Source organism: Tamandua tetradactyla, chromosome 7, assembly GCF_023851605.1.
Source record: "Tamandua tetradactyla isolate mTamTet1 chromosome 7, mTamTet1.pri, whole genome shotgun sequence".
In the NCBI taxonomy this organism is placed as follows: Eukaryota; Metazoa; Chordata; class Mammalia; order Pilosa; family Myrmecophagidae; genus Tamandua; species Tamandua tetradactyla.
Window position 1 is genome coordinate 72,370,419 of NC_135333.1, and position 60,948 is coordinate 72,431,366.

The 60,948-nt window shown below is 42.0% G+C and overlaps 1 long non-coding RNA gene across 5 annotated transcripts; it reads right to left on the minus strand.

Annotated features, from left to right (window-relative positions):
* Positions 1-23,710: 23,710 nt before the first annotated feature.
* On the minus strand, positions 23,711-59,607 carry LOC143691483 (uncharacterized). Of its 5 annotated transcripts, none has more exons than XR_013179543.1 (5): positions 58,690-59,607; positions 54,256-54,375; positions 28,725-28,784; positions 27,007-27,556; positions 23,711-24,753 (listed from the first exon to the last, which is right to left on the minus strand). It is a non-coding gene; the product is annotated as an uncharacterized LOC143691483 (long non-coding RNA). The 5 variants fall into 5 exon arrangements; XR_013179539.1 differs by having other exon boundaries at positions 27,007-27,605; XR_013179542.1 differs by lacking the exon at positions 58,690-59,607 and adding an exon at positions 56,424-56,978 and having other exon boundaries at positions 27,007-27,605.
* Between the last annotated feature and the right edge of the window lie 1,341 nt (positions 59,608-60,948).

Below are 60,948 nucleotides of genomic sequence, written 5' to 3' on the forward strand. Positions count from 1 at the left end.
AGATGACCAACATAATGTCTATTACAAGTTATAACATTCAGCACAAAATGTCTGTCACATGCTAAACTCCCTCAGAGTAAGGGAACAGAATGGCATAGTAAAAAGAGCTCCGCACTATGAGTTAAAAGATACGGATTTCAAGTCTTGACACTGCTACTAAGTGGCCATTTTATCTCTCTCCTCATTTTCTTCATCTGTATGGTGAGTGATGGATCAGTGCTTATCAAACTTTAATGAACATATAAATCCCCTGATGATCTTGTTAAAAATGCAGATTCTGATTTAGTAGATCTGAGATTTTGCATTTCTAATGTACCCCTATATGTCACTGATGTTGCTGGCCAAGGACCTCATTTGAGTAACAAGATGCAAGATCATCGCTAAGACTTCTTTTAGCCCTATGAGTTAGAGGGGTAGGACTGTGAATTCATAAGCAGGAGAGATCAATTTCACAAAGGAGTAATAATTGAGCTTGAGCTGGGCATTGAAGGAGAAACTGACTTGAAGAAGACACTTCAGGTTGAGAAAACAACTTATCTGAAGGCTTGGAAGCAAAATAATCAATGAGCAAGCAATGAAGGCAATGATTAGGCTAGTTAGCCTCACATGAATGATTCATATATGAGAGTAATGGAAGGCCCTGATGGAATGGAACCTCATCTTATATTTGATCTTCCATTCATTTTGCAGTGCCAAGATAGGAAAATAAAGTGGAAGCCATGACACCACCCAGATGAAAAGGTACATTTTTCAGCCTCCCCTATAGCCCAACATAGCCACATAACTAAATTCTCCCCAATAGGCAATAAGCAGAAAGTAATTTCTGGGTAAAGTCCTTAAAGGGAAGAAGCATGCTCTTCGCCTTCACCTTTCTCCTTCCTGTTGCTGGAATACTGATGTAATGATTGGCTTCAGCAATCATCTTGGTTATACTGTCAAGAACTAAATCTAAGAATGGCAAAAAGGACATTAAAGGAGCCTCAGTCCCTGAAAAATTGCAGTACAGCCATGAACAACTAACCTCCAATTTTTTTGTGTGTGGTATGTTTAAGCCATGATTAATTTTGCTTTCTTCTCATGCAATAAAATTTAATTTTAATTCAGGCATCAATACAGTTTTGTTAACCAGTGGAACTTTAGAATAAATATTCTGAACATTAGCTCACCCTAGATTTCCTCAATCTTGCTTTTCTGCTCTTCCTCATATTTCTTTGTTTCTTTTTCCTTTTGCTACTTCTTAATATTAATTTTAAGGATTCAAGCCTTACCTTTGCTAAGTTACTGATATACTGTGATTTAATATGTATAGGCATTTTCTGCTATGCATTCCTTAAAAACCATCTGTTCTGCAAAATTGCACACTGAAAATAACAAGGCAAGCAGGAAACAGAGGTTTTGTGGTCAAAGTTATGTAACTTTGCACAGAACACTAACATAACTAATAACTTTCCTAATAAAAGAAACCAACCAGCACAGTGAAAAAGACATCTTAAATGCTTAATAGATATTATAATAAATATAAGACTTCAAATAGAAAACTGAAGATAGTGTGATAGATAGACTACAAGGAGGAGTTGAAGCTATTGAGTTGTGGAGAAAAGGGCAAAATGCAGAAAGATCAGAGAAAGTCATGCAGTAATTTGCTTTTCTAAGGTATAACTCTTAGCACCCACCGGTTCTTATTTGATGTACTGATATCACATTTTATTTTATTCATAACAGTTATTCACTAGTTGATATTATGTTGTATTTTATGTTGTATATTATGTTGTGTATTTATTTGTCTGTGGCATAATTTTATTCTTGGCCTGATGGCTTAGTCTTTTTCATTCCCTCCCTCGCCATTTTGGCACGTCCGGTTCTTCTAGACCTCTGAATTACAAGCCTCACCCGGCGACTAGTGATGCAGCCTTGTCTCTCTACCCCTGTTGGCCTTCTCCTTATCCCTCCACCAGCCCAACATCTGCAGTTACAGGCACACTCAAAAACAACATCTCCCTGGTGCCTACAGACGTCACAGTCACCCCATCCGTCCTCCCTGTGTGATTGGCTACCCTCCCCTGGAGTCCACGCCCTAACTCCACCTCTCCTCAACTGTATATATTCCGGGGCTCACCGAGCCTCGAGGTCTGTAGCTACTGGCGGCCATGGCATAAGCTTCTACCAACAATAAAGCTACCTTGCTTCATGCCTTGATTGACTCGGCCTCCAGTCCTTCAGACCCGCAGTGGTCCCCTGCGCGCGCGCCTCCGACCCAGACCCTCGAGTTCAAGCCCCCTCTGCGCCTGGCGGTTCTACTCCCTGGACCCCCTCGGCAGAAGGAGTGGACCCTCGCTAGCCTAGCGGGACCGGACTCGGCGGAGTCCCACCTCTCTCCGCATTTGTCTATTTTTCCTTTAGCAGGGAAGCTCCATGAAGGCATGGATTTGGTTTTGTTTTCCACTCCATCCTCAGTGCCTAGAACTTTATTAGCACATTGTAGACAGTTAATAAATATTTTTTAAGTGAAGGAATTAATGTATGAATGGATGAAGTTACCCAAAAAGCATGCTATGTAAAGAAAGCAAAGGCCATCTAAATCAGAAACCTGGAATCCACCAGTATTTACATGTTAGGAGAGGAGAGGCACCAGTGAAAAGATATTGGTGACAATGGTAGAAGGAGAGCTAGGAAACACTGGTTTCAGCAATCATTTATATCTAGGGAAGGAGAATTGACTGAGTTTTCATAAAACTTTAGTACCACGCATTATTACAAAGTGCTAATTCTGTCAGCAACATTTATTTTATTAAAAAAAGACACCAGCAGCTATATAAACACTAAGTTCAGCTATATAAAGACTCAAATAAGAATCAGTGCTCTAATAGAGTCATAAGGACATGACAGAATTGAAGTATCTCTATTTTACTTTATATTTTCTTAAAGAGCAAAAGAAAAACTTTAGAAAGTTTCCTACTTAATATTTTAAGATATGGCATATTCGTTTTTTTCTCCAGAGACATTGAGGAGTTACATTGCTTTTGGTCTGCGAAAGGGAATTATGAAGACTCAAATATTTTAGGATAACAGAAAAAGGAGCATATAAGGATGTTTAGCAAAATGGCCAATGATGCATTTACTGTTTATATGCTAACTTCTGTGTCTTTTGGAAAATTCATTACTCTTGTACTGTCAAGTATCCCAGTGGTATAGACAATGGTAGATATACCTGTATCAATCAGGAGACAGAAGTATGGGCAATGTTAAGGGTACAAATAAGACATGTTGAAGCACCCAAGGACTAGCAACATAAATTAGTTGTTACCACCCTAAGTTTGAAGGATCAAGAAACTGTACAGTTGTTAACCCAGCTGGTCTTACAGCTGTAGGATAGGGACTGTCAGTCAAGAGATTGAGCCTGTGGTAGAGGAACACAGCCACTTCCTGTGGCCCAGCAGAAAAGGATTTGGGAAAAATAATATCCCAACCTGTCTCTCCTTCTGCCTTTGATCTCCCACCAAGTATTTCCTGTTGACTGAATCCAACCAGTCCACAGACTGGTTCAGTCTCCCAGGCTGCAGAGTAGAATATTATGTTTGGGAATGATTTAGAGGAATGGACATTGAATATCCAGCACAAGCTCAATTTTTCAATGTCTGGGAACGCCTAAAAATGTGTATACCTTTCACCTCATCATTTCTGCTTTAGGAAATTTATTTTGAGTCTAATTTTACAATTAGATAACTGCATAAAGACGTTCCTTGCACTGTTACTCATAATAGCAAACAATTACAATGAACTTGAAAGTTCCAACAACAGAGAACTGTTTGAATAAGTTCAGATTTACCAATACAATGGGATTCTGTTCATCTATTAAAAAATGATGTGAATGTTGATTCACATGAAACATGCTCATGCTTTATTGCTTAGCAGAAAAGTGCAAATTACAGAATACTATGTACATAAACCCATTTTTGTTTTTAAATATACAAAAATAATTGAGAAATTCACATCATTTTTATATTCATCTTTGGAGTAGTGGAGCTAAGGGTGATACTCTTCTAATTTTCTGTGTTAGAATTTGATAATTTTTCTACAATAAACATATACTATTTGTTAATAGAAATGTTTTAGAGTAGGACATACATAAATAATTTTGTAATGTCACAAGAAAACAATTACTGGAATGATGATCCTGATTAATTATGAAGTTGAGGAAGTTGTTCCAAGTTCAAATCCAAACTCCCAAACTGAAGCAGAGGAAGTCAATTCATACACTCAAAGGGACTATAGTGATGTCTTTACACTTGTCAGCTGTTTAGAAATATATCCAGTATTTGAAGCATAGGACCAAAGTAAAGCATTTGTTATTTCTATTGTTATATTTCTTAGTAATATATAGAGTTCCATTTCAATGAATTCATTTAATGGTACTTAAGATAACTTGCAAAATTTAAATTCTAAGCTTTGCCACATTGGAGGAATATTTCTTCCTTTATATTAATCACTTTTTTGTGCCTTATGTTATTTTTGGAGTTTAAGCATGCTGGCCTTCATAGTATGCTATAGAAATTTGATCATAGTGTGCTCCCAGCATAATGCTGCATTGATATATGTACAGGTCTGAGGACACAGCAGTCCAATGTGACATTAAATTACTAAATTATGAAGTGATAGCTATATTTTATTTTTTCAAAATATGCTAAAGATTGTCAATCTTAATTTATGTGAAATCATAATTCAAAGTAGACATAGATAGTATTAGACCAATAAATTTGTCCACTTTTGCAGACTTACTGGAATAATGATTAAAATTTTTTTTCCAAATTCATATGCCAAATCTCTCATTTTAGAGGGTGCTGAATTCTTTCAACCATATAAAAACTTTTTGAGAACTACCTTTCTTTTGCATATTACAGCCTATTCCCATTTTAAATGACAAAACTTAAGACTTTATTTTATAGTTGCTGCTATCATTTAAAAAGTGCTATAGCTGAATTATGAAAAGTACTGTGGCTCTTTCACTATTATTTTTATGTAAACACATACATTGTGAATACAATTTTTAGTGCTAGATAATAGGTGTGATGATATATATAAACAAATTTCACTTGTAGTGAGAGAGAGAGAGAGATCATATGAAAGACTAAGTTTGAGAGCATAGTTTAATAGACTGAATTTGAAGCCAGAAGATTTGAATTTTCAGTCCAAGTATATGCTCAAAAAGTGATACAGTGTAGGGAAAAATCATTAATTTTGTTTTTCCATTTTATTCTATAATTTCTTGTAAAAATTTTTACAGGGATCTCATAATATATATGTATGTGTAAAATAATGGTTTGTAAAAAATTAACAGGCAACCAAACATAGCTATTATTATTATTAATGTAGCAAACTATAAACTACGATTCTCAAATTTCATAATACTCATTGTCAACTAGAATCAGAAGCTGTTTAACTGTCTCCCTAGTTTCTATGACTATTTACTGAAAGAAAATATGCTTGGATTTCCCAAATATATGTCAATTGTCCAAATCCTATATTCCCTCAGGGGTCCTGTTTATCATTAGCCATTACTCTATAAATTTGGATTTGCAATTTCATTTGTTTTCTTAGCAGTTGTTGATTGCTGACAAATTTGTAGACAACTTGATCTCACTGTGAAATCAAAAGGAATACATTATACTCTGAAATTCAAGTAATGCTTTAAATTTGTTAAAGCTTATAAGGAATATAGAAAATTACTAAATTATAAAATAATTTCAAAATATATATTTCTTAAAGACATAAAAAAAACTGTGAGTGTTTTCTTTGTATTATGGTTTGTTATAGAAAAATACCTATAATTTATTGTTTATTATTTGTTAATAAATGTACCTAGTTTTTTAAATATCCATCCAGACATCCTGGGAACATATAAGCAAATGTAAATACAACTTTTATTTTTTTCACAGTCCATGGTTCAACTTAGAGTTCACTGCCCATATTGTGCATTTTCACAGATCTTCCATTTTTAAATATTTATTCTAACACCATATATAGAACCTAAAATTTCCCTCTCAACCACATTCAAATATATAATCCAGTACTCTTTCGTTCAGAATGTCATGTTGCCATCACTACCATCTACAAACTTTTCCATTGTACCAAATAGAAATGCTATACATTTTAAGCCTTACCTCCCTGTTTCCTACACTCCCCTGTCCCCTGGTAACCTGTATTCTAGAGTCTGATTCTATGAACTTGCTTAATCCAATTATTTCATATCAGTGAGTTCATACAATATGTGCCCTTTTGTGACTGGCTTATTTCAGTCAGCATGATGTTTTCACAGTTCATGTTGTCACATGTATTAGTACTTTATTCCTTTTTATGGCTAAATACTCCATTGGTATATATACTATATTTTGTTTATCCATTCATCGATTGATGAGCCTTTGCCTGTTTCTATCTTTTGGCAATTATAAATAATGGAGCTCTGACCATTGGTGTATAAATGTCTGTTCGCATCCCTGCTTTCAGTTCTTCTGAGTATATACCTAGAAGTAGGATTACCAAGTTACGTGGTGCTGAGGAATGGCCAAACTCTTTTCCACAGAAGCTGTACCATTTCACATTCTCACCAGCAATGAATGAGTTTCCTATTTCTCTATACCCTCTCCAACACTTGTAATTTTCTTTTTTTAAAAAATAATGACTAGACTAGCAGCTGTGAAATGATATGTCATTGTGGTTATGACTTGTATTTCCCTAGTGGCTAGTGGTATTGAACATCTTTTCATATGCTTTATGGATTTTTTGTATCGTCCTTTGGCGAAATGGCTATTCAAGTCTTTTGCCCATTTTTAAATTGTATTGTTTGTCTTTCTGTTGTTGAGTTGAAGAATTTCTTTATATATTCTGGATATTAAACCACTACCGGACTTGTGGTTTCCAGTTATTTTCTTCTATTGTGTACGCTGTCATTCTATTTTCATTATAAAGTCCTTTGATTCACAAACGTTTTTAATTTTGATGAGTACCCAATTATCTATTTTTTCTTTCATTCCTTTTGCTTTGAGTGTAAAGTCTAAAGTCATCGCCTACCACAGGGTCTGAAGATGCTTCCTTATTTTCTTCTAGGAGTTTTATAGTTTGGCTCTCTTATATTTAGGCATTTGATCCATAATGAGTTTAGAAGTGTGAGTCCTCCAACTTCATCTTTTTCAAGGTGGCTTTGGCTATTCAGGGCCCCTTACCCTTCTGTATAATGGAAAAGATTGGCTCTTCTATTTCTGCAAAGAAGGTTGTTTGGAATTTTGATAGGGGTTGCATTGAATCTCTATATCGCTTTGGGTAGAATTGATATCTCAACACTATTTAATCTTCCAATTCATGAACATAGAATGTCCTTCCATTTATTTAGGCTTTCTTGGATTGTTCATTACTGGTCTTTAGAAACACTACAGATTTTTGCATGTTTATCTTGTACCCGATCACTTTGCTGAAATCATTTGTTGCTCTAGGAGCTTTGTTGTGGGTGTTCCAGAATTTTCTGTATGTAGTATCATGTCATCAGCAAGTAAGGAACATTTCACTTCTTTCTTTCCAATTTGAATGCCTTTTATTTCTTTTCCTTTCCTGAATATGGCTAATTTTTATTTTTAAAAATAATGTTATATATGTACATAGAGAAGCAATTCAAATACTTCTTCAGCATTTATAATAATGAGCAGCAGTCTCCTGGTTTCTTTATCATGTTTTTACTTCCATGTTTTTACTTCCCAGAGGCAACCACATTCAACAAATAATTTGGCAGTTGTCCCAGTATCATTTATGGAATAATGCTTCCTTTCCCCACTAATTAGAAAACGCAAGTACATCATATACTAAATTTGCATCCACATTAGAGCTTGTTTCTAAACTTTCCATTATATTCTATTGATTTGCCTATTAATGTGTCAGTATCATACAGTTTTAAGTACTTTATATATAATTATAATAAGTATTAATAGTCTCCTCTCATAACTGTTTAAAACATTTTTTCTATCCTCATCTTTTTATTCTTCCAGTTTGATTTTGGAACTTTTTCAAAAGTTCCAAAACAGATGTCTTGAGACATTGAAATGGTATTGGAATCCTTTTTAGATTCTACCATAATTAGGCTTTTCTAGCCAGAAACATCATTTCTCTTGCCTTTTATTCATATTCATTTTATTTTTTAAATGGTGCTCTATAAAGAAATTGTATTTCTTCCATATACTTGCTGTACATTTTTTTATGTTTTTCCTCAATATTTCATGTATTCTTGGCCATTATGAATAGGATTTTTCTGTTTTTTTAATGATTGTCTTCTTATATGATGGAAAACTATTGATTTATAATTTTTTTTAATCAGACACCTTAGTGAACTCTTCTTTGTGTTCATTTAAATATCTTGGGTTTTCTAGGTAAAGAGAAATATCTTCTGTGAAAAATAAGCCCATCTTCTTTCCAACCAATAGATTTCAGTTTTTCTGATATTTTTCATAGTTAATTAGCCAAAACTTTTGTTCCCTGATGATATTTTAACACCCTTTTTTTACAATAGAAGAAAACTGTCTCCTCCTATGTGTGTAGTACACATAATAGCTATAATAAAATAAGAACTGCAGAGAACGCTGCTTAGCCATAAGAGTATAAGGAAGTAGCTGCCTTGGTAGCAGTCTTTTATACAAACATTTCATGAAGAATGTTGTAAGATCCTCTGTGAGGAGCACTGGTTGCGGTAAGATGCTTTCCTCAAGTGGCTCCATCAAAAAAGCATGTTTGGCAAACATGACTTCAAGTGACATGTACTATCCCCATGGACTCCCAGAAATACCTGGATGAAGCTCTACAAAGGGAAAATGGTGGAAGAGTCTATTTGCTGGTAGAGGGTGGAGATGAAGCTACTAACTAAAGCTGTTCGAGTTTTTACTATTAATACTTGACTTCATTAATACTTACAAGAGGGATTATACAAATGCACCATCATAACTGTCTCAAATAAGCGCTTAGACATAGAATTGATTATTGGCTCACTTTTTTTGGTATGTCATGGGAAACTCTTGGCCATGAGGCAATAGGGAACTTAACAGATTCAGATAAAGAATCTCTTAGAAATCTGGTTTATATCAAAACTTCTCTTTTTCCACTTTACATTAGCACCAGGCAAAGAGATGGTCCCTGGATGTCTCCCTTGCACACATATTTATTAGGCACATACATACTAAGTATGGATGTGGCCATAGGAAATATTACTAACATGAAATTCCATGCTTAGCACTCTCCCATGATATCCTGTCATCGCTGATCTGAAAGGTTACTGCCCAGAACAAGAGGCCTTGGTTCCTCTCTCAAGGTGATTTTTGCGGTGGGCAGCATGCTTGCATCTTCCTTTTTTCTTTCCAGTTAGGAACTTATTGAATAATGTAGTCAGGATTTGTGCCCCCTTCCTTGGTTCAGAAACTGTTAAAGCTCTGACACAGTTAGCCAAGATTCTGAAGTACTCAAACATGGCAGGATGATGTTAGAGAGGAGAAATTTATCTTAACTGTTAACTGCTAGCAGCAGTGCTTCTTAATATGTAAGATAGAGAACACTTCTCAAGTAGATATTTTGTTATGTAATTTTCATTGTAATTAATTATACAGCACTGCATATGAGTAACTTCAGTGATATATAGAGAGAGTTGGTCTCTCAGTAAGTTTATTTTTTTGTATGCTGTATGGCGGTGTCACATTTTATTATTTTTCCATGTGAGTATCCCATTATTGCAACACCATTTGGTGATATTTTGTTTGTTTTTGCTTGTTTATTTGTTTTGGGAGGTGCATGGACTGGGAATCAAATCCAAGTCTCTTGCATGACAGGTGAGAGTTCTACCACTGAACTACCCTTGTACCCTCTTCATTGTAGATTTTGTAGACCATTTCCCTTCTCTACATGTCAGTCTCTGGGAAATGAATTGAAGACCTTAAGAGTTACAATGATACAGAAAAAGTCAAATGCTTTTTTTTTTACATACTTTGTCTTAGGCTACCTCTTGCTATTTTGAAGCTCAAAGCAACAAGAACAAGATATTTTCCTCCATTGATTAAACTAATCTTGGTTAATAAGATAGAAGCTCTCATTGCTTTTACAGGCTGTTTTGGCTGCTTCTCAGTGTATTAAATCATATTAAAATTTCTTGAGCTTTACTTAGATAATAGTACTATGCTACATGGTTTATATGCACAACACAATGAAAAACTAAAGAGTTAAAAGTATGTTTGAAAAACTCAACTATGTCGAATGGCTGATTACAGTAACTATCTAGATCCCTTTGTGTAACTCTTAAGATTTTTTCCTAATTCCATTACATTTCTCATTTATTTTCAAATTTTTCTATTGATGATGAGGAAATAATTTTTCTAAGTAACTTGATGGCCTATAGAAGTCAGCTACCAACTCCGCATACTCTCTAGAGTAGACTAAAGCTATTTTTGGTAAAGGACCCCCTTTTAGATTTCAAAGGCCAGATCTTCACAGAAGCTAATTTTTCCAGGTGCTTAATTTCCCAATACTGAAAATATTTTTAAGAAGAATGCTTACAAGTTTAGATGTTATCAATAATTTATATTTTACCATTGCTTTATCTCAACCCTAATTTAATCACTCTGTATTTTGATTGACTACAATCCTGGTCATAACTCCAAATTTTTGCCAGTCAATGCAGTAAAAACATGCTGTAAATGTACTAATCTAGAAAATTGAGATGAAAGAAAGCCATGTCAGTTTTCTGGTTCATTAAAAATTAAACTAGCATCTGAGTTGAGGCAGTTGCACCAATTATTTGGTACCTTTGCTTACTTATTTTACAATTTTGAATTCAAGCTGAATTTTGGCATCTTACAGTAAAATATCAGATAGTTTGGTGTTGGACTATCACTTTATCTTTTACTTAAATGATACAGATGTATAGGTTATAGAGACAGCAAAATCTAATGTAATAAAAATACATGCCATTAGTAATTTCTAATTCTTAATGTTAGAATTATGGTGACTATATATTTTTGAGCTAGAACTAGAATGTAAGTGTATTAAAGGTCACTTTGTTTTGTTTGCCATTTCTGGGTGCTCAAAGGAATCTAAGAATGCCCAGAATAATGACATTTAAAAAAATTATTTTCAATGGTTTGGAATCTCAATTAAAATTTTATCTGACATGTTCCATATTATAATATGACAATGGACAGTCCAGTCTTTGATGATAGGGTGATGTGTGTTATTTATTCATTCAACAAATAGGTATTGAACATTTAGTATGTACTTTGCTTTTACTAAATCCTAACTAAATACATTTTTAAGGAAATGTTTCTTTTATCAATCCTTTTATCAAGGATTTGGAAGTTTATGAGATAGATTTTCACATGAATAAAGATAAATTTTATCAGGAGAGACTAGAGGCTACAGTAGGTGAAAATTAAGTTTTCAATAATGTTATTATAAAAGAAATAAAGGACACATATTTAGTAATATACCTTGAGTACCTACAATTGTGAGATTCGAAAAAATGTTTATGAATTAAGGAGTTTAAATTTACTTCTAAGGCAGTGATTCTCAACCTTGGCTCACATTGGAATTACCTGGCAAGCAATATCTTAGACAGATATATTCTGATTTAATTGGTCTTGCTTATAGCCCACGTATGGGGAATTTTAAAACCTCTCTAGATGATTCTAGTCAAAATACCTGGTATAACATATAAGTGGTCATGTCTAATTTTAAAATTGGAAACTGAAGCTTGAAATATTGACTTGGGAGTTATACACAGAACAGTACTTGAGCTATATGAGAATTGATTTCACTGAGGAATAAGAATACTGATGATCAGGATTGAATTTTAAGTGCTACCGGTAGTTCATATTAAAGAAGACAGCATCTTTGCTATTAAAGGTCAAACTCCACAAAGACAGCCCGTTTTTTAGTATACAGCTTCAATAGCATACAAAATCATTATTATAATATCTATATGCAAAAAATTCCAACAACTGAGAAGGCAAAATTTTTTTCGTGGTTTAATGAATTTTAAAAACTAGGCCCAATAGATTAGATGCATTCACAAAGTTAGTATATATATATTTTAAGATAACTGAAAATGTTGTAAAATTGGGGTGCTTCTTAAAACAAGGAAATACATAAAATGAACCTAAGGCAATTAAAGGGCTTCCTTACAATTAAAGGACTTTAACATGCATAGTAAAAAAAAAAAATACTAATCCACCTATGGCCCCCTTCTCTCTCCACCCCCTGCCTGGTAACATTGACAGTTAGCTGTGCATGTACAGTTTCACTTATTACTGAATCTGGTTCTGTAGGCAGGAAAGAGAAATGCTTTCCATGTAGTGCATTACAGATCCGTTCCTCTATAGCTGCCTTTTTAACCTCTCCTTATTCACCATCTCTTCTCTTCTACAGTTTTTTTTTATTTAGAATTTTTTAAATTCCTGTTAGCCCAGAAGAAGATATTTTTACATCTCTGGATATTGTACATCACTAATGTAATCAGTGACAATACAGGACCTTACTCAGAGAGAACATTGCTTGTTATATAATTCTGGCTCTTACATGTCTATGATTTAAATGTATGTATAGTATAAGGAATTTTGAGTGTGAGTTTCATTTGAAATTTGGGACATCATGTAACATGTTATTGTAAATTTAACTCACTCTTATGGCCTGTTCTACTTTGCAAGCTACCGGAATGTTTACAGAAAAATCATGTAGAAAGTACAGGTTTCCCATTACACACCTCCCCGACACACAGTTTTCCCAACAACACTTTGCATTAGAGTGGTAACAACTTTATAAAAATTGATGAAAGAATATTATTATAATTATATTATTAACAATAGCCCATAATTTACATTAGGATTCACTGTTCGTGTTGTACAGCATTATGATTCTATTTAATTTTTATTAACATTCATAAATCAAAATTTCCCCTTTTAATCACATTCAAATACACAATTCAGTCATGGTGATTACATCCACAATGCTGTGCTACCATCACCACCATCCAAAATTTTTGTCATGCCCTTCAAAATACAGAGGTCTCTCTTCTCTCTTCAAGAATGGTTTTACCATGTCAAAAACATCTGTATGTGTGTTTATTGTTTATAATAAAAATATTAAGTTTAGGGCGGGCCGCGGTGGCTCAGCGGGCAAGAGTGCTTGCCTGCCGTGCCGGAGGACCCCGGTTCGATTCCCGGCCCCAGCCCATGTAAAAAACAAACAAACAAACAAAATATAATAAAAAAAAAACAAGAAAATGTTTAAAAATGTTTCCCTTTCTTCCTCCCATCCTTCATTCCTTCTCTGTCTTTCCTTCCTTTCCTCCCTCTCTCTTAAAAAAAAAAAATAAAAAAATAAAAAAAAAAATATTAAGTTTAAAAAACCTCCAGGATAAAATTAATAAACAAACACCTAAAAAATAATGTACCAGGCAGAAAAAGATGATCATGGTGATGAATGCACAACTATGTGATGATATTTTGAGCCATTGATTATTTACTTTGGATGGACTGTATGATGCATGAAGATATCTCAATAGAGATATTTTTAAATGAATTTCTTTTATTCATGCTATATGCTACTTTACTTTTTTCCAAATACAATAATTTAAAAACCAAGAAATTTGAACATTTAGTTACCACAAATGAATTAGTAAATCTGAAAAGACTTCATTAAAAAAAAAGAGAGAGGTTTCATCTGTGAATCTACTTAGGACATTTTGTATTGATTAATTTGTAATTTGTTATTACTTTATGGTTTAATAATATATGGATACCCTTCCTAATAAGTAGGTGCAAAGGATAAATTTATTTCATGGGAAAGCCTCTTGGCAGATATAGTAAGAGAAATTTAAGCATTTTTAGAATTGGCAGTGGCAAGCCATCATGTTGGCAGCTTGAAATTGTCTATGGAGTATTTACACCACAGAAATTGGCAAATGCTGCAAGTCAGGTCTTCCTCCCAATTGCCAGAGAGCTGATTGTTGAACAGTTACCAGCACACTACTGGTGCCAGTCCAAGTTCTCTGCCATGGCTTCAGAGTGAGGGCCCAGGATCATATCATTAATGTTCCTTGTATTGACTCTGATTATTAATGTATGTAAACATATTCCTAAATTGGAGTTCATGACCAACTTCAAGATATGAATTTATAGATTCTTAAACACATAGCCCCACAATTGAAAGAAATATGTCCTTGGTGAATATGATCTCCTGTAGATTATAAAGCATATATATATATACATATATGTTGTGATAATAAGAATAGCCGAAGATGAGTGAAAGAAAGCCACAGTCAAGAATAGGGAGGGCAAACTAATAAAAAAGAAAGAAAAGCAGCTCACAGAATTGCATGCACTCTCACCACATAGGTTTCTTCCAACGGTACCCAGAGGCCAGGCAATAAGCCTTTGTTTTATGCTGAAAATCAGCCAGGGTGACATCATGGGATTGAGAAGACCAAAAAGGGGAAGAGAGAAATGAGGCAAAATAAAGTTTCTGTGGCTGAGAGATTTCAAACAGATTCAAGAGGTTCTCCTGGATGTTATTCTTATGTATTATATAGATATCCCTTTTTGGTTTATAGAGTATTAGAGTGGCTGTAGGGAAGCACCTGAAACTGTAGAGCTGTGTTCCAATAGCCTTGATTCTTGAAGATGATTGTATAACAATACAGCTTTTACAATGTGACTGTGTGATCATGGAAACCTTGTGTCTGATGCTCCTTTTATTCAGGGTATAGACAGATGAGTAAAAAATAAGGATAAAAAATATATAAATAATAGGGGGAGCTAAAGGACAAAATGAATTGGGTAGCTTGAAATGAGATGGAGGGGTAAGGTGTATGAGATGTATATGTTTTTTCCTTTTTTCGTCTTATTTCTTTTTCTGGAGTGATGCAGATGTTCTAAAAATGCTCATGATGATGAATACAGAACTATGTGTTGATGTTGTGGGCCACTGACTATGCACTATGTAAGGACTGTATGTGTGTGTGAAGATTTCTCAGTAAAAATATGCTCTTTTTTTCTTTCTAAATCAGCCAGGGTGTACCTCTATCTTGTGTTCTAGTTAATGAGGACTTATTGAAACTTCAGGAATGAGGAAGCCCTGCCTGGGTATCCATCCAATGCATTTTGGATTATTTTATTCAACAATATTAGAATTAGAAGGTGGCTTAGAAATCATACAGTGTAACTTCTTCATTCACAGAAGAGTAAATTGAAATCCCAAGAGATTTAAGTATTTATACACAGCATGAGCTATAAGAATATGTATTTAATAATTTTGTTATTAGTTACAGGTGCATTAATGTTAAAAATGTAATTTTAAAGTCATAATTATTTTATCCCAGTTTGGAAATTTTAACACATTGTAGAAACATGATTAAGAGACAGGACCACTTGAAAAGCCAAAGAAACAATAGCTACACTTTATTACTATCAGCAACAAAATGATTTTGCTGTTTCTTCTTTTAACAGATTCCATGTGCTTACAACTACCACAATTCAAAAAAATGACGTCTTGTGTATGAAAAAGTCCCTGGTAGAGTTGATGGACAAAATTGTCTAAGATTTTTTTGAAAGAGGGAACAAATAGTGCTACATCCCACATTCCACTGCTTTTTATGATAGCTCAATAATAAAATTATTTAGATTTGTTTATACATTAAAGAAAGCACAATTATTCTTAGAGGTTCTCAGTGATTCTACATTAAACTTCCATAATATATATTCAGTCCCAAAGTTTGCATCTCTGTAAATAAAATATTTATAATGTATTAATTAGCATAGTAATTGTCATAAGATTCAAATGTTTTCCAGTTTCACCTAAGCATCAAAGTCTTTTAAAATAGCCTCTGTCACAGACTTTTTAAGTCAGTCTGATTGAGTCAAAAAGTGAAGATGGCCACAGTCAACCCTCCAAAACTAATGAAGTTGAAACCTAGGGTTAAATTAAAATAAGAGAACAGTCAATTTAAAGTGTTGTCTTCCATGAACCAAATTTAAAAACAAATGACTAGGAGAAAATCTTTGTATGCTATGTAATAGAAAAAAGTTTATACTCCTAATATACAACAAAATTCAACAAAATGATAAGAAAAAGACAACCTCATAGAAAAATGGGCATTATAGTGATTCAGCAGTCATACCTGCTTGTTAAATCTTATCTCCTCTGTTGTAACTCCTTCTCCTTTGATCCTGTTCCCAGTCTATAAGGGCCTTTCATCAACAATGCCTTCTGCACCAGACAGAGGAAAAGAAATGTGACAAAACAAGGTATCTGTGCCTATTTGAAACTATTAGGTACCCCATAAAAGCCATGTTTTAATCCTAATCCAATCTTGTGGTGCCAGACCTATTGCTCAGGGTGGAAACCTTTGATGAAATTGTTTCCATGGAAACTGACCCAACTCAATTGTGAGTGTGAACTTTTGTTTAGATTATTTCCATGTAATGTACCCAAGTATGGGTGCGGGCTTTTGATTAGAAGTTGTGATTCCACCAATTCAAGGTGGATCTTGATTAGTTTACTAGATCCTTTAAAAGAGGAAACATTTTGGTGAAACCTCAGATGCAGACGCAGATGTAGATGCAGACTTTTGGAAATGCAGATTTCCAGAAAGAGATGCCAGAGGCTCACCAGGAGATGCCAGAATTTCAAATCTGATGTAGATACAGACTTTTGGAGATGCTTGGAGTGCCAACAGAAAGAGCAGATGCCTAGACATGGACGTTGAGAGATGCAGAGCCCCACAGACGTTGCTGCATACCTTCCCATGAGATGCTAAGCACATCAGAACCCAGAGTTGTGTCCTGGAGGAGCTAAGTGAAGGCCCAGAGATGCTTAGAGAGGAAACCACCAGCAACAGAAGCTGGAAGCAATAGAACTAGGAACAAGAACCGACAGATGCCAGCCACATGCCTTTACCATGTGACAGACATTGGCCTTACTTGAGTCAAAGTATATTCCTCTGGATGCCTTACTTTGGACATTTTTATGGCCTTAGAACTGTGAACTTGTAACTTAATAAATTCTCTTTTTAAAGGTCATCCCATTTCTGGTATATTGCATCCCGGCAGCATTAGCAAACCAAAACAGTCCCAGCAGCTGAGATCAATTGGAGTCAAAAGGGTATTTTGGAGGCTATGCTTATACAAACTTCAGCTTGATATTGCTAATCAACATGGTTTCTCATACCCAACTAACATTTTTCCTGCTAACTCTAAAGAACACCTAGGGCTCTAACTGAGACTGTACAAAAGTTGCATGTATTAAGTTTGCTTTCCTGAAACAAACCTAAACTCCAGACAGTTCTTAGGCCAGATAAGCCCTTAATGCTTGAGAATGTACCAGGGGTCTCCCAGATGGGAAAATTTAATATTTTCATTTTTTCTCCAGTCCCTCAAGGGACTCTATCAGTACTTTTTAATTATCAGCTCACCATTGTCTGGGATGTCTCCCAGTATTGCGTTAAGCTACAGAGAATTACAAGTCTTCATTCCTGTTCTGGGCTCCACGTATTTGGGTTAATTGAACAATCCGGACAGATTGGTTTAGATTGTGTGTTACATAAAATTTAGGTTCTGTACATAATAAACCTCTCAGCCTTTGGTCTCATACAGTAGGTGAATCTCTAGAGTACATACACTATCATCTTCTGTCCTGTATTCTGATTTACCATAGTCCCAACCATCTCCAATTGAAGCCTAATCTCTTTTTTGGTTATTTTAAATATTATTTTATATAGCAATGCTGACTTTCAGAGATGCAGAGCTCCAGCTCTGAACCTTGGTTGTCAGAGAGGTACTCAAAGTTACATGGAATACCAGCCTATTCACATATAGCTCAGGGTCTCAAAATCTAGAAATATGCTTACAACTTCAGACTAAGTATGACTGATATAAGAACTTAAAATCTAGGCTCCAATTTTCTTATAAGTATTTTCAGAAAGAGACCATTGCATATTCTTTTGTCTCTGGCTCATTTTGCAAAACACATTGTCCCCAAAAGTTCATTCAATTTATTGCATGCCTCAGAATGATATTCCTTTATGTAGCTGCACAGTGTTTCAACACTTCTCAGTCACTGTACCCTTCAGCCCCCTCCACGCATTGGGCATCATGGATAATGTCCAAAATAAACAAATCATATCTTACAATGTCCTCACTTCATTGTACAATCAGCACCACTCTCAATTTTATGGAATTTTTCATTGGTTCTAACAGACAAAGAACTGATAAGTGTAACCTTACCAAATATCAAATCAAAATGTCCCCTAATCTCTTATCTTCCCCCCCAAATTATTTACCTCTGGTATTGCTATGGTACTGTTGCCATCTTTTCTGTCAGCCATAGGCCAAAGCCAAATGATACATGTGCATCTTGCATTATGGTAGATATTACACAAGCTATAGCCCACCAAAAATGTGTACCAACACTGTGACTGCAATTAGCACCAGAGAATTTTATATCTGAAAGTGTTTAAAAGGGCAAAATTTTAGGTTGTATGTATGTTACCAGAATAAAAATTTTTTTAAACTGTGTAACTGTATAACACAGTGAACTCCAAGGTAAACTATGAGCTATGATTAGTAGTATAATTATAATAACATCAATTGTAACAAAAGCACCACATTAATGCAATGTGTTACTAATAGGGACATTTGTGTAAGTGAGAAGTGTATATGAGGTATATAAGAACTCTGTATTCTGCATGATTTTTCTATAAATCTATAATTTCTCTAAAAGAAAGTTGTACAACAATATAAGAAAGTGTCCTTTTCTTCAATATGCCAACACTAGATACTATGCATTTTCAAAAAATTTTCCAGTCTGATAGGTGAAAAAATTTTTGCTTAAATAGTGAGGTTGAATATTGCTTCAAATGCTTATTGACTATTTTTGTTTCTTTTCTGAAGTGTCTCCATGGAAACAATCTAATCAAAGGTTTCCACCCTAAACAATAGGTTTGGCCCCACAAGATGAATTAGGAAGAGACCATGGCTTTTCTAGGGTACATAACAGTTTCAATCTAGCACAGTGTCCAAAATATTAATAGATAAACAAAATGTGATATATAAATACCACCTTCCAGACCAAAAGGGGGCAAAGAAATGTAACAAAATAAAGCATCAGTGGCTAAGAGAGTTCAAATAGAGCTGAGAGGCTACTTTGGAGGCTACTCTTACCCAAACTTCAACTAGATATTGCTAATTGCCATAGCTTGCCAAACCCTAAACAAAACCATCCCCATTAACCTTAAAGAACACCTAGGGAACTATCTGAGATCCTACAAAATTTCATGCACTAAGTTTACTTTCCAGAAACTTATAATCTCCAGATGGTTTTTAAGCCAGATAAACCCAGAAACCCAGAGGGCCAGCCTCTCCAAGAACATCAGCCAATTCCATCCCCCATCCTATACTGCTGATAACCCTTTTTAACATGAAAAAGTTAGAATGGGCATGACCCAAATATCCATAAAATTGGGAGAAAGATCAAAGTAGAAGGAGGAGTTGTAACAGGGAAGATGGGATTTAACAAATGATTATAGCTGCTGAATCATTATATTAACATTTCTTTTAGCCTCCAACGTCTTGAGCAGACAAAAGGAAAAACATGAAATGTGGAACTATAACCCATCCAAACTTTGAAATCTATTCTATAACTACTTGTTAGAATGTACTTTTGAAATTAATTGCTTTATATATATATATGTATACATATGTATATATATTTCATAATAAAAACATTTTAAAATGTTATATATATGCACACCACATACACACAGACATGTTTTGGTTTGCTAAAACTTCCAGAACGCAATATACCAGAAATGGATTGGCTTTTACAAAGTGGATTTATTAGGTTACAAATGTTTAGTTCTAAGGCCATGACAATGTCCAAATTAAGGCATCATGAGGTAGGGTTATAGACGTAGGGATACTTCATGATACCTTGATGCTGAAGAAAGGCCGCTGGCATCTGGGTTTCCTCTCTTACATGGAAGGGCACGTGGCTACATTTGCTGGTCCCTTGCTCCTGGGTTCCATTACCCTCAGGTTCTGTTTCCAGTGGCTTTCTCTCTGAGTATCTATGGGTCCTTGCTTGCTTCTCCAAAGACATCTCTCTGAGCTCTCTGTGTCCTGAATGTCTACTCGCAGTGTCTCTGGGCATCTCTCTCACTCTGAGTTTTTCTCCTGGTTTCATTGGCTACATTTGCTGGTCCCTTGCTCCTGGGTTCCATTACCCTCAGGTTCTGTTTCCAGTGGCTTTCTCTCTGAGTATCTATGGGTCCTTGCTTGCTTCTCCAAAGACATCTCTCTGAGCTCTCTGTGTCCTGAATGTCTGCTCGCAGTGTCTCTGGGCATCTCTCTCACTCTGAGTTTTTCTCTTGGTTTCATCTCTCTGCTCTCTGTATTGGCTCTGAGCTCTCTCTATGTTTTCTGTCTTTTATTTCCTCATAGAGGACTCCAATAAAAGGATTAAGATAGCCCTGAATTGGCTGTGTCACATCTCCATGGAAACATGTTTCAACTTGAATACTATATATCAGAAGTGGAATGGTTTGTAAAAAGGGAATTTAATAAATTACAAGTTTACAGTTCTAAGCCTATGAAAATGTCCAAACTAAGGCATCCAGGTAAAGATACGTCAATGAGTCAGGAACAGCCTTAGCAACTGGGAAATCACATGGCTGTTATCCGCTGGCCCCTTGCTCCTGGGCTCCATTTCTTTCAGCCTCTGCTACTGTGGGAGTTCCTCATTTTGCTTCTCCTGGGGTGGCTTTCATCCTTTGTCTTCCCTTGGCTCTCTCCAAGTTCTGGCTTGCTTAACGTCTCATGGAGATGTCTGTGGGCTCCAAGTGTCTCCAAATGTCTGTGTCTCTGTTCTCCAAAGGTCAGCATTTATGTCAGCTCTGCTTTCTCCAAGATGTTTCCTGTTTTAAGGACTCCACTGGCCTAATCAAGAACCACCAGGAATGTGTAGAGTCACATCTCCATCTAATCAAAAGATCACACCCACAATTGGGTGTGCCACATAACAGTGGAGATAATCTAATCCAAAATATCATTATTGAATATTGAATCAGGGTTAAAAGAAAAAAGCTGCCCCCACAAGATTGAGTCAAGATTAAAACATAGTTTTCCTGGGTACATAATAGATTTAAACCAGCATACAGCATGATCAAAAGTTCCCACCCAATGATAGGTCATGGATTGGGTCATGGCTTTACTGCGGCACAAAACAGCCTCAAATCAGTGAAACAAACACACACAAACACATATAAATGGACACTTTATTCAGCCTTAAAGTTGATTAAGTAACCGCTAATTTATTTTCTGTCTCCAATAAGCAAAATGAATTTGCTTATTGGAGATAATTCCGATAAGTGGCATCATAAAATGTTTTTCCTTTTCTATCTGGCTTCTTTCATTTAACATAATGTTCTCAGGGTGCATCTATGTTATAGTTTGTATCAGAACTTCATTCTTTTTAACAGGTGAATTATATTCCATTGGGTATACATGCCACATATTTCTCTTTTTGTCAATTTTTATTGTGGTAACATAAAATTTCACATTTTAACTACCATCACCTGTGCTCTTTAGTGAAATTAATTATATTTGCAATATTGAGCTCCCATCACAAAACTTGCGGAAGGCCTGTGTTCAATTCCCAGCCCATGCACCTCACAAAACAAAGAGAAAACAACAAACAAAAATTCAACAAATGGTGTCAAAAAAATGGAATACTCACATGGAAAAAGAATGAAATGTGACCCTTGCCATACAGCATACAAAAAAAAAAGGTTAACATGGCAAACTGTTATATTTTTATAGATGTGTGTGCTATAACTATATATAGTATGTTACTACCATTTTTTTGATGGGTCTATGCAAGAATGCTGCCTATGCACCTGGTTTGAGTCAGCACTAACTTAGGTCAGCTGATATGGCTGTCAGAAAGGAGAGTGAGGCAGAAAATGGGGAGAAAACTTAGTTTTAATGACGACAAAACTAAAACCCACAAGGAAAAACTAGAAGTCATGTCTGTCTTTTACCATGATATGAAAACTTCAATAATATGAAAATGAGGAAACTGAAATTAAGGATCAAGATATTTTTAGAAGAAAGAAGTTATGAAATAGCCACTTGGAGAATGAAAGAGTGGATGGATCAGGGAACTATAGTAACTGATTGCCAGACAATATTAAGAGACCTCTTAAGTTAGTGGGATATAAATTTAAAGTGAGAACATCAACAATGTTGTATGATTTTTCCCAGTCATCAGTGCCACCAGGGCACAACAGTACCTGCCTCAGAAAGGAGAAATATAACAGAGAAATGTTTTCCTGTCAGATGTGGAGGAGTGGCGATCACTTTTTGAAAATGTAATTGGAGTTTCTATTCCACTTTCTTAAAGTTTTAGTAGGATTGCTACTAAGCTAAGCTAAACTTTAAACCATTTCAGTAGTAAAGCTAAATATTCCCAGCTTGATAATCTTCTATATTGCATCTGTAATCAATTTCTAGAAGAGTTTCTGCACAGGCCAAAGACCAAGGGCAGCCCTGGGGCAAAGTTATCAATACCCACTCCCTGTTTCTTCAATTGGAGTGGAAGTATCTGAGTTCTCCTAGACTGCATTTCTCCATGATGCTTGCTGTTTAGGGCCATGTCCTGCCGGGTTCTGGAGCAGCCTCTCCTGCTGTTGCCCATCAGGTGTAGTATAGAGAGTCAAGTCTTGTTTTAGAGGCTGGGGACAGTGGTCATAGATATCTACATGGAGCAAGGGTCACAAAAGATTGGGCTGGCCCCCAGGAACAGCCTGAAGGTCTGGGCCAGCCCTAGTTAGGGGCCAAAAGTCAGGGTCCCATCCAGGCATGTCTCAGTTCAGTCACCAGGGTCCTCTCCCCAGCAGCCCATTCCATGGAATGTTTGGAAAAGCTCCAACTGCCAGGGTCAGCTCTTGCAAAGGAAGCAGATTCTTTCTTTAGAGCATTTCCCTGTGAAGTTTTTCATGGGAAGTGTTTGCCCTTCAGTTCATTGCTGGTGATAGTGATGCTGACCTGTGAGACACCTTGCCTTAAGCTCCTAGGCCTCATCAGAACAATATCACAAACCATTCCTGCCCATCCTTAAGAAAACCTAGGGCATTATATAAGATTCTACAAAGGTTCCATGCACTAGGATAACTTTCCAGAAACATACAACCTCCAGATAAGTCCTTGGACCTGATAAGTCCTGAAATCAGAGGAGCCAACCTCTCCAGAACATCAACTAGTTCCATCCCCCTATCCATATTATCAATAGCCCCTTCCAACATGAAACAGTGAGAACCTAAAGTATGGGAGAAAGACCAAAATTGATTGTGGGGTTATACAGAGAAGGTAGGGTTTAACAAATGAGTATGATCACTAAATCATATTGATATTTTAGTCCCCAGTATCTTAGAGCAGCTGGAAGGAAAAACTTAAAATTTTGAATTGTAACCCATCCCAAACTCTGAAATCTGTTCTACAACTTATTGTAGAGATATGCTTTGAAATTTATTGCTTTTTTGCATATATGTTATTTTTCACACACACAAAAAAAGGAAAAGTCAACTGTGATGATAAATGTACAGCTATATGAAGTTATATGATGACATTGTGAACCAATGATTGTACACTTTGGATGATTGAATTGTATGTGAATATATATCAATAAAAAATCAGACAGTAAAAGAAAAACAATATGATACTCAGACCCACCTGACTCTCAGGAAAGGGCAAAAAAATATTCTATGGCAATATGTGTGGAGTCCCAGCTCCCACCTGAGAATTTTCCCCATGTCTTCTTATAATATCTTAACCTGACAACAAGCTATTACCAAATTATCACTCTAACCAATCCAGAATCCTTTTTGCCTCTGACACCTGAATTGCCAAAAGTGAGCTTATCACCCTGATGTAGACTAAAGCCAATACATAGTTACTAAGTACTTTGAGAAGAGAAAAAGTTTATTGCATTGTTGTCTAGTAAGGAGACTGGAGAAAACCTCAGATCAGCCTCCATGAACCAAACAGAATGTGGGCTTTTATAATGTTTGGGGAAGGCAGGAGAAAATGGGTGGCAAAGGTTTTGGGTGAAAGGCTGTAGGCTAATACATCTAAGGAAGGCAGGCATAAGGGGGAAGTTTTAGTACAGCATATTGTGGTATAAAAAATAGTTGGTCTTAAAGAGAGGCTTGGCATGCTCAGTGGGGCTGCAGTGGGGTGAGCTGGGACACTGGGAAGGTCATGAGCCTGAGGAGAATGCAGGTTCCACTAAGGCGGTGAGTGGCTCATGATGTCCAGGTGAGCTGGCTCACAATGCCCAGTGAGCCTCCATGCCAAGGAGGAGGAAAGTCTCAGGGATAGAACTTGCCTGGGGCTGGGAGGACCCAGCTGGCTGGTGGGAGGGAAGTGCCCAGCTGTCCTGGCCTGTTCTCACTGGGAATGGCTAAGCCACCCAACCAGGTGAAGACAGGCAGGGTGACCCTAAGGACAGCAGGCATCAGGGCCACTTAGACTCCTGGCCACTTGAGCCCCTTCTTCTTCCTGTGAAGAAGGCTTGAGTGGGCTCTCTTCATCTTCTTCCCCATGGGGAAAGTCCACTTTGTTAGAAGGAAATGATAATTTCCTGAAGGTTCCATGCCATAGAAGACATTTCCATTATCAGGAATCATCAGCTCTGGTGGGGACAGACAGAGGTGCAGTCAGCTATGCTTATGGGGTTTCCCAATCCACTCCACCCCTTGTGCAGCACACAAGGTCAGTCTGTCTCAAAGACATGAGTTCCCCAATTCAGCCCCAGAACCATGAAAGACTCTTTGGACTGATGCCTGCCCAAGGGCAAAAGTCAAGAAGTACTGAACCCAACAAATCTTGCTAACAAGTGACTCTGACTGCATCCCTGGGAACCTCAGCCTAGAGCTAACAGAGGGTCCTCCCACCAGCATATCTCACGGCTAAATGTTAGATGCCTTCACTGATAGGGAGGTAAGAGCTATAAGAGAACTTCTAGAATGCAGATGTTCCTGAATAGTGCACTCTTGGGGAAAAGGTAAGTGAGGCCCAGAGCAGGGCAGGCCAGGCACAGGCCTTTGATGGGGACCAGGGAGGTCACTGCCTGAGGTCCCTCAAGCAAACATTGACTTCCTCTCTGATCCTCTTTGCCACCTGTCTGCTCCGGCCTAGAAACTGCTGTACCACGATGCTGGTCAGATGCCCTTCTCCTGCCTCAATTGTCTGCCTACTTCTCTAGGACCTAAGATTTCCTTTTCTGAAAGACAGAATCCTGTTTACTCTGCTCATCTCAACAAAATGCTGATGGAAGATAAGGGAGGACTTAGGAAACAATGTACTGGGAGTCAGAGCTGATTCCCTGGGCTAATGGCTAAGAAGGCGTGATCAGCTCACCAATAATAATAATAATAATAATAATAATAATAATAATAATAATAATAATAATAATAATAATGTTAGCCTTATAGGTGATGTCCCCACCTCCTCACCTTCAATGCTGTTTCATAATTGAGCACTCTCCCCTGCAAGACAGAAAGCCCAGGTCCATGATAGGCCCCCAAGGCCCTGACCAGCCCCCTCACCCTCTACTGTGCACTATTGGGAGGGACTACCAGACCAGGCCAGTCCACCCAGGGCTCACACCTATTCAGAGACCCAGCCACCAGAATAGGGGCTCCTGGGACAGAGTCAGAGGGACCTTCCAGCTTAATTGTCTCTGATGACAGATGGAGAGACTGCGGGGTCAGGTAAGAAGGGACTCAGCAGCAGTTTCACCATGGAGGGGCCGACTTCACTCTCCCCCCATGGCCACACCTGAGGGATAGTTTGTGCCCAGCTCAGCCAGGAGGGGATGTGGAACAGGGGCATGGCCTCTGACTTCTGCCAAACCTTTGCTTCCTCAGCTGGAGGGGTATATGATACCCCAGCTCCCAGAGCTCTTATGGATGAGCTGGGCCCTGGGCTGAGAGCATGGGGCTCAGGGAGGATCTACCTCCCCTATGCTAAAGGGACTTGACACCCCCCCTTCCTGGCCTCAAGTCCTACTCACTTCCTGAGAGTCCATGGGAGCTAATTTAAGGGAAGCCAGCTCTGAGAGGAGCATCCACAGGTGGGAAATGGTGGGCTGAGGGAAAACAGTGGCATCAGGTATGGGATGTAGTGCCCAAGCCCACTGGAACCCACCCAAGGTCCCCACCCTGAAATTTCTTGCTCTCAGTCCTCTACCCCCTCCCAGACATTCCACTGTGAATATTTGGGGCTCTCAGACACCTCCTACTAGGTTCCCCTCTCAGCCCCACAGACTGCAAGAGCACTGCTAGTCACCACCCAGAGATAGCTCTTGGAAAATCACAAAAAGGTATGAGGTTGCTCAACCATCTCCCCCAAAACCACCTGAAATTGGGCTCTCCCAAGGCCTTCCTTTGACTGCAAACAATCAGGGGGCCTCCTATACACTAGTTGGTCAAGCCACCATTTCTGGGTCCAGAGAATGTCACATGAAATGGAGGTTTTCCAGGATCAGGGACACGGAAAGCAGTGATGCAAGAAGAAGTGAGCCCAGCACAGTTGTGGGTGCCAACCCCATCCTGCCCCTCGGTAGCCTCAGGCACACTCATTCTAACCCACAGTGGCCTCTCTTGCTCTCTCCTTGGTATCACCTCCCTGGTGGAATTCTTGGAGATCCCCTCCTGCCAGTGTGGACAAGCTCAGGGAAGCCATCCTCCCCTCACCCATCATCCCATCTGCCTGACAGGCTTGGACAGCCTGGAGGTGTCAGTTGACAGAAATACTGCTGTCACCAATCATGAGCCCTGATTGGGATGCAACTGAGGAGCAGCACTTCCTGTGGTGTGACATTGAGCAAGTGGGCTTGCCTCCCTGAGGGCCACATTCCACCATAAGGAGCCCAGGTGCTCACCATATCAATCTGGGTGAGCTGCTCTGTCAGCAGCCTGGGAGGGAAAGCCAAGACCGAAGCCTTCACCTTCCTCAGCTCCTTCTCTTGGCTCCCACGTGAGGAGCAGAAATGATCTTCTAGTGGAGCGAGAGCTGGTGCTGACTGTAGCTCAGCAGATGTCACTGCAGGTGGCACTAGTTCTGCCTCCTGCTCCTCAGTGGGTGACACAGGTGGTGAGGCAGCAGTGCCAGATCCAGAGAAGCCACAGATCTTGGGTCTGAGGGTGGCAGTTCAGGTAGCATCAGAGCCACTGCCATGTCTGCTGGTAAAGCAGGTGATGTCTCCAGCTTTGACTCCAGATCTGAGGATGATGCAGCCTCCAGAGGTGGCAAGGCAGGTGGCATAGGAGTTGTCTTCCTCTCTGGAGCCGGAGTGAGGATTATTGGAATAGGTGGAAGGAATTCTGGAGGCCACGGTGGCTCCACATTGGCAAGTGGCACTGGAGGCATTGCCATAGGTGTCTTCAGCTCAGCAGCTGACAGGATTTCTGCTGCTATCAATGGAACTTGCCCTGGAGGAGACACTACAGTGGTTTGCAACTCTGGGTCTCACATAAGAGCCTGAAGAGGTGGAAAATCCAACAACAGAATTGACTTTCTATGGACCTTCCTCAACACAGAAATGACTGCACTGCTTCTACCTGTGCTGCCTCCCCCAGAGATGCCACCCTCAGTCTTCCAGACAGCAAGTGCTCAGGTGAGTGGGCTGATGCCCCACTTTACTTCCTGCCCAAAGGCAAAAAAAAAAAAAGGATTTTGCTCCTGAGACCCCCAACTCCACCTCCATTCTTCTCACCCTGTTTCTGGGTCTCACGGGCCATAAGGGCTCCAGCTCAGAGAGGAGGACCTGAGCCTGCCTCTCCAGGGCAGACCCAGGCAGCACCAACTGCGCAAAGACCACCAGATGATTGAGGATGGGAAAGTCTGGTAGCTGGTAGAAATCATCAGGAAACTCATGGAGCCAGGTGAGCAGGAGGCAGGAGAAGGTGCTGGGGGTGGACGGGGGGGCCGCAGAGTAAAGAAGTCAGACACAGAGTGTCTGTCTCTGCTGTGCACTCTCCCACTAGAACAGAATTGAAATGAGGACAGGGAGGGGTTGTGTCTTCTCAGCCAATGGCACTGCACTTGCACACAGTATGAGCTTCATAAATTGCCTGACGAGGGAACAGCATTTCCCCTGTCTCAGCCCACCCTGGGACATCATGTCACCTCAATCTGGAGTGCATGCCTTGAGGTCATGCCTCCTTCTCTGTGAACCACGTAAGGCTCTCCTCTTCCCATTCTCATGGCCCCTGAAGGGCAAGGGCAAGGGCCCACCGCAGCCACCCACAGACAGGCTCACAGGACTGGGTAGTGAGGTGGATTTGTGAGCTGCATTCTCCCCACACGTTCTGATCTGTGTCTGTGTGCTGCTAGCGTGGTGGAGGGGCAGCAAAGTTGGGTGTGTCTGAAGTGGGCTCTGAGCCCAAGAAGCACTCTGCACCCAGTGCCCCAGAATCTCTCCCATGGGTCTCTGTGAGCCCTGTCACCCTGCAGGGGATGGAGCCCAGACTGCTGCACTCCAGTGGGAATCATGAGATGGACTCAGGGATCTACCCAGTCACTCCTGCCACCGTCCCCCTCTCCCCATCCTGGGATGTGAGGAAGGTGCCCCTCTCTCCTCACACGAAGCTCACTCACTTTTTCAGGCATTCCTGGCCTCCTCCATCCTTGTCACGCAAAGTGCAGCTATCAAAATACCTAGAGGGGACATGAGAGTGTCACATGTAACTTCTAGGGTGCACCCCTACTGATGATGTCTCATGCTGCTGTCTGACCCTTTACTATTAGGCAACCACAAGACCATAGGGAATTTTGCAGTTTTGTTCAATGAAGAAGGCTAAGTGCCTTTAAAAGTGCCTGAACATAGATTATTCTTCACATATCTTTGATGAATGAATGATCCCTGAGCTGCACCTTCCCAGATAACTGGTGGAGCCCGGACTCCTCTGCCAGCCCCCAGCATTCTGGACTCAGGCTACACTGAGGATGGAATCCACAGAGATGCAATCTGAAACCTCCTTTGAATGGGAATACAGGATTCCAAAGGTCACATTGGAGCCAAGCCTCTTCACGTGGAAAGGAAATTTCTAAATGTTGACAACCCCTCAGCATCGAGCTCCCTTTTTAGAGAGACTGGCATGGGGAAGCACTTTCCATGGCCCAGATCATTCAATTCTGACTCTGACCTCAGCAGGTTGGTCCTGCTACAACCCCACTAGCCAAAAGAGGAAACTGAGGCTAGACGCTACAATGACCTTCCCCTGATATTCAGTTCATACATGCCAGAGCTATCATGAGATTGAGAAGGAACATGTGCTCACCTTTTGGACACCTGGTCCAGGACTTGTTGGATTGAAAGGAAGGCCCAGTAATGTAACACAGGAGGGACATGTAGGCCTGCCACCATGACAGCTGCCACCATGTGCTCCATGAACTTCTCCCATGGTCCTACCTTGCCAGTGTACTCCAGGTAACTTTGGAGTGGTGACATGTTTGCACTCTGAGACTGGACGAGCAGTAGCAGGTGGTCAGCCATTGCACTGGCAACCCAGGAGTGGGGCAGGGCTAGGGGGTGAATGCAGACCAGCTTCTCCCTGGCCCACCCTGCCTTGGGACAAGAAGTGGGGCAGGAATGCATCTAGCAGAAGAAGATCCCAGACTCCAAAGTAGAATTTAGGTGAGGGAATTATTAAGTCATGAAGACACTGTCGTCATTCAGGGAGTTGAATAACAGTTGAAGCTGTGCATCAGTGCTTGGAAAGCGCTTTATCCCCATGAATCCCCACAACCACCCCCATTCATGAGATGCAGAAGCCTCAAGGAGGGACTCAACTTCTTGCAGGACAGAAGCTAGAACCATTCACACTGAAGCTTTCTGATCTTCCCTCAGTTCTGTGGAGAAGGGTATGCTCCAGACATGGAGGGAAAGGCTCTGCTCCCATCTCATTCTTCCCCACTTTGGAGGCAGTGCTTGGAGAAGACCAAGATGGTGATAACAACTTTGTTTTCACACCAAAAGCCAGATTTGAATGCCTTTTGCCTTAAAGGGAGTTCTGAGAACCTGCAGCCATAGTGACCCCTGCTCAGGCAAAAGACCAAGTGCCAGGAGGATCCAGGTGGGAGAAAGGCCCCTGCAGACTGAAGACTTGAACAGAAGCCTCAGAGAAGAGCAAACCCAAATGGTGGCCTGATGTGGATGGGGCTCCAGTTTGCACGGGGCAGCTGAAAATCAAATCACTAAAGTGATTCCATTTGCCCCCGATACCAGACTGACCAAAATAAAAGAATGTTCACAGTTGGACCAGGAGGATGCAGGGAAGCAGCCATGGTCAGAGACTGTTGGTGGCCACTGAACCACTGCACCCTTATGGGGGCTCAGTGGCTCCAGCTATTAAATTTTGTCTGTATGTGTGTGACACACCCATCCCATTCTGGGGATTCTCTCCAGGGGGGTAGGATAGGGGCCCAGTCCATTAGGACATACAGAAGATGTTCCCTGCTGAACTACTTAAATGGACCAAGAAAGGAATCCCTTCAAGACCTGTGAGCTGGGAGAGGCCCTATCTTCTAGGCAGCTTCTTTTTGGAATAGGATACAGAGACTCAGGCCACAGTTCCTGCATTGGAAGGTCAAAGGGGTGTGTTATGGGAGTGCACAACTTCCACCAGAACTGTTGTCATAGGATGAACCCATTTTGAGTCAAAATCACCCTTGAGAGCATGAAGATGGTTAAGATGTAGAGAAGGTGGGGAAGTACCATTCAACTGACTGATCAAGGGCACAGCAGGTTTTCACAAGTAACAATAGAAAAAGCAACCAAATGTGAAGGAGCTCATGGTCTTACCAGAAGTGAAAAAAAAAAAAAGTCATCCCTTCTCAGATGTTATAACAAAAGAATGAAAAATGACTTTCTCTGAGGCCATGGGCAGGCCTGCACAGGTTGCTGGCCATGAGTGAGAGGTGGAGACCCCCATGGCTTTGACAGTGAGACTTCGTGAAAATCAGATGGCAAATCCATGGGTGGGCACCCAAGAGAAGGCAGCACAGTTGGATCAGGGCCCTCTGGCCTGTCCCAGCTGCCTCAGAACTCAGGGTTGGAGAAACCACCATGCTGCTCTCACTTGATCACACTGCTGGCCCAGGTCAAGAGGCTTCCTACCATCACCACAGGGGGGTACCTCATGCTATCTCTGCCACCCTGATCAGGTGGACAGGTGTCTGCACACTCTCCCAGTCCACACTGATAGGAGATGACAACTTTTGGGCCCAGGATTAACATGTTGCCTGGGAATTACTTCACCATCACCACTTGCCTTCCTAACAGCCATCCATGACTTCAAGTGTGAACACAAAGTGCCCATAAAGTTTCCCAACCTGGCCATGGATGACCCCTTTCCTCATGCCTCCTCACACTTAAAGGAGGAGCAATATGGGGCTGCATAGGCAGGATGATAATACTGGCATTTCCTGAATTGTCTGACCTTGGTCTGACCTTGGGCCACTTTGACTTACCTATGGGAACTCCCTGAACACAGACAGTGGTGGCAAGGTGGAGGGATCAGCAATGCCTATATCTATTGACAAATGTCTCCTTCCTAGCTTTTCTGATGCCAGATCCTTTTGCTCTACAAATGCAACATGAGAACATGTTGATCTTTTGAACGTCACTGGCTAAGTGACCCTGGTGGGGGCTGTTGTGGCATCTAGGTGCCTGGTTACCAGGGTTCTATGTTCCTTTGGGCTGGAACTCAAAGGAAGTGATGTCATCTCCTTAGGCCCCTTAACTGAAAATTCTCAACAGTTAGGTCCTTCATGAAAGCCCCTCTTGACTCCTGATTGCTCATCCTCCTTAAACATGTTATCCTGTTGACTGGACCAAGTTTCCTCAACATGTCACACCCCACAGCTACTTGGGAAAGCTTGGGTGAAGACTGAGCCCTGAGCATGAGGCAGGAGAACTCAATTCTAACACAGCTGATCTTCCTTATAAATCTTGTGATCATAGTGTAGTCATTGTTACTCTCATCTCAGGGTCTCCCCAGTCTCCACACCAACCAGTGGGGTCAGTGTACCATCTACTTCCTGGGTCATCACGTAGATGAGACATAAATGTAAAAGCCATGGCTGGTTCTCAAGTAGCTAACATGCAAACAAAGATGACAGCATTACAAGATGTGGTGTTCCAAAACATGGAATACCACACTCATCAGGGCTGGCTGTGGCTCTGCGATCCTTGGAAAGGTAGATTCCAGCTTTGTCTCATTTCTGGGTCAGCACCACAAAGAAGTTGAAATTAAATGGAATTTAGATATGATGGCTCTGTGGCATGACACCTTCTAATGGTTTCACATTATAATTAGAATCAGACACAAGTGGGCAAAAGAGTTTAGACTGTGGACAGCCTAAGTCAAGCTGAAGCTAAAGAATGAGCTTCATAGAAGAGTCCAAGGACATGTTCTCTAGACACAGCCTCAAAGACAAATCAAACAAGGATAAGTGGTTTAGGGGAGTGGGTGTCTTCCAGATGGGCAAACTCTTGTCCTTTTCCAAGAGTAAAAATGTTCCAATGAGGCTGGCCATGGAGCAAACATGCTAGAGAGTTTGTTATTAGAAGAACTCAAAGAATGTGGCATGCGGGATTCAGGATGTGTCACACGGGAGAAGAGGGTGAACAACAGGACATGGTCCAGGTGGTCTCATTACAGCCTAGCAAATCAGAACTGAAGGAACTCCAGAGGGCACAGGTCCACCCACTGAAGCCCAGATCCTTGACATTCACCCATGGGAGAGGAGGCATACCTCAATGTCTTCATTTGCACAATGCAGATACTATGGTGGCCATTTGCCTTATTTCTGTATGGGAATGCTGACTGGAATGCCCAGAGTTGATTATTTGTCAAAACTGCTGCTCAGGAACCATTGTACCCAGACAGACCCCGCAGCTCTAAGTCACTTAATCCTGACACCTGGGTTGAGAAGGGTGAATTAAGCTGCCTGATGTCCAACAGCTCAGAGGAGATTCTGGGAATGATACCCCAAACTCTTTGCTTTCAGCTCTTTGCATGACTGAATTCATGCAGTCATTCAACTAAAAACTTCGGAACACTTTCTGCATGTTCAGCAAAATGGAGAGGGCATGGGGCATTGTCCAGGACTTCTTTGAGCTTGTAGCTTTGAGGGAGAACAGGTGGCATATCAACATGCTAAATGCCGACCTAGAGATGAGAAGGACCTATTATGAGGACACAGAATGGCCTCCTCCCCAGAGAGTGCAAAAATCCAAGCAGGGTTCCTGGAGGTGATTATAGAAAAAAGGGATTGGGTCTTGTGGGATGACACAGACATCGACGGAACAGAATGACTGATAGGTGGGCAGTGTAAACAAATGTGTTCTGCATCAAGCCTTAGAATTCATGTGATATTAGACTGCAAAGGTAGGAAGGGAGACAACTGAACCTAAAGAAATGACATGAAGATTAAGATGCAGTGACCCACTGCCAGGGGGTGCTTCAGGAAGATCTGAGGGGTAATTTTGCATTGCATTCATTAAAATGGTAACTCCCAAGAGATGAAAGCTTCAGGTACCAGAAAATATTGACCTGCCCTGGTTAGACTGACACCTGTGTTTTATGAGCTTCTGACCTGCTCCACCAGGGGGAGGCTTGAGTTCTCCTACCTTGGATTCTGCCTCAACCCAAGGCCAGAACTTTTATGTCTTCCCCATGACAAGAGCAATGTTGAGCTGATAAAAAATTATCAAAGTTGTTGAAATACATGATTAAGACAATTTAAATGTTATTAACAGCCAAATCATGAAGTCTGTTCTATAAATCAGATGATAAATGGATAAAGCCCTGTTTCTGCTCCTGTTTCCTCTTTCCCCATGGATTGTGCCTGGTGCGGGGGTCAGTCAGATGGATCAGTGTAGGGGATGGGAGTTGTATCATTGTTGATGGTTCCCTGAACCAAAAGCTCCTGCCAATTTCTGGACTAGAGTGAGAAGAGGAAGATGGATGAAGAATGGACAGAACTGAATGCTGATTTCCTCAATTGAGTGCAGTTGAGACAATGTGCCTTCAAGATTCTCTTCTGTCCCACCACCTTTATCATAAGCTCTCACCTCCACATGAGAGCTTTGCCAGCCAATGGCCTCACAGGACTGAGGTCAACCCCTATGCACACTATGTACTCAAGGAGGGGGGAAACCAAATTCTCAGGGATCTCCAGCTGATGGGTTTTGCTTCTTTTCACTTACAAGAAGTGAGTATAGTCAGGATGCTTCCACATCATGCAGTCCCCCTGGATGAACTGTAGTTAATTCCTCAGGCTGTTGTTGAGATCAGGATTGTGTAACTATTGAACCTGCATCCCCCTGCAGGTTGATGTGTTTGAAAGATAGGCAATCTATACCACCACTGCCTGTCATAGCAGATGCTCTAATGTGAGGTGGACAAAGCCCCGCTTAGGGTTCTAGCCCAAAAACTTAGGTGGAAACATGCCTGAGATGCCCTTCTAAGGCAGTGGTCAGAGCAAGAGCCTCTGGCTCCACATGGGGTGCAGCTGGACTCAGACCCAGGGACCTGAGATGCCCTTCTAAGGCAGTGGTCAGAGCAAGAGCCTCTGGCTCCACATGGGGTGCAGTTGGACTCAGACCCAGGGAAAGCCTGATCTCACCCCTTTCAAAGGTGATTCCTGGCCCCTGGGGAAAGAGTTGGCCACCTGTGGCCTGGGGCATCATAGTTCTTTGGAGCCCTCCAGTTGCAGGAATGGGTCTGGACCCCTTTCAGAGATCCATGTTCAAGTTCGCCTGTGAGGGCCATATGCAACAGGAGTGGGGACTCAAGTGGAATTTTCATCATGTTGAGGACAGCTGGAGATGGCCCTAAACTTCCTGGCCTCATCTCCATGGACCCTTTACTCTAGAACATGTTCTTACACCATGGCAGCTTTAACTTCTGGTCTCCCCTCCTACTGACTGACCATTTTGGGGGCCTTATCATTCTGGGATCCTTTTGTTTGTCTCTGTTGTATGCAGCCTTTTACAGTTTACAATGGCTTCACCCATGCTGGGTTTGCGGCCAGCTTCTCCCCTCTTAAGTCTTTGAGAAGAGAATTCTCAGAATAGTTTGGCCCTGCTGGGGTTTCCTGGCAGCAGATATCTTGGTCCAAGCACTTAGCAGCCCCTACTCTCCCATCAGCTCCATAGGCAATAGACATATTTGACCAGTGTGGAAAAGCCCATCAGCTTCAGACAGGTGGGGAAGGGGCTCTTGTTTCCCCAAGGGGTACTCATGGTCAATTCTTTGGAGGCTTGTGAGGGATGAAGGGGAGGTTCAGGTAGCTCTCTTCCTGTCAAGGAGCCTTTGGTTGATTTCTTGTTCTGCCAGGATAGCCATGTGACAGACCCTGGTTAACTTGTTCATACTGCTCAGCTGCCATTAAGATAACCCTATCACAACAAAGTTCTGTCTCCCCAAATGATGCTGCAAAGGCTTGAAAGCATATGAGTTCATGGGGAGTCTGCTGACAAGTTATAGCAGAGTAGCCCAGGAGAAACGTTGCCACCTCATTTCCCAGGGTCTCCATTTCCATGGGGTTTGAAAACACAAAGTCCACATCAAGGCAAAAGAGGTTTCTCAGGCTTCAACTGCTCAAGGCAAGGACAAAATTAAGCTTGTCTGAGAGACAAAATAGCTAGTCAGGTGAAAGAAGTTAATTCCCTGAAAGCTGTACCTTTCCCAACAGAAAGGTAGGTTCCAGCTCAAGTGGATTCCCTCCCTCAAGGAATTCAGGCCCCAGTTCCTGGAAAACTAAAGCAATTAAAGCCAACCTACAACTTCACCTCTATCACAACCATGCCCCCAGCAGAGAGAACCTACTGAAGTTAAAGGCACCTCATCACTTTATCCTGATGGGATACCTCAGGCAGACAAGCAACACATACTGGTACTCATGGATCAGAAAAAAAAAAAAAAAGAGTTTAAAAGCTCCATAGGATAGTCTGTCAATCTGCTGGCTCTCACCCTCAAGGAAAGCTGATGGAGGTTACTCTTTCCTTCTGACAGGAGGCCAGTTCAGTCTGGAAAAATGTGACTGGGGTCTATAATATCTAAGTAGACACTCCTCCAAAATAAAGGCTCCATATAGGCTGCACGAGAACCAGAAAAACAAGAAGAGAAAAATTCTGATCAAGTAAACAGAACCTATGCTAGAGGTCTAGAATAAGCTGAATTGAATGTCAAAGAACAGATAGAGAATAAAGCCATACAGCAAGAAAAACCTTGGCAAACGAGTGAAAACATCTTCACAATAAACTAATTAAGGAAATCAACTGCATGATTTAACAACCATTTATACAACATTACATGCCACAACAGGATACATGTTTCAGTGTTCACAGATCATTCTTAAGAACAGACCACATGTTTTTCTCAAGTGTTCACACATTGTTCTTAAGAACAGACCACATGCTGTGTTACAAAGTGAGTCTGAATAAATTTCAAAAGATTGAAATCATACAGAACACTGTTGTGGATCAAAAAGGAAATAAGTTGGAAATTAATAACATGCAGAGGGCCAGAAAATTGACAAATATATGGAGGAAAAACAAACATACTTTTTTTTAAATTTTTTTTATTAATCAAAAAAAAGAAAAGAAATTAACACAACATTTAGAAATCATTCCATTCTACACATGCACTCAGTAATTCTTAGTATTATCACATAGATGTATGATCATCATTTCTTAGTACATTTGCATCGATTTAGGAAAAGAACTAGCAAAACAGCAGAAAAAGATATAGAATGTTAATATAGAGAAGAGAATTAAAACAATAATACTAATAAAAATATATATATATAAAAAAAGGAAAAAGAAAAAAACAAAAACAAAAGATACAAACAAACAAACAAACAAACAAAAAACCATATTTCAGGTGCAGCTTCATTCAGTGTTCCAACATAGTTACATTACACTTAGGTATTATTGTGCTGTCCATTTTTGAGTTTTTCTATCTAGTCCTGTTGTACAGTCTGTATCCCTTCAGCTCCAGTTACCCATTATCTTACCCTGTTTCTAACTCCTGCTGGTCTCTGTTACCAATGATATATTCCAAGTTGATTCTCAAATGTCGGTTCACATCAGTGGGACCATACAGTATTTGTCCTTTAGTTTTGGGCTAGACTCACTCAGCATAATGTTCTCTAGGTCCATCCATGTTATTACATGCTTCATAAGTTTAGTCTGTCTTAAAGCTGCATAATATTCCATCGTAGGTATACGCCACAGTTTGTTTAGCCACTCGTCTGTTGATGGACATTTAGGCTGTTTCCATCTCTTTGCAATTGTAGATAATGCTGCTATAAACACTGGTGTGCAAATGTCCGTCTGTGTCTTTGCCCTTAAGTCCTTTGAGTAGATACCTAGCAGTGGTATTGCTGGGTCGTAATCCATTCTGCCATTCTATGTCTTTTGATTGGGAAATTCAATCCATTAACTTTTAGTGTTATTTCTGTTTGGATAATATTTTCCTCTACCATTTTGGCTTTTGTATTATATATATATATCATATCTGATTTTCCTTCTTTCTACACTTTACTCCATACCTCTCTCTTCTGTCTTTTCGTATCTGACTCTAGTGCTCCCTTTAGTATTTCTTGCAGAGCTGGTCTCTTGGTCACAAATTCTCTCAGTGACTTTTTGTCTATAAATGTTTTAATTTCTCCTTCATTTTTGAAGGACAGTTTTGCTGGATATAGAAGTCTTGGTTGGCAGTTTTTCTCTTTTAGTAATTTAAATATATCATCCCACTGTCTTCTAGCTTCCATTGTTTCTGCTGAGAAATCTACACAGTCTTATTGGGTTTCCCTTGTATGTGACAGATTGTTTTTCTCTTGCTGCTTTCAAGATCCTCTCTTTCTCTTTGACCTCTGACATTCTAACTAGTAAATGTCTTGGAGAACACCTATTTGGGTCTATTCTCTTTGGGGTGCGCTGCACTTCTTGGATCTGTAAATTTAGGTCTTTCATAAAAGTTGGGAAATTTTCAGTGATAATTTCTTCCATTAGTTTTTCTCCTCCTTTTCCCTTCTCTTCTCCTTCTGGGACACCCACAACACGTATATTTGTGCGCTTCATATTGTCATTCAGTTCCCTGATCCCCTGTTCAAGTTTTTCCATTCTTTTCCCTATAGTTTCTGTTTCTTTTTGGAATTCAGATGTTCCATCCTCCAGTTCACTAATTGTAGCTTCTGTCTCTTTAGATCTACCATTGTAGGTATCCATTGTTTTTTCCATTTTTTCTTCTTTGTCCTTCACTCCCATAAGTTCTGTGATTTGTTTTTTCAGATTTTCTATTTCTTCTTTTTGTTCAGCCCATGTCTTCTTCATGTCCTCCCTCAATTTATTGATTTGGTTTTTGAAGAGGTTTTCCATTTCTGTTCGTATATTCAGTATTAGTTGTCTCAGCTCCTGTATCTCATTTGAACTATTGGTTTGTTCCTTTGACTGAGCCATATTTTCAATTTTCCGAGCGTCATCCATTATTTTCTGCTGGTGTCTGGGCATTTGATCAGATTTCCCTGGGTGTGGGACCCGGCTGGTTGAAAGGTTTTTCTGTGAAATCTCTGGGCTCTGTTTTTCTTTTCCTGCCCAGTAGGTGGCGCTCGTGGCGCTCGTCTGTCTGCGGGGCCCACCAGTAAAAGATGCTGTGGCTCCTTTAATTTGTCAATCTGAATCTCGCAGTCGGCCCGGGAAACCACGCGTGGAGGGGGGGTCGCCAGCCGCCGCGGCTTGGGGGAGTGCCGGTCCAAATTGTCCAGCTGGCCCGAGACGCCAAGCGTGACGGGAGGGCCCCACTATCCAACGTTCCCAGTCAGACCGGGGAGCCATGTGCATGGAGGGGACCCCAGTCGCCAGCCGCCCCGGCCGGGAAAACACACGCCCCTCGGGTATCTCACCGCAGCGGATTCTCCCTGCCCATTCAGCCGTTCCAGAATGGGGTACGCTGTCTTTTTGTTCTCTGTCGTGACTCCGGGAGCTGTTTCGTATTGTTTCTGTTTCTTTAGTTGCTTTTCTGGAGGAGGAACTAAGACCCGCGTGTCTTACTAAGCCGCCATCTTCTCCGGCACCACATTCAGTTTTTTAATCATCACACAGTTGTGTATTCATCACGATGATTAGTTTTAGAATATCTGCATCACTTTGTTGTTGCCAAATTGTGCCATCTGTAAAGGCTTGGAATGTGTCATCTTGGGAAGTTGTTTTCCTGATCCTCTCTCCAAGTCCCTTTGGAATTCTTCTGCACCCCTGCATGTGACCTTGGCCCTGTTTTGGTACTATTCCCTATGCATAAGACATGACTTCCAATGGCATAAGCCTCTGCAGCACTGTGGGATATGATGTCCAGGGATGATCCTTTCCTTATTCACATGAGTTGAGAGTGACTTAGACCCAAGGATACAAGTAGATGAAAGGCTGGAAAACTTATTCCATGCAGGCAGTAACCAAGAAGCAGCTAAGGTATCTTTACAGTGCAGTTCAGTTCATCAAGGTCCATGCATGTTGCACTTGTAACATACTTCCTCTTCTTAAATATGAATTTGAAGCTGAGGATTCTCAGATGCTTGTGGGTGATTTTCTTGAACTGCTTGGAAAGGGTTGTTGCCATCAACAAATGTCACGAAAAATGTGATTTTCTCAGTTTGTAAGATCTCTTCTTTCTGATTGAGGTCGCCAAATGCTGTGTGAAACACCTCTGTAGGAACCAAGGGTTAAAACAAGACCTCAACAAACATACTCTTAACAAACCAGTGGATCAGAGAAGAAATTACAAGAGAAAGCAGTAGATATCATGAGGTAAGTGAAGATGAAAACACAGCATATCAAAATTTATAGGATGCAGCAAAGGCAGTGCTAAGGCGAAAATTGACTGTCTTAAATGTCTATATCAAAAAAGAAGAAAGAGCAAAAATCAAGAATTAAGTGTTCACTTGAAAGTACTAGAGAAAGAACTGCAAACTAACCCCAAAGCAAACAAAGGAAAGAAATAACTAAGATTAGAGTAGAAATAAATGAAATTGAGAACACGAAAACAACTGAGAAAATCAACAAAATCAGAAGTCAGCCCTTTGAGAAAATCAATGAAATTGGTGGACCCCTAGCAGGGCTGACAAAAAGAAAAAGAGAAGATGCAAATAAATAAAATTAGAAATGGAAGAGGAGACATAACCAATGACCCCACAGAAATAAAAGAGGTAATCAGAGGATAGTATAAGCAAATACATGCTAATAAACTAGACAATGTAGATGAAATAGAGAAGTTCCTAGAAAGGCATGAGCAACCAAGATTGGCTCAAGAAGACATAGATGACCTCAACAAACTAATCACAAGAAAAGAGATTTAATTCGTCAGCAAGAAGTTTCCAAAAAAGAAAAGTTCAGCACCAGCTGGCTTCACATGTGAATTCTACCAAGCATTCCAGAAAGAATTAGTACCAATCCTGCTCAAACTCTTCAAAAAATTGAAGAGGAGAGAAGACTACCTAACTCATTCTATGAAGCCAACATCAGCCTCATACCAAAGCCAGAAAAAGATACTAGAACAAGAAAATTACAGACTGAGCTCTCTAATGAAGATGGATGCAAAAATCCTCATCAAAATTGCAGCCAACTGAATCCAGTAGAAGAAAAAACTACCAAAGAATAGAGCAGAAATTAATTAAACGGAAAATACAAAATAGAAACAATGAAACAAAATTTGGTTCCTTTTAAAGATCAATAAAATCAAAAACTCTTAACTAAAGTGAGAGAGACCAAAAGAGAAAAAACATAAATAAAATCAGAAAAAAGAGGGATGTGATTATCACAGACTCTGAAGTAATAAAAAAGTTTATAAAAGCTTACTTTGAGCAACTGTATGCCAACAAACTAGAGGAATTAAATAAAATGGACAACTTCCTGGAAACACATTAAAAGCATACACTGATTGGAGAAGAAATAGAAGACCTCAACCAACCATCACAAGGATGGAAATTGAATCAGTCATCAAAAACTTTCTGTGCCAGAGTGAATCAATTATACACCCCAGAAAAGCAATGTTTTAATCCTGGCCCAATCTTTTGGAGGCAGCCTATTCTTTTAATCCTATTCAATACATTCAATACTGTAGGACAGAAACTTTTGACTAGATTCTCACCACAGAAATGTGACACACCAAATTGTAAGTGAGAATTTCTGATTAGATAGAGGTGTGACTCCACCCATTTTAGGTGGGTCTTGATAGTTTACTGGAGTCCTTTAAAAGGGAATATTTTGGAGAGAGCTTAGACCTGACAGAGCAGAGCTGACATAGATGCCGACACTTGGAGAACAGAAACATGGATGCTTAGAGATGCTTGGAGCTCAGCAGACATTACCACGAGAAGTTAAGCAAGCCAGAACCTGGAGAGAGCCAAGGGAAGCCAAAAGATGAAAGCCAGCCCTGGAGAAGAAAATGAGGAATCCCCACAGGAAAAGAGCTGAAAACAAAAGAGCCCAAGACTAAGGGACCAACAGATGCCAGCCACATGACTAGCCAGCTGACAGAGGTGTTCCTGACCCATCAGCCTTCCTTGAATTAAGATGTCTCTCCCTGGATGCATTAGTTTGGACATTTCTATAGACTGAGAACTGTAAACTTGTAATTTCTTAAATTCTCCATTTAAAAGCCTTTCGAGTTCTTGTATATCACATTCCAACAGCTTGCAAAGTAAAACACCTCACAACAAAGAAAACACCAAATGGCATCACAGGCAAATTTTATCAAGTGCTCCAGTAAGAATTAATACCACTTCTGGAACTGTACCTAAACTCATTCAATGAAGCCAGCATCACCCTGACCACAAAGGCTCATAAAGATATTATAAGGAGAGAAAACTACAGACCAATCTCTATAATGAATATTGATGTAAAAATCCTTAACCAAATCCTTGCAAATCAAATCCAACTGCACACTAAAAGAATTATACATCATCACCATTACATTTTATTCCAGGTATGCAAGGATACTTCAACACAAGAAAATCAGTTAATGTAACTCATCACATTAACAAACCAAAAAGGAAAAACTACATGATTATCTCATTTGATGCAGGATAAAATTCACCACCCTATCTTGATAAAAACACTTTGGAAAGTAAGAATTGAAAGAAACTTCCTCTAAATAATGAAGGGCTTATATGAAAAATACACTGCTAACATCATATTAAATGGTATAGGACTGAAAACTTTCCCTCTAAGATTGGGAACAAGACAAGGATGCCCACTGTCACCATTGTTATTCAACATTGGGCTAGAAGTTCTAGCTAGAATGATTTCGCAAGAAAAAGAAATAAAAGTCATCCAACTTGGGAAGGAAGAAGTAAAACTTTCCATGTTAGATGAAGACATGAAGATATATTTTGTCAAAAAACAAAAACAGAACAAAAAACCACAGCAATGCTCCGTAAGCAGATCGATGATTTTAGCAATGTGGCAGGATACAAGATCAACATGCAAAAATCTGTGCTGTCTCAATTCACTAGTAATGAGCTATCTGAAGGGGTAATCAAAGAAAAAAATTCCTTTTGCAATAACAAATAAAAAAATCAAGTATCTAGGAGTAAACTTAATGAAGAATGTAAAGGACCTGTACATAAAAAACTGCAAAACACTTGATAAAGGAAAGCAAAGAAAACCTAAATAAATAGAAAGACAATCCATGCTCATGGATTGGAAGGCTAACTTTCCTTCAGATATCAATGCAATGTTAAACAAAATGCCAACAGCCTACTTTACAGATATGGAAAAGCTAATTATCAAATTAATTTGGAAGGGAAACTGGCCTCAAATAGGCAAACATATACTGAAACAGAGGAATGAAGTGGGAGGCCACATCCTTCCTGACATTAAAGCATATCATAAAGCCATAGTGGTCGAAGCATCTTGATACTTGCATAAAAGTAGATATATCAATCAGTGGACTCAAATTGAGAGTTCAGAAATAGACTCTTAGATTTATGGCCAGCTGGTTTTCTTTTTGTTTGGTTTTTGGCATGGACAGGCACTGGGTTGCCGAAATGGCAGGCAAGAACTCTGGCACACCTGGTCAATGGGTTTTGACAAGGCCCCTTTGAGCTAGGACAGAATGGTATCTTCAGTAAATGGTGTTGGAAGAACTAAATATCCATATACAAAAGAATGAAAGAGGACTCCAAACTCACAATCAATGAAAAATTAACTAAACATGGAACAAAGACCTAAATATAAGAACCAGTACCGTAAAGCTCCTGGAAGAAAATGTAGAGTAATATCCATAAGATCTAATGACAGGACATAGTTTCTTAGATGTTACACCCAAAACACAAGCAACAAAAGAAAAAAATAAATGAATTGGACTTCCTCAAAATTTGAAAATGTCTCTGCTTCAAAGGACCTTGTCAAAAGTGTGAAAAGGCAGCTGACTCAATAAGAGAAAGTATTTGGAAATCACATGTCTAATAATGATTTGATATCAAGAGCATCTAAGGAAATCCTACAAACCAATGATATAAAGACAGACAACCCAATTAAAAAATGGGCAAAGGACATAAAGATATGAATATAGGTGGCTGAAAGAAGCCTGACTGAGAATTATTTTGGTGAATGTATACTTATGAATGAATGTTGTGCTGCTACGAAAAGGAGTGAAGTCATGAGTCATGCAATGATGTGTGTGAACGTAGGGGACATTTTGTAGGGCAGAATAAGCCAGAAACAAAACAACAATTATGGTATGGTCTTCTTTTGAAAATGCTTATAAGAAAACAGTGGCCTAGATAGTGAGCTTTTGTGGCAGATGTGTTTGGTCCAGAGTGATAATTATTTCTGGATTTCGAGAGGCTGTTTATATATATATACACACAGTTTATATACATATAGCCTATATATATATAAATATATATGTAATATTTATATATATAATATTTATATATATAAATATATATACAGTTTATATAATATAACCTGATATTTGGAGATGGGAATGAGGCTGATCAGGTTGGGGCTAAAATAATTCAGGACACAGAGAAAAGGAAGACATTGTCTACATTTTAGAACCACACATACTCTTTGAGACCTAAAGGAAGAAAGTTTTATTTGCTCTGGAACTGAAAATTTTTTACAGCACATAATTCACCCCAACCTGACTGTGTAGCTCTTTTGAACAACTGAAACACAGGGAGCTCAGAGTAAGAAAGAGGTCCTTTAATCCTGTGTGGCTTAATGTAATGCTAGATACATCCTAGAGTTTATTAAACATAAAACGAAAAGGGTTGGCAGGGTCCCTTGGGAGATGAGAGAAAAAATAGGGAACTATTAAATTTTACCAACAAGGAATCCCCTGATACTCTGTCAAAATTTATGGATACCCAAATCAATAGGCCATGCCCTTGATCTTGAAGTTTATTCTTGTGAAGCTTATGTAGGTAGTAGAGAAGCTTAGCCTACCTATAGGTAGGCCTAAGAGTTACTTCAGGAGGACCACTTTTGTTGCTCAGATGTGGCCTCACTATCTCTAAGCCTAAGTCTGCAAGTGAAATCATTGCCCTCCAGTCTACATGGGACATGACATCCAGGAGTGAAAGTCACACTGGCAGTATGGGAGTTGACTCTCAGGGATGAATCCCGACTAGGCAACATGGGATCAACTATTCCATCCTGACCAAAATGGGGAAAAGAAGTATGACTAATGAAGTATAACTAATGAAGTGGTTAATAGTTAAATAGAGTCAAGAGGCCACTTTGGAGGTTGCTCTTCTGTAAGCTTCAGTTAGAAATTGCTTTCTATCATTACCTCCCAACCCCCAAGCAGGACCATTCCAGCCAATCCTAAAGAACACTTATGACAATATATAAGATTCCACAAGGGTTCCATGCACTAGAGTAACTTTCCAGAAACCTACAACCTACAGATGGTCCCTGGACCAGATAAGTCCTGAAACTTAAGAGGGCTCAGCCTCTACAAAACATCAGCTAGTTCCATCTCCCTATCCCATATTATTGACAGACCCTTCCAACATGAAAAATTTATAATGGCCATAGCCCAAACAACCCTAAAGAGAGGGATAGAAACATCAAAGTTGATCGTGGATTTATACAGAGAAGAGAATCTAACAAATGAATATGATCACTGAATCATTAAATTGATATCTCATTTAGTCTCCAGTATCTTAGAACACCTAGAAGTAAAAGTCTAAAATTGTGGAATTGTAACCTATGTCAAACTCTGAAATGTGTTCTATAACTAATTGTGGTGCTGTGAAATTTGAAATTTATTGCTTTCTTGTATATATGTTATTATTCACAAAAAAAGAAAAGTCAACTGTGATGATAAAAAAAAATATTCCTTTCAGCCTCTAAATATCTGGAGCAGCTAGAAGGAGAAATCTGAGAGGATCGTATGGTAGCCCATGACAATCTCTGGGATCTATCCTATAACTTCTTGTCAAGGAGTGCTTTAAAAACTTTTGATTATTAGGGCAGTGCAGTGGTGGCTCAGTGGCAGAGTTCTGGCCTGCCATGCTGGAGAGCCAGGTTTGATTCACAAATCTGACTGCTCAGGCAAAAAACAAAAACAAACCTATTGCTTTTTATTTCTTTGCTATGTATATATGTTATACATAAACAAGTTTTAAAAAAATCTATGGGTGTTCTTTCCTGAAAATGTGCATTGCCACCTACATGAATTTGTGTTCAACTTCTGGGGACGCAGAGAACACAAAGGGCAAGGACCCCAATAGAGGGAGGGTCCTTACCCTTTGTGCAAGTTGATGGATGTTCTTCATTATCATATTTATCTACATAGATTCTCATTTTATGCAGCTTCTTTCCAAAAGCCTATAACTATTGAGATCATTTATTTTTCAGAGACCCCCACCCATGGATTTCATATGCCAAAAGTTCAATGACTGGGAAGAACCTCCATGCATTGAAAGGAGGGGGTTGTCTCTCCAACACCAGTGATGACCTGGGGACAAGCAAGCCCCTCATAATGCAAGAGACCACCTCCTACAGACATAAGGAGAGGCACTTGAACAAAAGGGAGGTCCAGAAACCTATGGACTTTGGCTTAGGGCCACACTTTGGACACAGACCCAATGACCTGATTCCCAAAATAGTGACCATAGCTGGGACTTGGACTGTAGCTGGGACCTGGTTCCTGACAATGTTTTGAGGTAGGCCTTGTGAACCAGACTTCAGCCCAGGAGCTAGAATCCCCTCTGGCAGCCTAATTTGGCTTCCTGGCTTGGGAGTCATGACAGAAGGACCTGGGTGTTGTAGAGCCAGAGGCACAGAAGGAAGTGGCAGAGGGAGGGTCCAATATTGCCCTAACAATGCTGCACTGTCCAGCCACACATTCTGCCATGTTGTTTATATGCTGTGCACAAACTCAGTATCTATGACCTGGAAATCCTGGTATTGTCAAGGGATGGCTACCAAGAAAGTAAGAGGGAGAACTAGGCAGATGATGGGCTGTGGGTTAAAGTCTGGGGCAGACAAGACCTCCCAAGTCTGGGCAGGGTCAGTTCGATTACTAGCATTACCAGCATGAATTTGTCAAGAACCAGGTTACATCACTATGGGATGAACACAGTCCACTTAAATAATTGAATGAAGTGTATGACTCTTCTCTCTAGGAAAGCAGTCACAATATGGTGTGTAAAGTCATGGAGGACCTGTGAACCTATGAGACCTACCAAGCTTTCTTGGAAAGTAGTTTGCAAACACATCTGCTTCAGATTCCCCTGGAAGGCTTATTGAAACCACAGATTATCATCCTCCATACTATACTTCCCAAACAGCTTCTCAAGGGCTTGAGCCCAAGCACTATAATTTTAAAAACACTCCACAGGACACTTGTGGGCCCAGGACTCCCTCTATTAGAGCATACAAGGTATTGTCTCACTGGGCCCCATCTCTCTTCTCCAGCACTGTCAAGACTCATGATGGGATAGAGCACCTGATGTAGAATTAAGGTGAAGGTGAGGAAGAGGACAATGAAGAGGAAGGTAAGGATTTCAAGCCACTGGACAGAGTGAGAAGGACACAGAGATTCTGGCCCAAAGCTGTTGCTTCAATGCCAGGTGAGGTTGTGTATAGGCCTAAGGAGAAAGTCAGGACACAGCATAGTACCCTCATGACAATGCAGTAGCCAAATGGCCATGGAAGGGCCCTCTGTGGCTAAACTGTGAACCCAGAGATGCATGCAGCTGATTGAGGCCTTGCCAGTGAAAACATGGTGAGTTCTGACCACCAGCCATTGGTGGACAGGAATATTCCCTGAAGGATGCGCCCTGACTTGGTGGGTCCATAAAATACCCCATTTTCCAGCAGGGGAAGCCAGCACTCACTATCACTTTGGCTTAGACCAGAAAAATTAAAGGTTGGAGATGGATCAATGAGAGAAGGTTGATGGTCTTGGTTGGGTCTCCTGACTCAGGTGGCAGGGATGACATGAGGTGCTTACTCAAGTATCATAGATGGTCAAACACTGCATTTGCATTGGAGTACCATCCATTTGTGGTACTTTTGGCAAACATCAAGCCCAGATGGAATTGATTTTGAAAATACCTTTTCTCAAAGAATCTTAGTGTCTCAGTTGGAATGTAGGAGGCAGAGGGGTGTTGTCTATTGCCTTGGGGCATAGGGCCTTTGTGCTACCATCATGGGTTCTCTATGTATTAATGCAAAGAAGGTTGAGGTCAGAACTGACATCCCTCTTGTCCAGCTGAGTGAAATAAGAGTGGTGACAATTGACCCAATGCTCTGATCCCAAGAAGTCTTCAGCACTGGAGTTCATTCATTACTTTTCCAAGGACAGGACATCCTGAGAGGTTCACTGGGAGCTGGGCCTGAAAGAAGAAGCAGGCTTCCCAGACTCACTGGCATTCCACATGCCTTATCAAAATCAGAGAACATCACACTGCTGTAAAAAGTGATACCAGATCAATAACACTACCCTAGACATCTCATAAGACAGACATTCCCCTCATCAGTGAGATGAGGATGATCTTTGCTCCTGAATAAAGACCAGTTTTGGAGTTTTCTCATTGTGGAGCCATGTCCATTGACTTCCCCATCTACACCCAACCCCTGAAGTCCTCACGCTATGTCTCTGACTCAGGGTACTCTGGGGACTCCAGCTGAGCAAGAAGGTGGGAATGGTGCTCCAGGTTTATGCCAAGCATCATGAGCTGTTCAGAGGTGACCAGTTGCTCCGTGCAAGGAGGGTCCTTGGAGAAATTGTTCAGCCAGATGGTGAGGAAGGAGGAAATGGTGCTAGGGTTGGTGGGGCAGGCTGCACCATCCCACCCAGCCTGGGCTGGCAATGGCCATCCTGGCCTCCAGTAGGGGGCTGAAAAGAATCTCCCTTGGATTTTCCCCATCTATGGTGTAACCAACTCTCCCCTTATTCAGCAAAGTTTCACATATTTCTGTCTCTCCCTCCTGGCTGCCTCCAACTGGAACTCCATGAGTGCAGGGACGGTTTGGTTGCTGCTGATGGCCCAATATGAGCGCACCATAGATGCTTCTTAAATATCTGACCCATGAGGGGACTGAGTCTGTCCTCCTTACTTGCCTGTCCAGGGGCCTTATGGACCCTCAAATTTTACTTCATCCCCTGAGGTACTGCCTCCTCCTTGTACCATGTGTGGGTCTCTTTTTCCCAGAGCTATTGTCCTCCTGAAGGGGAGGGGTGTAGCTGACCCCAAGCACTCATCAATTGGGCAAGGAGGGTAGGTTTTGAAGAACATGTCTGGTAGGTAGCTGAAGCCAGGTTATGGAGAAAAGCAGAGCTCGGATGAATCCATGATGGGGACTAGTTCTCTTTCGGACTGGCTCTGAGTCCCCAGGGTTCCTTCTACATCCTGTGACACAGCAACCCTGACAAAGAAGTCTTTTTCCCCAGCCCTCCAGCAGGGGAATGCCCCCTACTCCTGTACTCCAGTGGGCATCACAGGTGCACGGGGTCAGGGCTATGCCCACCCCTCCCTGCCACATCCCCTACACTCCCTGAGCTGATCTGGAGTAAGAGGTGGCCCTCTCTCATCACCCGGAGTCCATGGCATTTTTGCATGCTCCTGGCATTCACAACTCAGGTCACAATGAAAGATTATAGGTCCACATGTAGAGGAAACGACAGGCTTACATCTCATTTACTGGGTGAACCAATTGCTAAAAATGTCTAGTGTTACTATTGGATTCACTGACTACAATGGAAACCCAAGATAGAGAAGATCCATCTATTAGATCCCCTAAATAAGGGCTTAAGGAATAAAAATTTGAGGGTACATGGTAGAGATTTCATATATGTTTGATGAATGAGCTGTGAGCTGAAGTTTTCTAGATATGTGAGTGGTTTGGGGGCCCCCTGCCAACCCCCACTGCTTCAGTCACCACCTATACCCGGGAAGGGGCACCCTCAATGGGATCCCAAACCTTCTCTATAAATTGAAGAGAGGTTTCCCAAAGATCATGAGCTCAGTGAGTGGTGAGGCAGAGCTTCTGCATGGGGGAGAGAAAAAATGCTACACATGGGCCACACCCACCCCTCAGCCGACCCTTTAGCAAAGCCAGACACCATGGATGCATTTCCCATGGCTTCTCCTATATAGTCATGGCAATTACCTTCTACCACCCTACTTTTCAGAGGAGCAAACTGAGTGTAGAAGCTGCAGTGACCTTCCCCATTGTTCTAGTTTGCTAGCTGCCAGAATGCAATATAACCAGGAATGGAATGGCTTTTTAAAAGGGAAATTTAGTAAGTTGCTAGTTTGCAGTTCTAAGGCCAAGAAAATGTCCCAATTAAAACAAGTCTATAGAAATGTCCAATCAAAAGCATCCAGTGAAAGATACCTTGCTTCAAGAAGGTCGATGAAGTTCAGGGTTTCTTTCTCAGTTGGAAGGGCACATGGAGAACATGGCATCATTTGCTACCTTTCTCTCCTGGCTTCCTGTTTCATGAAGCTCACTGGGAGGCATTTTTCTTTTTCATCTCCAAAGGTCGCTGGCTGCTGGACTCTCTTCTTCTCATGGCTATGTCATTCTGCTCTCTCAGAACCTCCTGCTTTCTCCAAAATGTATCCTCTTTTACAGAATTCCAATAAATGAATGAAGATCCACTGAAATGGATGGAGACATGTCTCCACCTAATCAGGTTTAATAGCCACACTGATTGAGCCACATCTCCATGGAGATAAGCTAATTAAAGTTTCCAACATACAGTATTAGTGAAAAATAGCATAGATACAAAAAAGCAATGAATTTGAAAGCACAGTGCCACAATTAGTTGTACAACAGATTTCAGAGTTAGGTACAGGTTACAATTCCACAATTTCAGGTTTTCACTTCTAGCTGATCTAATGATTCAGCAATCATACTCATCTGTTAAACTCTGCCTTCTCTGTACAGCTCCACCATCACCTTTGACCTTTCCTTCCCAGATTTGGGGATATTTGGGCTATGTCCATTCTAACTTTTACATGTTGGAAAGGGCTATCAATAATAGGGAGATGGAACTAGCTGATGTTCTGGAGAGGCTGGTCCTTCTAGGTTTCAGGACTTCTCTGGTCCAGGGACCCATCTGGAGGTTATAGGTTTCTGGAAAGTTACCTTAGTGCATGGAACTTTGTAGAATCTTATATTTTGCCCTAGGTATTCTTTAGAATTGGCAGGAATGGTTTTGGTTGGGATTTGGCAAGCTATGAGAAGTATCAACGTCTAACTGAAGCTTGCATAAGAATGACCTCCTGAGTAGCCCCTTGACTCTATTTGAACTCTCTCAGCCACTCATAGCTTATTGTTACACTTCTTTTACCCCCTTTGGTCAAGAAGGCATTATTGATTCCATGTTGCCAGGGCCAGACTCATCCCTTGGAGTCATCTCCCACACCGCCAGGGTGACTTTCACCCTCGGATGTCATGTCCCATGTAGGGGGGAGGACAATGATTTTACTTGCAGACTTAAGTCTAGAGAGAGTGAGGCCAAAGGTGAGTAACAAAAGTAGTCCTCTAGAAGTAACTCTTAGGAATACCCGCCACTGTTGATGGGGTAAGAGGGCATGAGTCGGGCACTACCTAGAACTCACCGTCATCCTCAACCTGGGCCACTTACTGGTCTGAGTGGGACCCAGGACTTTCTGCTATGACCATGTATAGCACTGGGTGGGACCCACTGTTGGGCTCTAGGACAGGCCTCAGCCCCAACCTGGACCCAGTGTACATGGCCCTTCATCACCTCCTCCCATTGTGCCATGCTAGGCAGCTGGAGGTCCTAACAGGCTGTTTGGTCCATGCTGGGTGCAGGCACCCAGGCCACAATGGTTGTGGAGAGCCTTGGGCCTAATTAGGACTCCCACCATCTCTACTTCAGCCCGGGCCAAGACCCCACCCTGATGTTATCCAGGTCTTGCCTTAGATCTCTTCCAGACCCAAACCCCATCTCCTGGGAAGTACCCATCAGGGCAACCTGCAGGTATGAGGGAGGGCTCCAGGAAGTACATGCACACAGTCCTTGCTATGGGACTTTCGATGCCCCAATGGCTCTGCTCACCAGAATCAACAGATAGGATACCCCTGTGCCATGCTGCCTTCTGCTCTGTCCCCAGTGTCATTTGGGGCTTGCACTCACCTGAAGTCAGCTGGGCCTACTGAAGATGGAGAGCTTAGAGACAGGAGGGCAGTGAAATATTTTAAGGGCACAAGATGCCATCAAGAGAGCCTGGATAGGCAGATAGTCAAGGTTAGGAGGACCTACAAGCCAGTAGCACTCCCCCCACCCCAAGTCCAGGCAGAAAAGAATGCTAGGCAGCTCTTCCTCTTCGACCCCTCCCTCCTCCTTCCTGACAAGGTCAAGAAGCCAAGTTCCAAAGGGTCCAGAACCTCTCACTGGTGTAAGATGAGCTGAAGGGACAAGAGGGATAGGCCCAAGTGCCAGGATGAATGCGGGCTGGGGACAGTGATGGCTTTTAGGAAGCCCCTCATGTGAACTCCGTGATTTTACCCCATTTTATAGATGAGCAAGTGGCACTACCATCAAGTTCCAGTCCAGAAGGTGGGACTTTGGAGCTCTGTTCTCATGCCTTTCTCTTACACCCTCAGGTCATCACAGCCCTCTTTTTGCACTGAAAGCTCCCTGAAACAGGCAGATCTCCAAAGGTCCATGGTCTTCAGGTGCCTTCACATGCCCAGCTCCAATCACCCAGATCTCACTTTCATTCCAAGAAATGGAGACTGTGAGAAGTGACCATATTATCTTCTCTGAACAGGGCTATTCAAGGCCCAGCTGTGGGTTTGAATCGAGGTCCATATGACTCAAAATGCAGTGCACTGTCCCAGGGCCCATAAAAGTGGCTTCTAACCTCAGCCTGAGAGAATGGGTGAGTGACAGGGAGTCTCAAGGCAGCAGGGATCTTCCATGGTGGGCAGGGGTATGGCCTCCTCCTGGATAAGGGAAATGCTCATGAAGCTTGATGGTCAGCATTCTGGAGAGGGCTTCTGCACCAGGCAATCTGATCAGGGCTGTGAACCCAAGGAATAATTTAGGGCCAGTGCAGGTTGCAGATGAGCAGAGGATGCAACTCGTGCTGTCTCCTGAGAATCTCCATGTACCAGAGCTGGCGGGAGCTTAGAGGGCACAGGATCCATGTCAGCCAAGCAAGGATCCCTGGGCATCAACAAGAGATGAGGAGTCCATCCATGTTCTTCTTTGTATAGTGGGTGCTATGGAAGCTGCCTGCTTCATCCTGGGGGAGAAGGGGTAGAATTCTGACTGGAGGCCAAGTCCTGGCTATGTATACAAATTCAGGAGTGGTCAGTAGCTAAGAGGACTGTGTGGTTCACAAAGGAGATATCATGCCCACTTGTCTCCCCAGATGCTCTTCTATCTATGGCTGTTTTTCATGATGAGGTGGAAGATGCAGCTGCCACAGTCACCCCCCATTGGTGGTAGAGGGGCAGTGTGAAGCTGAAGTTGCAGTGTCATAAGAAGGAGCAACTGTAGGTGGGCTGGACTGCACTGGGCAAAGAAGCGAGAGACTCAAGATCAAGATGTGAAACTAGAGGCTGAGCTGAGGCCTGAGGTCCTCCCTCAGAAATTATGGGAGGGCAGCTCCCAGAACTGTAGGGGACAGCTAGATTAGCAGAAGCCTATGCCTTGTGGCCTGGTCCATGGGGCTTCTAGAAGCTATATTCTGACACAAGGGCCTATTGGCAATTGTAGGAACAAGGCAGGAAAACAGTGACCCCAGGAGAAGAGGCATAAGGAAAGGGCTGTCAGAGAAAAGGGACAAAAAGTCACCTTCTTTTCCTAGCCTCAGGACACTCTGGGCCAAGACTCATGTTCATTTCTTTCCCATTGAAGCTGGAGGAGTCAGTCCTGTGAACATTGAGCTTGTCGGCTATGTCCCTGACAAGCCACAACTTAGCTGGTCAGGGAGTGAGAGCTGGTCCACAAATTAGAAGCTGAGTTAGGGGTCTAGCAGCTGGATGGCAGGCTTATACTCAGAGAGTCCGGGAGGGGGTAGGCTGTGCCAGGACCTAGCTAAGCTTCCCTATACTACCACTAGAGTTTGTTCATGGGATATCCAGCTCATGATCCATCAACAGAACCACAGGTGTTCCAGGCATCTGAGAGATCATCATCAATATCCCATTTCCCAAAGATGGAAACTGAGACCAAAAGATAAGGCAACTTGCCCCTGTCACAGGTTGGACACATATGGAGTAGAAATTCCAGCACAGTCTGTCTGAATCCCAGGGACTGTGCTGAGCCCCCAGGCAGCGAAAACCTTCCCACTGCAGACCAGGGCCCCCATCAGCATCTTATCCTGGCCTTGTTCTTCCAGGTCTTGAAGGTGTTGTGTGCCAATGGAAGGAGAGGATCCAGGTCCCAAGGCAGTGGTTACTGTATGATAGAGAAACCAATGTGCTGCTAACAGAACCCTCAGCCCAGATGGCCTCCCAGAGTTGACCCACAAGTTGGACTCTAGGTGCCCCAGCTGTCCCCAGTCAACAACTCTGATAATGAACAAGGGGCTGTGGCGATGGGTTCTCTGGCCACAGCCACAGGAAGAGAGTGCCTTTGCCATTGCCCAATTTCTGTCCTGGACTTACCTCTTCACCTTGCTGAGGCCATCCTGGGACCTGGACCAAGCTTCAAATTGTCCTTTGGCACAATGCTGAGATTCCTGCAGGTTGGCAGGAACAGGTTGTTCGGGCCATGACTGTGGGTTCCTAGGACAGAGGGATGGACAGGATGCTAAGGATGACAAGCAGGGGATGCTGGGCAGTCTAGGGATCAGTGTGTGGTACTGGGCTCAGGTGCAGCCTCTTTGAGCCTCTAATCCTACCCAGTTACCTAACCATTCTCAAAGCTGGGTACAAACACATTTCTTCCAGCAATTTGAATTTGATCCCAATCCTTCCTGATCCCACCTTACTCTCACCTGGACAGACTCCTGTGCATGAAACTCTCTCCAGGAACCTAAGAGGAAGGTTTGTGGTGCCAGGGCATGTTTTGCTAACATGGGTCGCTGACTTCCCTCCCCTCCCACCTTGAGTGCCACTGTTGCTCACCTTCTTCCTCTCTTCCATGTTGATGAGTCTCCACTAAACAGTGGACATGCAGCCCAGTCACCAGGGAGGGTGACTCTGAGGCCAGGACATCAGGGCCAGTTAGAAGGGGCCCTATGGGAACTTTAGTCCTTTGCCTTACTTCGGCAGAAATGTTGAGAAGGCCCCATTCTTATCCTTGGTCCCCATCTGCCGGCTAAGCATAAAACAACTGCCTGAAGAATACACTGTGTAGAAATTATTGGCCTCCTCAGGGACCTTCAGCTCTGGTGGGGAGGGGCAAAGGAGCAGTCAGCTCTGCTTACAGTGTCCCAGACCATGCACCCATGGTGGAACCCATGAGGGACAGTCTCGGTCAGAAACATGAGTCCCTAAATCCAGGTTCAGGACCAACAAGGGCCACCAAGGATCCCCCGAATGACAACTATCCTAAAGCAAAACTCAAGGAGCACCTAATCCAACAAATCTTCTTAACAAGTGGCTCTGGCTGCACCCCTGGCAACCTCAGCCTAGAGCTGTCAGAGGGTCCTTCCATCTGCACACCCTGATGCCCAGTACTAGATGCATTCACTGATGGGTTGTCAGAGTTGTAAGAAGCCTTCTGGAATGCAGACATCTCACCTGAATACTGCACTCTTGGGGAAAGGGTTAACTGAGGCCCAGGGAAGGACAGGCCAAGCACAGGACTTTGAAACGGGCCAGGGACATATCCATGACCTGCGTTCTCTCAGATGAGCACTGACTTCCTCTCTGATCCTCTTTTCCACATTCTGCTCCAGCCTACAGCCTGCAGTACCACAATTACTGGATGGATTTACTGGTCCTGCCTCTTCTAAGTCTTTATTCTCTCTAGGCCTCAGTCTTACTTTTCTGAAAGACAGGATCCCACTTACCCTGCCCACATCACCCAAATGCTGCTGGAAGATAAGGGAGAATTAAGGGAACAATATTCCAGGAGTCAGAACTGTTTACCTGGGCTAATGGTTGAGAATGTGTGATCAGTTCACCAAAAAGAAAATATGGTTCACGGACAGACCAGGTGCTCTCACATGAAGTGTTTTCCTCTCCCACTGGGGATGAGAAACAGGAGCAGGGTACGTGAGCACTGCATCATGAACCGAGAACCCAGGCTGCCTGACTGGCTCTGAGTCAGTGTTGTGAATAATGACATGGTTCCCTAGAGCTTTCAAAGGGGATCAAAGTAATTTGTTTTGTTTTCACATCATAAGTCATGAATTTTAATATTTGTTATTGGTGACCATAGTTTCCTTACTTTTAGGAGATGCACAATCATCCCATCCTGGTTGGAGAGTGCCCTCTGAGGAGAGCCCATGGGCCTGGCTGGTGATGAAAGGGACACTTAAAGAAGTCATTCTGTTGGATCTCACTGATGTCAGCTTTCCACTAGGTTCCCCACTTCGTGGGCCACTCCCAGAAAAGACACAGGACATAGAGACTGAGCAGGCAGGGAGCAGTCATTGTGGGCAATGAGGGCTTACTGGGGACATGTGGGGTTATGTGTAAGATGCTGACCCTTTTCAGAAGTTTTCTGGGGTAGATGGTCTTGGTCTTGAGGGCTGGGAGTGCAATGAGCCTTCCTGACTTATTTCTATCCTCTGAAATAACCTCCTACAGCTTGGGGTACTCTGTACCATCCTCCTCAAAGTTATGCTTGCCTATAGTATAGTGGATCAAGGCCTGAGCCATACCTTGGCAGGTCAGCTGAGGCATGCTGGGGGACAGGTCATCACGGCATGGTCTCTGGAACCAGCTCCCTCATGGACAGTGGCCAGGGCCCCTCAGAAGCTGTCTTATCCCTCATACAGGGGCCTTACTGCCTTCTTCTGCACCCCTGGGAAACCTTGATGGAATGAGAGGGATTTTTTTCCAATCTCTTATAAGAACTGTACCATCTGCCTTACAAATCCCTCCCCTGAGGGCAGAGCCCTTTCCCTCTGGTCCTCAGCTTGCATAGCTTCTAAAGTCTTTATGGGTCTCAGGGACAAAATTCACCACGCAGGAGACTGTTGGAGACAGATGTGGACATACTGTACCAGTCTCTGCCAGCTCCTCCCATCTCACCTCAGGTATCTCTTTTTCCCCCAGGATCTGCCCTCTTGAGCAAATCCCTCCAGAATCACAATAGGAGTGACTCTCAGTACAGACATCTATTTCAAGCCTGGATGTCAGTGAGGAGGAGGAGCTGGCTGCCCACAGGCCTGGAAGACAAATTGCTCAGAAACACTGAGCAATTGCATTGCACCTATTCTAGCTACCCGGGAAGTTGTCATTCACATTAGTTTCCATTTTGCAGATGCAGAATTAGAGGCAGAGGATGACTAAGCAATTTGCCCAAGACAGAGAAAAGCTGGAATTGGGAGATGGGGCAGTGATACCAGCACTGTGTCTTCACAACAACACCCTGCTGTCTGCAGAAGGGGCAAACCCAAACTGTTGTGACCACTGGGCCACTCCATGCTTTGAGCTACTCTGCTCCATAATTGCCTACAGCCACCCATGAATTTGTGGCTGAGCCTGTCCTGCCCAGTCACTCATGCCTTTTCTAACATTATAAAATCCTGTTTCTTGTTTTGAGATGCAACCTGTTAAATGAAACCCAGCTGTCATTCTGAGGCCCAAAAGGACATCAGTCAAATCCTTAATTGATGGGGGTTGTAATCTGGAGCCAGAAGACCTGAGCATGCGGTCTTGAGAACATCATCTTCCCATAACAATTCAGCAGATTGGATGAACTAATTCACTTCCAGATTTGTTCTGAATCTGACTTCTTTTCATTTCGGTCCTACAATCCTAGTCTAAGATGTTGATGTCTAGGTGAAGGCATCATTATCTCCTGCTTTGGCGACTGCAATAAACTCTTAACTGAAATCCAAGTACCTACTCTGGCCCATGCAATCCAGCTTCTGTGGTATGGCCCTTGTGAGCTTTTTAAGGCAGCAATCAGAGCAGATGCCCCTCCTGCTTAAAACCCTTAATGGGTTCTCACTGCCACCAAAATAAAACCCAAACTCCTTACCATAGCCAAGATCCTACAGGTTCTGGTCCTTTCCTACCACTGTAATTTCACACTGTTCTACTTCCTCCCTGTCTATGCTTCAACTACACTGGTCTCATTTCTGTTCTTTGAGCACACCAAGTTCAGTGCTGCCTAACACCTTTGCAGCCCATGCTCCCTCTTCCTGCAACACTTTCTTCAGCCCTTTGCATGGCTGCCTCCATGTCATCATTTATGTCTCAACTCTCAATTCCTCAGAAAGGCATTTCCTGGGTAACCTAGCTAAAGCCACACATTCTCTGCCCTCAGGCACTTCTATCACATTAACCTCTTTCACTTTCTTCATAGCACCTATTAGTAATTGGAATTATTTGTTTTTATTTTCATTATCTCTTGTCTCCTTCTCCAAACTAAGGACATGAAGGGAGACACTCCTGCTGTTCCCTGCTATATTCCAACACCTGACACACTGCCTGCCATAAAATATGAGACTAAAACACTATCTCTTCCTACAGGTCTCCAATCACTGATATTATTCATCCCTCAATCACTAATTTTCACCAACTCCCCAACTACAAAACACTACAAGTTTCCAATACCATTCTCCAGAGATCATCTGTAGGGGTCACTGAAAGCCCAGTGATGATTCTGTTGACCTGCAAAAGCCTAGTATCACCATTCCTCCCCAGAACACATTGAGTTCCACTGTGCTCCCCAGGGACACAACATTGACTCCCACGCACACCCCACCAACCACTGTTTCCCCATGTTCTAGTCTGTCAGTTGCTAGAATGTGATATACCAGAAACAGAAAGACTTTTAAAATGGAGAATTAAAAAAAAAAAAAAAAGAAGCGGGAATTTAATAAGTAGCTACTTTATAGTTCTAAGGCTATGAAAATGTCCCAATTAAAGCAAGTCTACAAAAATATCCAAATCAAGACACCAACAAGAGATTACCTTTATTCAGGAAGTGCTGATGAAGTTCAGGGATTCTCACTCAACTGGAGAGGCTTTCTGCTTTGCTATCTCCAAAGCTGGACCTGAGGTAATGGCTCCCAGCAGCTCCAACAAACACTGAAGGGGGAAAACCACATGGGAAAGCTGTGGGAGAACTGCTGGGGCAACTCCAGGTACCTGCCAGATGGCTACCCTCAGCAGAGGGTGAAATTGTCCTGAACTGTGGATGGGTGGGGGCTGGCTTGGGAGGAGGCATGACTGGTGGTGCCAAGGAGGAGGGTGGCCTCATCAACGGCCTGGTTTGTTGTGGGGACAGCAGTGTTCTCCAGAATTCTCTGGGCTCTCATTTCCAAAGCAAAACCCATGGGAGGTGTTCAACCCTGGCCTAGGAGACTCTAACCCTAACTTCTGCTCTGGTCTGTGTCCATTCCTGGGCCTTAGGTCAATTCCTATTTTTTTCTGGATTTCAGTTTCTAATTTTATACAAAGGGGTTGTTCATGGAGCTGAGTAAGTGCCTGCCCAGAAAGGACAGCCTGCCCACCTTCTCCATAATGATGGGCTGTGGGCTGGTGACATGAAGCATCCCAGCAATCTTGATGCGGTAAGAAGACCTGAGCCTAGAGCTTACCATCATCCACAGCCTGGGCCACTACTTCCTGGTTTCAAAGTAGGACACAGGACTCTCCACCTTGGCCATGCACAGTGCCGGGGGGCGACCCACTGATGGGCTCTAGGCCTGGCCTCTGTCCCCACCAGGCCCAGGGTGTATGGCTGCTCATCACCAACTCCCACAGGCATCATGGCTCCCAGAGTCTGTGCCACGCCAGGCTACTGGGGGCCCTGACTGGTACTGGACTTCAGATTTGAAACAGATTCTCAGGGACCATGGGGAAGATGGGAGAGACCCTTGACCACACCCAGTCACTCCCCATGCTTGCACACTTCAGACACTGTCAGGAGCCAGCCCCAATGTTGCCCCAAGTCTTACCTTATTTTGTACCCACCACCCAGGCCCTCCCTTAGTCTCCAAGGCATTACATGCAGGCCAATTGTCAGGTGTGAGGGGTGGACTCTGGGGATCCAGGGACACGTTGCCCTCCCCAACAGGCTTTTGATGCTCAGATGGCTCTGCTCATGGGAAACTCCAGAAAGGAAACCCTGTGCTTTGCAGCCATCTGCTCTGACCTCTAATGCCATTTAAGGGTTTTGGCTACCCCAAACTCCACCAGGCAATACCCAGCTAACACCGGACCTGGTGACGAATGAGAACTCAGTGACAAGAGAACACTAAAATACTTTACCCCCTTAGCCACTAACAAGTTTCTCAGAACCTTCCAGAGAGTCCAGCATGGCAGATGTTCAAGCTCACTTAGAGGCCAGCAGCAGCTCCTGAGTGCAGCAGAAGAGAAGGCTAGGCAGCCTCCCTGTTCTCTTCCCCCTCCTTCCTGACAGGATCCCAGAAGGCAAGTTTCAGTGTATCCAGAGGCTCTCACTGGTATAAAGAAAGCTGGAGGGAGCAAGAGAGGGGGACCCAGCCACCAGGATGAGTCATGTTGGCACGACACGACTGCTGTTAGGGAACCAACCCCTCCTAGTAAATCAGTGGTTTTGTCCCAGGCAGGAAAAGCACCAAAGTCCTGGCCCAGAAGGTGGAACTTCAGACATCTGCTCTCACTCCCTTCAGTTACTCTTCTGGTCACCAGAGGCTTCTTTTTGCCCTGAATGCTCCCCGGGCCATGCAGATCTCCAAAAATCAACACTCTTCAGGCATCTGCACATTCCCTGCTCCAATCCTCCAAACTCTCCTAAGGTTGAGTCCAACACCACACTTTCATTCACAGAAACTGAGCATCTGAGAAGGGACCACATTAGCTCATCTGAACAGGGCAATCTGAGACCCAGCTGTGGGTTTATATCAAATCCATCTGGTGGACAATACTGTGCACTGTCCCAGGGCACATAAAATTGGCCTGTAACCACAGCCTTGAGAGGATGGGTGTGTGACAGGTAAGATCAGTGCAGCAGGAGGGAATCTGTAGTGGGCAGCATTATGGTCTTCTTCACAGGAGAAGAAAACACATGTGAGGCTAAGACGGGGGTCAGCAGAGCAGGCTAGAGATGACATACGCACCAGGACATCTGCTCAGGGCTATGTACACTGGGAAAAAGGTTCAGGGCCACACAGGTTGGCAGGTGAGCAGAGGACGTGATCCAGGTTGTCTCTTTAGAGCCTCCACTTCTCAGGGCTGGAGGGATCT